We start from the raw sequence: 72089 nt of genomic DNA on the forward strand, positions 1-72089 counted from the left end.
ATCCTGCTGGACGCAGTGGCTCACGCCTATAATCCCAACACTTTGGGAGGCCAAGGTGGGTAGATCACCTGAAGTTAGGCATTAGGGACCAGCCTGGCCAACATTGTGCAACCTCTCTCTAATAAAAATATAAAAACTTGCTGGATGTGGTGGTACACCCTTGCAATCCCAGTTACTTGGGAGGCTGAGGCAGGAGAATCGCTTGAACCTGGGAGGCGGAGGTTGCAGTGAGCTGAGATCTGGCTACTGCACTCCAGCCTAGGAGACAGTGCGAGACTTCATCTCAAGCAGATGAAATGAAACGAAATAAAATAAAATGAAAATTAATTGAAACCAAAGAGGGGGTTGTGGGAACCCCAACTTAAATCTGGTCAGCCAGAAGTTCCAGACGCTTGGACTGGTGATTGGTGGGACTGAGCCCTCAACCTGTGGGATCTGACAAAATCTCCAGGTAGACAATGTCAGAATTGAACTGGAGGACACTCAACTGGTGTCCACTGCAGGATCTATTGTTTACTTGCCAGTGGAGAGAAATCCCCACATATTTTGGGGTCATAGAAGTCTTCTGTGTTTATCGTGTTGATATGAGTAGAGGAGTTTGACTTGAGAGTTTTTTCCAAACAGGATATCATTCCCTTGATCACATTTCATTATACAAGACTGTCTAAGCTCACTAGAGAGATTTTCTTGCTGGCTCTGAAGATAGGAACTGCCATGTTGTAAGAGGGTCATGTGACAAGGAACTGTGGGTGGCTTCCAGGAGCTGACGGCAACCCCAAACAACAGCCAGCAAGCGCGGGGCACAGTAGCTCATGCCTATAAGCCCAGCACTTTGGGAGGCTGAGGCGGGAGGATCACTCAAGACCAGGAGCCAGCCTGGGCAACATAGTGAGACCTGTCTCTACAAAAAGTACAAAAATTAGCAGGATGCAGTAGCCTGTGGGTGTGGTCCAAGCTACCTAGGAGGCTGAGGCAGAAGGAACTCTTGAGCCCAGGAGGTTGAGGCTGCAGTGAGCCAAGGTCACACCAATGTACTCCAGCTTGGGCAATAGAGTGAGATTTTGTCTCTCAAAAAAACAAAACAACAAAACAAGCAGCGAGAAAATGGAGACCTTTGTTTTATGATGCAAGAAATCCATGCCTGGACTCCTGACCCACTATGAGAAAGTGTGAGATAATAGATGTGTGTATATTTTAAGCTGCTAAGTTTGAAGTAAAACGTTGCACAGCAATAGACAACAATAAAGGCAGGCAGAACAGATGCACTTGTGAGAGGCTTAGCAATGCAAAGAAATCCAGAAAAGAGTAGGATTTTTCAAAGATCTTTTAAGATAGGACTTTATAGACTGTCCCAGCCCATGTTACCATATGTATATAATCTTCCTATATAAATATCATGATTATGTTTCAGAGAAGATATTTGTGTCAGGCTCCCACCAAGAACGCAGAAACCATAATGATTACTAGAAATAGGAAATAGGAGGATGTAATATACATAACCATTATATAGGTGACAGAAACAGATGAAAAGCCAAACAGAGGACAGTGAGGCAAACCAGAGATTAGCAGCAACAGGAAGCCACTTTTACTCAATTCTAGCGTGCTAGAGGGAAGAGACAGTGTTAGCAAAACTCAGAGGCAAGTTTTGCCCAGCAGAAGCTGGTAATGGTGGGCTCAATGTCCAGGGAAGACTGGACAATGAAGAGACGCTGCTGCTAGAGTCTGAATGGGGTGGGGAGATACTCTCACTTTTCCCTTCCTCCCAGTCTACAATGTCCCTGCAGAACTTACCAGTGGCCAAGCCCAACTGAACATTAGCTGGCAGAGGAGCCTGGGAAATACAGCCAACAGGGGTCAGGCCCTGCATGAGCTGAGTTTTGTCCCCAAAAATTCACATGTTGAAGCTCTAATCTCCAGTAGCTCAGAATGTGACTGTACTTGGAGATACGGTTCCAGGGTCTGAATGTTGGTGTCCCCCTCCTAGAATTCATATATTGAACCTAACCCCCGTAGGATGGCATTGGGAGGTGGAGTGGAGCCTTTAGGGGGTGATTAGATTGCAAAGGCGCCATACTTGAACGGGATTAGTGCCTTTATGAAAGGAGCCCCAGAAAGCTGCCTTGTCCCTTCCACCATGTGAGGACACAGCAAGAGGGCACCATCTATGAACCAGGAATTGGGCTCTCACTAGACCAAATCTGCCAGTGACTTGATCATGGACTTCTCAGCCTCCAGAACTGTGAGAAATAAATTTCTATTGCTGATGGTTAACCAGTCTATGGTATATTTTTATAGCAGTGTGAACAGACTAAGAAATTTGGCCTTTAAAGAGGTGATTAAGTTAAATTGAGGCTGTTAGGATGGGTCTTAATTTGATATAACTGGTGTCCTTATCAGAAGAAGAAATCTGGGCTGGACTTGGTGGCTGATGCCTGTAATCCCAGCACTTTGGGAGGCTGAGGTGGGTGGATTACCTGAGGTTAGGAGTTCGAGACCAGCCTGTGCAGCATGGTGAAACCCCGTCTCTACTAAAAATACAAAAATTAGGTGGGCGTGGTGGTGCATGCATCAGTCCCACCTACCTGGGAGACTGAGACAGGAGAATTGCTTGAACCCAGGAGGTGGAGGTTGCAAACCAAGATCGTCCCATTGTACTCTAGCCTGGGTGACAGAGCAAGACTCTATCTTTCTAAAAAAAAAGAAAGAAAGAAAGAAATCTGACATAGACAACAGGGACACACATGCACAGAGGAAAGATCAAATGAGGACACAGTGAAAAGGCAGCCATCTGCAAGCTAAGGAGAGAGGCCTCAGGAAATCAGCCCTGCCAACATCTTGACATGGGATTTCTAGCCTCCAGAATTGTAAGAAGATAGATTTCTGTTGTTAGCCACCCAGTCTATGGTATTTTGTTATGGCAGCCCAGGCAGACTCCCATAGGCTCCATGATACAGAGGAGAGCAGGGGACTGGCCAGGGGACACCCGAGGGCAAAGGTGTCCTGGATCTGAACAGTGCTGTAATAACATTTGACTTATTTGTTGGAGGTGATCTCTTCCTGACACAGAGGAGCAAAGACTCACCTAAAGGGTGGGATTATTCCTCTGGACAGTCACCACAGTCCTGTTAACTGATTTTTCCTACTGGAAACCAATTAGATTAATTGGAATGACTCCTGAAGAATCAAAGTGTCTAATGGTAGCTCTCAGGTAGTATGCCATCTAGTATCTTGTACATGGAAGGGCGGACAACTGAGAGTTAGAGGTGAAGAGGCAAGGAGAGGAGCCCATGTGTCCCAGCTCCAGCCTTTGGAAACTGTGAGAGAGGTTCTTTGTACTGAGACAGGGAGCAGAATGGGACACAGACTGTGAGAGTGGGAGGCTAAGACTGGGTGTGGTGACTCACACCTGTAATCCCAGCACTTTGGGAGGCTGAGGCAGGAGGATTACTTGGGTTTAGGAGTTTAAGAACAGCCTGGGCAACATGGTAAAACCATGTCTCCAGCAAAAATGCAAAAAATTAACTGGGCATGGTTGTGCACACCTGTGATCCCAGCTACTTGGGAGGCTGAGGTGGGAGGATCTCTTGAGCCTGAGAGGCAGAGGTTGCAGTGAGCCTAGATTGCACCACTGCACTCCAACCTGGGTGACAGAGTGAGACCTCATTTCAAAAAATTAAAATTAAAATTAAAAAAGAATGGGAGGCTAAGGAGTTGTAGTAGGAATAGAGACCTGTGCCTCGTGAGCCAGTGGGTTTATGTTTTATATGCTATGGTTTGGATATGTCCCCCTGAAATTTATATGTCAAAAATTTAATCCCTATGCTCACTTAAATGGAATCATAGATTACTGAGGGTTCTGCTCTCATGATTGGCCATGCTCTTGGACTTTGCAGCCTCCAGAACCATGAGCTAAATAAACTTCTATTCTCTAGAAATTTTCCAATCTGTGGCATTTAGTTATAGCAACAGAAAATGGAGTAAGACAGCATACTTTCTCTCTTATTTTTTCTCAGTATTTTTGTAAATTTAAAAACATTTTTGAAAAGCCCTACATATTGCTCTGGTGTTAAGAAGATTGGTGAGGTGGGCAGATTTTTGTCCAAGCTCATGCCATAGCCTTAGAGGGTCAATAGATCTCTAGACAAGTGGTAAGGGGAGAGATTGACTTGAAAGAAGCCCAGGAGGAAAATAAAACCCAGAACAGAAGTTCCAGGCAGAGAGATGCAGCTGGTTATGTGCCCTGACTACATAATGTTAACACTAAAGCTTGGTGGTTTGAAGTTTCAATAGCTAACAGTTATTGAGCACTATCGAATGCCAATCACTGTTATAAGCACTTTGCCTATCTTAATTTAACCCTGATAACAACTCTATGAGGAAGGTAGATATTATAGATGTAGAAATTGAGGCTTAAAGGTTAATTTGCCTTGGGTAAATTATGGAGCCCGGATTCAAATCCTGGCAGGCTGTCTCCAGAGTTGATGTGTTTAACCACTATTAGGAAATCTGGGCAACTTGCAAACCAGAAGAGAAAATGTCTGTGGAAAAAGAGAAAAGAATCTTGAAAGTGTAAAATGGGGGAGACCTCAGAAGGTGAGAAAACCAGGAAAGGAGAGGACAAGTGGTTAGTTACGTAAGAGTTTATGCTGTATTCAAGATTACATCAACCAAGCTTAAAAGTTTCTACAGGAGAATAGAGAACACTGTTGCTTTACAGCCTTATCTAACAATTCCAATATGTAGATTCCCTGTGGATCTATTTTTGTTGTCTGTTGTTTCTGTTCTTTTTTTTTTTTTTTTTTGAGACGGAGTCTCGCTCTGTCACCCAGGCTGGAGTGCAGTGGCCGGATCTCAGCTCACTGCAAGCTCCGCCTCCCAGGTTTACGCCATTCTCCTGCCTCCGCCTCCGGAGTAGCTGGGACTACAGGTGCCCGCCACCACGCCTGGCTAGTTTTTTTGTATTTTTTTTTAGTAGAGACGAGGTTTCACCGTGTTAGCCAGGATGGTCTCGATCTCCTGACCTTGTGATCCGCCCATCTTGGCCTCCCAAAGTGCTGGGATTACAGGCTTGAGCCACCGCACCCAGCCGTTGTTTCCGTTCTTATTTGTGGTCTACACTCCTCATATACCTGACCATCACTGAGTGCTGGTGTTGTGTTTGAAAAATTATAGAAATATTTTGAAGCCTAGAATTATATAACCATCCTCTAAATAAGACTTGTTTGATCTAGGCTTGTGCTAGATATCTGGCAACAACTTAATTCAAGTTCCAGGCTTGAGATTTTCAGAACCACCAGATGGTAGTAAGCCAAGCCTTGCATGAGCTGGTTTATTTCAGATTTACCCTTTCTCCTGAGGAAGGACTCTGGGTCTCAGGCCAGAGCAAAATACTATTTACCATGAGGAAAGTGTTATAAAAACAATGAGAAAGCAATGAACAGATTGCTACACATTAAAAAAAAAAGTTGGTTTTGCATTTCCTATCTCAGACCTCTGCTTTCTTTGTCCCTATCAAGTAATGGTGATTTTGGACTATTGATTGCCACAGGTGGCATAGTGAAAGATCAGGGTGGGGAGCACCATCAGTAACCCAGAAGGAGAGAAAGAGGTACAAAAATGGTTGAGTTTAAGTTAGATGCTGAGCTTTTAGGAAAACCCTCAATGACCTGACCTCACTCACTCTGCTTAAGAGAATCGAAATTACTAATGAGACTGCTACAAGCTGCTTGCTGGAGTCATCCTCTCATATCATGAAGACACAATGAGAATGGAGGGAGGAGGCTAAAAGGGGCCTGCTCAAGCACAAAGGGGCCTAAACCAATGGGCTCCTTGACATTGTTATTTTGTCCCTACTTATCTCTTGGCTGCTATGGGGGCTCCAAGGAGCTGCTAAGAGGAAAACTGAACACCGTGACTCACAATTGACAGAGCAGGGAAGGTCATGATCTGGGACTTGATTTTATCATATTTTTAGGCAAATACATCAATCTGTTATTGTTTCATGAGTGTTAGCAGAAGACATCTGACTCATGGATCAGAGAGAAAGGACTTTAATACTTGTGGCACGGAAAGCATGACCACCAGCATGTTTGTGTTGGTTCTTCTTGCCTCCCTCTGCCAAGTCCCATGGGGGTAACAGAGAGTGGCTCAGATGGATGCCTGCACATGCAGTGAGTTGCATTACAGGAAAAGACATTGAACTCGAGGAACCCACTGCTTTATAGCAAGCAATAAACAACTTCCGCTTGTCCCAGAGAAAGATATTGCCTTATTTCTCAAGGGTTCTCTTTGCAAGCATAACCCTGAGAAATAGCCTAGAAAAAGACTGGCCAGGGCTTTGTTTCTCAGTGTTGAGGCTCAGAACACAATACTCCAAAATGTAGCACATTGGCAATTAAAGCTATAGAAGCAACAAGGTGACTCTGACCTCCCACTACCTGCCTGTGTGTGAGTTGGCCATAAAGGAATTCTTTGACTGATCTTGCCTAGAAGTAGGTTACTAGGCCCTCATTCAAGGGGGCCCTGCCCTATATCAGAGGAAAGAAGTGCTATACAGTCCAATGAGAATCTGAACAAACAGGCATTGCTGAGTTCCCTGTAGTTTATTACCATTAGGTCATATGCCTTTTTGTCCAATCACATTTCTACACAACTGTCCCCTCTTCATATAACCTAGGCATAAACATAAAATTTTCCATGGGTCTTTGGGTCTTCATTTCTGAAGTCTCCTGTGCTACATAAAACATAGTTAAATAAATTTGTTATTCTTTTCTCTTGTGAATCTGTCTTTTGTTACAGGGGTGTCAGTCATGATCCTTGCAACAGGTGAGGAAAAGGTGTTACTTTTACTTTCCACATTGGCATACCCAGCTAGAATGTATAGGGCTGTTCAGGGTTCACAGTAGATTGCATTTCTCAACAGACGGAGTAGGGCGTGACTTAAAATGTGCATTATCTTTAAAAATTATAATTTTCCATTTGTATTCTCTAAATTTTGGTTAGCTGGATCCAAGCTCCATGATTCTGCTACATATGGGATCCCGGTCCACCTATCTCTAGCATACTTCCTCCATTATTCTCTCTTGACCCTTGCCACCTCATTTTAGCCAGCTGTGCTTGTTTTCACTTATGTGATTTTATGAGCACTGCTTATTTTGACAGGAGCACACATAGTGGAATGATGGCTGGTTCTGGCATTTAAAAAGTTGGATTCACATTCAAGCTCTACCATTTGCCAAACAAGAAACCAATACTCCCATGAGTCAACTCAAGTAGTAAAGTTGGAATAACATAGTGCCTTTTATTTTTTCCCTTACAGGAGTGTAGTAGTGAAGGGTATGTACCTCAAAATAATCTAGTTGAAAGTCAAGCTTCTCCTCCTTTCCCCAAAACTTGTTCCTCCACCTGAATTCTCTACCTTGTTACAGTCACCATCCATCCATCCCGACCACCTCCTCTTCATACCTTTGCATCAAGGCTTACCAGTTTTACCTTCTCAGCATTGTTCTTCTACCCTTCTCTTGACCTCCTGACTGCCATTGTCTATCTTTATCATGTATCAATTCAGTAGTTCCCTGAGGGAGCTTCTGGCACCAGGCTGGCCACCATTCTATGATGTCTTTCTACTGCCTGAGTTTGTCATTTCTCTCATTGCAAACACCTTTCATCCTCATACAGTCCCGTTTCCTTACACATGTTTTTGCCTTAATTCCTTCTACATCTCACCTGCTGTTGTTTTACACTGTAGTATTAATATATCAATTATTTCTTGTATTTCCTAATATCCACCATGGCGTTTAACATTTTTTGTGTCGTTGATGTTCTTCCTACCTGGAATACCAATCTCGTCTTTGACTAATTCCAAATTCTTTAAAAATTTAGATCAGCATGGGGCGTGGTGGCTCGTGCCTGTGATCCCAGCACTCTGGAATGCTGAGGCAGGAAGATCAACTGGAGACCAGCCTGGCAACATGGCATGACCCCCATCTCTACACACAATTCTTTTTCTTTTCTTTTTTTTTTTTTGAGACAGAGTCTTGCTGTGTTGCCCAGGCTGGAGTGCAGTGGTGAGATCTCAATTTACTGCAACCTCCACCTCCTGGGTTCAAGCGATTCTCCTGCTTCAGCCTCCCAAGTAGCTGATATTACAGGTATGTGTCACCATGCCCAGCTAATTTTTGTATTTTTAGTAGGGATGATGTTTCACCATGTTGACCAGGCTGGTCTCGAACTCCTGACCTCAAGTGATCCACCTGCCTTGGCCTCCCAAAGTGCTGGGATTACAGGCATGAGCCACCATACCCAGCCACAATTTTTTTTTTAATTAGCCAGGCATGGTGGTGCATACCTGTAGTCCAAGCCAGTTGGGCGGCTGAGGTGGGAGTGTGACCAGGATATGTGGAGTCCTCTGTTCTTAGTCTTCTTAGGAGAAGAAATTTGGCCAAGAGACCAATTAGTAAAGTAAGCAAAGACATATTAAGGAAGTAAGAATATGCTCCAAGAGAAGAGTGGGCTGACCCTGCTGGGAGTGATAGTAGCAGTAGTCTATTTAAAGAGATAGTATGCTCTGAAAGACAGGTCAGAGTGGGTTGCTGGAAAGAGAATGAGCCAGCAGCCCCTAGGGTTCTGCGTTGAGATTTTTATTATGTTGGGACTGTTTCTTTAAGTTTCTGCCTGTCTCAAGTCTCCACTTTTATCTTTATCTAGCTTCCCCCTTCTGCATTAAGTCCCTGCTTTTTTCCTGCCTGGTTCCTGCTCTAGGTTTGTGGGATTCTGCTTTACTGGTAGTTAAGGCACATGCAAGGACTGGTGTTGGGTACAATCCTACCTAATGGCAACGTTGCTTATTACCGCCACTCTAGGAAGGTCATATAGCAGTTATATGTGTATGTATTGCCCCTGTGTATCTCTCAGAGTCTTAGAAATTTCCCCTTTGCACCCCCCCCTTTTTTTTTTTTAAGACAGAGTCTTACTCAATTGTCCAGGCTGGAGTGCAGTGGTGTGATCTCGGCTCACTGCAACCTCTGCCCCCAGGCTCAAGCCATTGTCCCACCTCAACCTCCCAAGTAGCTGGGATTACAGACACCCACCACCACACCTAACTAATTTTTGTATTTTTAGTAGAGATGGGGTTTCACCATGTTGGCCAGGCTGGTCTTGAACTCCTGAACTCAGGTGATCCATCCACCTTAGCCTCCCGAAGTTCTGGGATTACAGGCATGAGCCACTGCGCCCAGCCACCCCCTTTGCCCTCTTTCCCTCCTTATCAGCATGTGGCTAGTTCCATTCTGACAGATTAACTGCAGAGTTATTCATCACTGGGCATCTTAAGAGTTGTTCTGAGGTATTTCTTCATACATAGGTATTTTCCCTCCTTTCTGGTCATATCTAGCGTGCATATTTCCAGTGGTCTCTGAGGTGTGAGATTTTCCAGGCTCCCTTTCTCCAGGCTCCCCCTCCTGCTCATGTCTAGGTATCTGCCTGCTCTAACAGGAGAACTGCTTGGGCCCTGGAGTTTGGGCTGCAGTGAGCCATATTTTGGGGTGAAATTCCCTGTGCTCCCTCAGTATGTCCATATAATTGGATATTATGTTGCTATAAAAAATGAGAACACTCTATTAATGGGGTCCAGGACAAGTCAACCCAAAATACGACTTTAGAAGACCAGAATATGCCAGACCAAAATATGACTCTAACATAAGGATTATTTTCAGCTGTTATTTTGAGAAATTGTAGACACAGGAGAGGCTCTGAAAAGTTATCCTATGTGAGATAAATTTACATCTATCAAAGAAATCTCCATTTGTGAGAGTGTCTCCCTGGCTACACCAGGAAGAGAAGGACACTACATCACCAGACTCTTAATCAGTGGAGAAGGCATTGACTTAAATCTGCATAGCAGAACTTATCTTTGTTTATGGTGCTTTTCCTGGTCATCTTGTCATACTGAAACTACCATTGCAAAATCATAACTGAGATAGTGAAAGAGATCTGACCTAACTAACTCCATCTTGCTTCTAACCTCCAAGCTGTCCTTGTTTATTCCTGGGTGTAGGCCGAACTAACTTTGGGAGGAACTTAGTTTATAGTTTAAAACAAAGACAATAACAGCCCTTTCCCAAAACAGACTCCCTTCTTGACTGGGAACTAGACTGCCTTTGTAGGACTAACAAATTAGCCAAAAGATATGAAATTATGGTTTAGGAGTCATGCAGCTGGAGGCTGCAAGATTCTGATCCTCTTCAAGTTGTTACTGGAGATAACATCAGTATTGTAAGGCCTAAGATCAGTACTTGAGATATTTTGCAGAGCCATATTTTGAGGTATCACTTCTGTAGGGGTGAAAGTGTAACTGCCCAACAAGTTCATTTTGCCCGCTGCCCAGATAGAGTCAATTTATCAAGACAGGGGAATTACAATAGAGAGTTTAATTCATGCAGAGCCAGCTGATACTGGAGTTTTGTTATTCAAATCTGTCTCTGAAAATTCAGAGGCTAGGGTTTTTTAAGGATAATTTGTTGGGTGGGGGCTAGGGAATGGGTGCTGCTGATTGGTTTGGTGAGTGAAATCATAGGGGTTTGGAAAATGTGCCCTGAGTCTGTTTGTGGGTGGAGCCACAGGACAGGTTGGTGGATCTGAACAGTCATCAGAAACACAAAAATCTGAAAATACATCTCAAAAGGCCTGATCAGTCTGATCAGTCATCAGAAATGCAAAAATCTGAAAATACATCTCAAAAGGCCAATCTTCAGCTCAACAATAGTGATGTTCTCTGCAAGAGTAATTGGGGAAGTTGCAACTCTTGCGGCTAGTTTGTTAGTCCTACAAAGGCAGGCTGGTCCCCAGGCAAGAAGGGAGTTTGTTTTTGGAAGAAGCTCCAACTTCTGCCTCCTGGGTTCAAGTGATTCCCCTGCTTCAGCCTCCCGAATAGCTGGAACTACAGGCACGCACCACCATGCCCAGCTAATTTTTGTATTTTTAGTAGAGATGGGTTTTCACCACGTTGGCCAGGCTGGTCTCAAACTCCTGACCTCAGGTGACCCACCTGCCTCAGCCTCCCAAAGTGCTAGGATTACAGGCATGATCCACCGTACCCAGCTGATAAAATTTCTTTAAAAAGATTTCTTTAAAAAGGAAACTGCCCATGTTCACTTAAAATGTTTTATTTCCTGAATTTTAATTAAATTTTTTTAATGTCCCTCATATTCTATATGATGGTACTGAATTTTAATCTTTTTTATTTATTTGATATGAAAACAGCATCTCTGGGGGTGGGAGTGATATCCTGGATAATTGTTCTCTAGGGGTGTGTGTGTGTGTGTGTGTGTGTGTACTTTATTATTATTATTTTTGAGACAGATTCTTGCTCTATTGCCCAGGTGTAATCTTTGCTCACTGTAACTTCTGCCTCCCAGGTTCAAGTGATTCTCCTGCCTCAGCCTACCTAGTAGCTGGGATTATAGGTGCCCGCCACCATACCCAGCTAATTTTTGTGTTTTTTGTAGAGATGGGGTTTCACCATGGTGCCCAGGCTGGTTTCGAACTCCTAACCTCAGGTGATCCACCTGCCTCAGCCTTCCAAAGTGCTGGAATTACAAGCATGAGCCACTGTACCTGGCCTTCTCTAGGTATATTTTCGAGTTGTTTTGGAAAATTGTGACAATGATGCCTAGTGCATATGTAGATCTTTATGTGAAATTTGTTGACATCAGTGCTATCTATGCCATTGAAAGGTCATCTGATCTATTTCTCCACTGCTCCTCTAATTTTTATAAAAATATTCTCTTAGTTTGGCTAATTTACATATAATGAGATGGGGAAAATGTTCAAGCACAAGGAACCCATCTTTTCCTGTTATGAAAAGGAACATTTGAATTCATGTTAGAGAGCAGAGATTTTCTCTAAAGGAGGGGTTTGTCCAAAGCTGCTCTGGGGAAAATCTATCTAAGTGTTTGCCACACTTATGGCCTGAACTCCTGAAATATATTTTGAAACATCCAAGAGAGGCAGGGCACGGTGGCTCACTCCTATAATCGCAGCACTTTGGGAGGCTGAGGTGGGCAGGTCACTTTAGGTTTGGAGCTCAAGACCAGCCTGGCCAACATGGTGAAACCTCATCTCTACTAAAAATACAAAAATTAGCTGGGCATGGTGGCATGTACCTGTAGTCCCAGCTGCTTGGGAGGCTGAGGCATGAGAATTGTTCGAACCCAGGAGGCAGAGGTTGCAGTAAGCTGAGATGGCACCAGTGCACTCCAACTTGGGTGACAGAGTGAGACTCTGTCTCAATAATAAAGAAAAGGTAATCTCCAAGAGAGTTATAGTGCATGCTACACAGCATCGCCTCCCAGATATCAGGTATTTTTTTTCTACAATCATGATTAAGACAGGTAAGAAATAACTTGGTCTTTCAAAAACAGCCGTGGCATGCTGGAGGCCAGGAGGGCAAATCTTCCCATTAGATACTTGTTGGCTGGTGCACATAATGTTTTTAAAATTACTACTTTTTAATATGCAAATCAGAATTTCTGGCTTCTTAGGAAAAGCAAGCTATATGACAACACAAGGTCCATATTCCTGCATAAAACCATAGGGGTAGGGGTTCAGTCCAAGTGTCCCCTTTAGATGGGCAAGTGCTCCTCAGTTCACCAAAGGCCTGCACCTCCCTACCACTCCCTACTCCTCCACCAGGCCCACATGTTAGTTACCTGCCAATGAAAAGAGTCGAATTCTGTAACACATTTGAAGAGATTTATTTTGTGCCAAATATGAGTGACCATGGCCCATGATACAGCCCTCAGGAGGGCCTGAAAACATGTGTCCAAAGTGGTTGGGGTGCAACTTGGTTTTGTACATTTTAGAGAGGCATGAGACATCAATCACACACATTTAAGAAATACAATGGTTTGTTCCAGAAAGGCGGGACAACTCAAAGCCGAGGCTTTCAGGCTATAGGTGAATTTAAACATTTTCTGATTGACGATTGAGTTTGTCTAAAGACCTGGGATTGATAGAAAGGGAATGTTCAGGTTAAGATAAAGACTGTGGAGACCAAAGTTCTTTTGAAATCTTATAGCGGCTGCCCTAAGAGATGACAGATAACAAATGTTTCCTATTCAGATCTTAGTCTCTTCAGGATTGGGAGGGTCTGGAGTGAAAAAGATCTAGCTATGTTAAGAGATTTTTTACAGATTCAAAGTTTCCCCCACAAAGAACAACTTTGCAGGACCATTTCAAAATATGGCAAAGAAATATGTTTTGGGGTAAAATATTTTGATTTTCTTCCTTGTCTCACAAAATGTTATGATGCCAGAGTCTGTTTGAAAAGTATGTCATGATATATAGAGTTAAATAAAACCCATCTGATGAGAATTTATGATTTGTAGGGCATGATTTCCCAGACCCCTTAGGTAAGAATTTGGGCAAGATAAAAAATCAGAGTTTGGTCCTTATATCCAATGAGGACATTTGAATTAATGGCTTCTGTTTGCTTTGTTTTGTTTTGTTTTGAGTCAGGGTATTGCTCTGCTGTCCAGGAAAGTGCAGTGGCAAAAACATGGCTCACTGCAGCCTTGACCTCCCAGGTGTATCTGGGGTTACAGGTGTGCGCCACCACACTTGGCTAATTTTTGTATTTTTAGTGGAGACGGGGTTTCACTGTGTTGGCCAGGCTGGTCTTGAACTCCTGACCTCAAGTGATCTGCACCTCAGCCTCCCAAAGTGCTGGGATTACAGGCATGAGCCACTGTGTCTGGCCTGGATTCCTTTTATTTTTTTTTTGAGACGGAGTCTTGCTCTGTCTCCCAGGCTGGAGTGCAGTGGCGCAATCTCGACTCACTGCAAGCTCCGCCTCCTGGGTTCACGTCATTCTCCTGCCTCAGCCTCCCGAGTATCTTGGACTACAGGAGACCGCCGCCATGCCCGGCTAATTTTTGTATTTTTAGTATAGACGGGGTTTCACCGTGTTGGCCAGGATGGTCTCAATCTCCTGACCTCGTGATCCGCCTGCATCAGCCTCCCAAAGTACTGTTTTACAGGCATAAGCCACGGCACCCGGTCCTGGCCTGGATTCTTTTTTGATGGTTTTTAAAAAAATTTTTGATCATTATTTTAATCAGTTAATTGTAATTTTTCCTGCAAAGATGTCAGAATCAATATTTTAGAATGAGAAATCTCCTACATTTTAAATATTAGTCACATTAAACATTAGGCTAGATTCTGGTCTTGGTTTGACAATTTGTGGTTTCTGGTACAAAACGTAGAGGAATGTTGATTTGTAAACTATAAAAATGTTAGCCAGATGCAGTGGCTCATGCCTGTAATCCTAACACTTTGGGAGGCCAAGGCAGGTGGATTGCTTGACACCAGGAGTTAGAGACCAGCCTGGGCAACAGGTTGAAACCCTGTCTCTACAAAAAATACAAAAATTAGCTGGGCATGGTGGCGTGTGCCTATAGTCCCAGCTACTGGGGAGGCTGAGGTGGGAGGACTGCTTAAGCCTGGGAGGTAGAGGCTGCAGTGAGCCGTGTTCATGCCACTGCACTGTAGCTCCCGGCTTGGGCTACAAAGTGAGACCCTGTCTCAAAAAAAGAAAACAAAACAAAATGGGACAGTTACAGAGCAAATGGGGAAACATATCTACAAGAACACACTCATCAATCAAAAGCTGAGTTAATTTAGTGAAATACACATGGGAGAAAAGAGGAAAATTTAGTAAGGGAAGTGTCAGGTAATAAATATTGAATCAGGTCCTTGATTTGATTTTCAAGCAGAAATGAGCTATGTATGAAGGAGGTCCAGTAATTATAAACAATGGAAGATTTCTTCAATAGAGGTGAATAATTTTCTAGGTACTTGTACATTCTCAGCTGTAAATACCAGTGTAGAAGCAGCTAACATCATAAAATCCAAATATGAAAATTTATCCATGCTAAGTATTCACTGCAAGAATTAATTGCGTAAGTTGGGAATCTGATTTTAATAACTGGACTATATATATATATATATATTTTTTTTTTTTTTTGAGACGGAGTCTCGCTCTGTCACCCAGGCTGGAGTGCAGTGGCCGGATCTCAGCTCACTGCAAGCTCCCCCTCCCGGGTTTACGCCATTCTCCTGCCTCAGCCTCCCGAGTAGCTGGGACTACAGGCGCCCGCCACCTCGCCCGGCTAGTTTTTTGTATTTTTTAGTAGAGACGGGGTTTCACCATGTTAGCCAGAATGGTCTCGATCTCCTGACCTCGTGATCCGCCCGTCTCGGCCTCCCAAAGTGCTGGGATTACAGGCTTGAGCCACCGCGCCCGGCCTGGACTATATTTTTAATTATATTAAAATTACTTTTCTTCTTGAGCACTGTAAAATACCATACAAACTTATTACTTCATTAAGTCCTGATATGACCCAATGAAGTAGATTATTTGTATTCCCACATTTGCTAAGAAATTAAGGTTTGGAAATGTTTCCTTCATTCATTTGACAATCATTTAATTTAGTATGCAGTAGTGAACAAAGCAAACCAAACCTCTTGCCTTCATGGAGTTTAAACACCAGATGAAACCAAGTAAACAGATACAGTAAATAGCCTTCCTTTCAGACACAGCACTGTTTTTTAATTCAGGCTTTCTTTCTTCCTTTTTTGTTTTTTGAGGCTGGAGTGCAGTAGCATGATCTCAGCTCACTGCAACCTCTGACTCCCGGGTTCAAGCAGTCCTCATGCCTCAACCTCACGAGTAGCTGGGATTACAGGTGTTGACCCCTATGCCTTGCTACTTTTTTTATTTTTAATTTTTTAATTTTTAATTTTTTAAAATTTATTTATTTGTTTATTTTTTGAGACAGAGTCTTGTTCTGTTGCCCAGGCTGGAATGCGTTGGCATGATCTTGGCTCACTGTAACCTCCACCTCCTGGGTTCAAGCAATCGTCATGCCTTGGGACTACAGGTGTGCACCACCATGCATGGCTAATATTTTTGTATTTTTAGTGGAGGTAGGATTTTGCCATGTTGGCCAGGCTGTTCTTGAACTTGTGACCTCAAGTGATTCACCCGCCTTGGCCTCCCAAAGTGCTGGGATTGCAGGCGTGAGCCAGGCTTTCTATTAAACTGCAGCTACAAACCTTCTAGTAAGTGGCTGATGCTCTTCATTTTATTTTATTTATAATGTATAAAATATATAACTGTACAAAACAATATTACATATATATGTGTGTATATATACATATATACACATGTATAAAATGTATACATAATTTTATTTATATATAAATTTATATATAAATTTTTCTGTATAATATATAAACTTATATAATATAAATTTATATTACATATAATTATATAATATAATATATTTTATATATTATATATATTTTTATATATTATATATGAATATGTATATATGTTTATATAATATATAAATTTAGATGTTATATGTAAAACATATATAGGTAAGCCAAAACTGTGCTGGGCCTGGATGCTGTTTAATAATAGTAGTAGTTTTGAGGCGCCAGCAGAGTGCAGACCTGTGACCCAGTGAACAGAAGTTCTCAGGACAGCTGAGTAGCTGCTGGTTCCCTCCCCAGCCACCTGACCTCAGCAGACGACCCTCTCTGCAGTTGGCTGTCCTGATCTGTGATAGTGGGGATGGTAATATCTGCTCCATGCATGGATGAGTTGGTGTGAAAATACAGCAGGAAATAACACAGGAAAGGTGTACATGCATCTAAAATCATGTGTACATACTTGTGTAATGCTTGATGCATTACAAGAGTGTTTTCAAGTAAAATATACATCTAGTGTTAATAATCATGACCCACTCTGCAATGGTGAAATTTCCAGCAATCTGAAAATTTGTAGTGGTGTTCTGGGTGGTTGCGTTACCTTTAACGTTGTTGATTTAAAGAGAAGTGTTATGTAGCTGCCTTAGAAACATTTAATTACAGCTGGGTGGCAGAGGGGACCAGGCAAGCTGACTCAGACACAGTAAGAGCTACTGGAGAGAGCTGACTTCATCTAAGGAGGACGTAAGTGGACATTCTGTCATTCATGTAACAAATATTAACTGGTTGCCTACCACGTCTGTTTTGTTCATTGCTATATCCTCAGTGCTCCGAAAAACTCATTGCCCTGAAAAGGTTTGCATTGTAATAGGGGAGGCAGTTAATGTATTGCCGTGTTTATCTTAGGTCATAGGTACTACAAAGAACAGTGAGACTGTGGGATGGACAGGGTATGGGAGGGAGGAAGGGAGATTAGGATAATTAATACCAGCTGCCTCAGCAAACCCTGCAATTTCAGTGGCTTAGTCGGATAAAGGATTTTTCTCTCACAAAGTGTGATTGGGGTCGGTGACTCAGGGACCTAGGCTCCCTCTGTCTTCCGGGATCTCCAAGGCAGGAGAAGAAAGGAGGGATGGAAAGCCCCATGGTTCTGACCAAGTGAAGCGATGATGTGGTATGGTGGATCTCCCGGGGAAGAGGGCTCCAGGGAGAGAGAACAGCAAAGGCAAAATCTTCAGTGAGAAACGTGCTTGGCTTGTCCCAGAAATAGCAAAGCAACCACTGTGGCTTCTTTCAGTGGAAAAGGCATTGGAAAGATAGCCAAGGGCCAGGCCATCTAAGGCCTCTCAGGCCAAGGGAGGAAGTAAGAAAATGCAATTGTTTGGGGTCATTCAGTGTCCCCTAAAAACTTTACAGAAGCATTATGGGGGGTTATAATGATTTTGGAAACTAAACTGTGAATAACATGCTCCATTTTCTAGAGAAATCTTTACAAAATATGTTACTGTATCTATTTCCCTGAGTGAACGGTTATAGGTTGTTCATACTTCAGCACAATTTTCTACATATCTAAGACCCTCTAGAGGTAGGGATTTTCCTGCCACTAGTGGCCATAGGCCCAAACATCATGACAGCCTGTCCTCATCCTTCTGGAAGCCCAATGCGTGGCAAGCACAGAGGCCTCCCACTGGACTCCTACAAACTAAGCACCTGCAGATGCCCATGCCTCAGTGCTACAAATAACCTCGGACACCCAATAATTCCTCAACCACTGTTTCTACAGAGTAGCTCAACCAGTCTGTAAAAAACCATCACCTTAAACTCCTGGAATTTTCACACCTGAAATAAGCCCAAAGTTACTGTACTTTAATCTAAAAAGTAACTACTAAACCAATAGAAGGGGTGAAACTATCTTACATATTCTAGCTTTTCAGAAGTAAAATGAGTTGTATTCTAGAGGTTTAGTTAATGTGGACTTCATGTTTCTGACCACATGAAATGTTGGCATTGAAATTCAATGACCCCTGTTGCTTACTGTGAGAACAGTCAAAACCCAGAATTTTCAGCTAAAAATGTAATTTAGAATATGCTTACTGAATTGAATTAAGGTTTTGCATTAGGATAAACACTGTGGGAGTGATTCTGGTATAGTGAGTTGGTGGTTTTGTGCAAGATGCTTACAATACCACAGCCCTTAGAATAATTGTACACTCTTCTGGCCCGTTTCCCAGATTTCCTTGAAAAGGGTCAGAGGACAGGCTGAAATTAATGACACATGAATGCGGAACCCCAATTAGAAGTGTCTTCAAAGGAATAATTAGCCTAGACTTAATAAGAGGGGATTATGAGAAGAAAAAGCTTTGGGCAAATTATACACCGAAGGAAAAGAAGATAGGAAACAAGGCAACGATAGATTGGAACTGATTATTTCAGGAAGTCATTTTTGTTCTATTTATCTTAAAAATAATATAAATACAGTGAGACATGGAGACAACAGATGGATGGATGGTCACTGACCTCATACTAGGAGTGGCAATGTGAGCATTGGGACGCTTCCTCGTGCATGTACCCTGCAATTGTGAGTTTAGTATCCCTATTCCCTTTGTGAAAGAGGCCAGGGATTTTGCTTCCCCAAATAACAATAACAGCAGCAAAAGCAGCAGCAAACCCTTCAAATCTGCTTACCCTGCCAGATATTGTTTCACTTTCCTCATCTGTAAAACAGGGATTACTTTATGATGGAATCCCCACAACAACCCCTGACGGTAGGAACCATATAAGTGACTTGCTCCAGGTCATACAGCTAGTTAGTGTCAGAACACAGATTGAAATTCAGAAGCCTGGCTCCGAAGTTTGAGCTCTTATTCACTGCACTACATATATCTTTGGGAGGAGAGGCGACACATGCATGTAATAACTGTGTGCGCATTTATTGTACTGGAAACTCTCTTTGCTTCTAATTTTGTCAACCACAGCACCTTCCCTGGCCCTTACTTTGTTCTTGTCAATCTCCTCTCCTTGAGCAGAAGGGAAGGGAGCCTGGTCCATAGGCGAACAGCCCCTCCGCAGAGGCATCCTGTTTTCTTAGTGTAATCACTTATTCGCATTGCAAAATATTACATGCGTGGGTTAAGCCATTCTAGGAGCATTCACTGAGCGCTCAGAGTGGGAACGTTTATCATGCATGCAAATACTAACTTACTTTCTAGAGAATGTTTAACTTAAAAGCCTAAAAAAATCTCAGATAATTCACTCGGAATAGAAACCTCCTTCAGCCGCGCTCACTACGGCGCCCGGCTTCGCAGCGCCAGCCACGAGGGGGCAGTGGCCGCCGCAAAGCCGAGGCGGGCGGTGGGCTCGGCGGCTCGGCCATCGCTTGCTCTCGCCTGGCAATGGGCTCTCGGCCGTGGATTAGCGCAGCTGGAGACGTGGGAGGCCGCGGGCCCCGCCCCCGACCGGTGGCGGCTGCGGCGGCGCAGCGAGGCAGTCGGCACTGCGAAGTGGAGGCGCCGCGAGCGGAGGGCGCGACCGGCGGGTCCGGGCAGCGTGGGTTCGCCGCTTTGGGGGCTCCAGTCCGCGCGCCAGGGTCGAGCTGCACCGCGGGCTCCTTAGGTGGGCCTCGGCTTGGGACGCCGGGAGTCGGGACCGCTAGTCGGGGCGCCGGGACCATGGCGTTGCGCGCCCGGGCGCTGTACGACTTCAGGTCGGAGAACCCGGGCGAGATCTCGCTGCGGGAGCACGAGGTGCTGAGCCTGTGCAGCGAGCAGGACATCGAGGGCTGGCTCGAGGGGGTCAACAGCCGCGGCGACCGCGGCCTCTTCCCAGCTTCCTACGTGCAGGTGATCCGCGCCCCCGAGCCCAGCCTGGCGGGAGACGGCGGCCCGAGTGCCCCGGCACGCTACGCCAATGTGCCCCCCGGGGGCTTCGAGCCCCTGCCCGCCGCGCCGCCCGCCTCCTTCAAGCCGCCGCCCGACGGCTTCCAGCCGCTGCTGCAGCCACAGCAGGCGCCGCCTCCGAGCACCTTCCAGCCGCCCGGCGCGGGCTTCCCGTACGGTGGGGGCGCCCTGCAGCCGTCGCCTCAGCAGCTCTACGGCGGCTACCAGGCCAGCCAGGGCAGCGATGATGACTGGGACGACGAGTGGGACGACAGCTCCACGGTGGCTGACGAGCCGGGCGCTCTGGGCAGCGGAGCATACCCAGACCTCGACGGCTCGTCCTCGGCGGGTGTGGGCGCAGCCGGCCGCTACCGCCTGTCCACGCGTTCCGACCTGTCCCTGGGCTCCCGCAGCGGCTCGGCGCCTCCGCAGCACCACCCGTCGGGGGCTAAGAGCTCGGCCACAGTGAGCCGCAACCTCAACCGCTTCTCCACCTTCGTCAAGTCCGGCGGGGAGGCCTTCGTGCTGGGGGAGGCGTCAGGCTTCGTGAAGGACGGGGACAAGCTGTGCGTGGTGCTGGGGCCCTATGGCCCCGAGTGGCAGGAGAACCCCTACCCGTTCCAGTGCACCATCGACGACCCCACCAAACAGACCAAGTTCAAGGGCATGAAGAGCTACATCTCCTACAAGCTGGTGCCCACGCACACGCAGGTGCCGGTGCATCGGCGCTACAAGCACTTCGACTGGCTCTACGCTCGCCTGGCGGAGAAGTTCCCGGTCATCTCCGTGCCCCACCTGCCCGAGAAGCAGGCCACCGGCCGCTTCGAGGAGGACTTCATCTCTAAGCGAAGGAAGGGCCTGATCTGGTGGATGAACCACATGGCCAGCCACCCGGTGCTGGCGCAGTGCGACGTCTTCCAGCACTTCCTGACGTGCCCCAGCAGCACTGACGAGAAAGCCTGGAAGCAGGGCAAGAGGAAGGCCGAGAAGGACGAGATGGTGGGTGCCAACTTCTTCCTGACCCTCAGCACACCCCCTGCCGCTGCCCTTGACCTGCAGGAGGTGGAGAGCAAGATCGACGGCTTCAAGTGCTTCACCAAGAAGATGGACGACAGCGCGCTGCAGCTCAACCACACAGCCAATGAGTTCGCGCGCAAGCAGGTGACAGGCTTCAAAAAGGAGTATCAGAAAGTGGGCCAGTCCTTCCGCGGCCTCAGCCAGGCCTTTGAGCTGGACCAGCAGGCCTTCTCGGTGGGCCTGAACCAGGCCATCGCCTTCACCGGAGATGCCTATGACGCCATTGGCGAGCTCTTTGCGGAGCAGCCCAGGCAGGACCTGGATCCCGTCATGGACCTATTAGCGCTGTATCAGGGGCATCTGGCCAACTTCCCGGACATCATCCACGTTCAGAAAGGTAAAGCCTGGCCCTTAGATCAGGTGATATGGAGTGTATTGTGCAGGCTGAAAGGGGTGACTTCGACAGCAGTACTACTGTGGGTTTCAGACTCATATTCTACCGGTGGGGAAGCAAGCAGAGACGTGGACGCCTGGCTCTTTTCCCGAGTGTAAGGTGGATTGCTCGACAGGCAGCTTCCTCCTCGAGTATCTCCCGGTAGGGAGTGAGTACTCTTTCTCGAAGGTTCAAAGAGTACCTTTGATAAGAGTGCTATCATTTTAGAGTTTGAATAGTTGAGTAATGAGCTGCTCAGATCTGTAATCTTCAGACGAGGGTAGAATTAGAAGGGAACCCAAACCATGTTAGGCATCTGTTTGAACACTGCACTGTCACTTAGTGGTCGGTTTCAAAAAGGGAGGAAATAATGGAGAAGAACGGATGTCTGTAAATAAAGAGAAATCTGCTTTCACCCTTCCACACCTCTCAATCTCTGCTTTGGTAGAGGAATTAAGATCAATTCTCTGAGCTTAAGAACTTCCTGCAAAGAATTCTTGCCTGCAACCTTCGCGAAGTGAAGTAAAAACCCTAATTTACTTTGTGAAGTGAAGTAAAAACCTTAATTTCAGGAAAAGCGTACTCATTTTGAGTTTGGAATCTATTAATGTACTGGAATTGAGAACGTTGCTTAGGAAAATTGTATAGGGAAACGACGTAGAGTGAATATAATCTGAGGATTGGATCTGAGAGTGGTGTTACTGGTATCCCTGTGAGTTAGCTGTCCAACTGTCAGAGTTCATGAGTTATTAATAGTTGTTAGTGTCTCTGACCTTTGCTAAAGCACCGGAATTTGCAAATTAAAAAAAATATATATATATAGCAGTAGTCTTTGTCTTAACATTTCTCACTAATGTGCATTCTGATATAATGCCTTGATTGAGAGAATGGGGAGGTGTGGGAGTTAGTGAGGCAGTCTTGCCTGTGAAAGTCCAGTGTAAGGGCGGCTAGGCAACAGGGAAACTTACTGTCCCTGTTTCCTGAGCAGGTCTGGCCTTTACTGATGAAGTGCTCACTGCCTTTCTTGTGCGCCAGTCCATTTATGAGCAACCCTAATCTCTGGCATGTCTTTTCTTGCATTGAACTGAAGTTTGCCTCCCTTGATTGTCTTTCTGTTCCCTGGGACCGCCTTCAGACATTTGGAGACAGCAGTCTCGCTTCCTTCCTCTCTGCTTCTCTCCTTCCCCTTCCAAATGTGTGACTGGTCTTGACTCTTATGGGGGAAAGGGGCTTGCTGGGAGAATGATCAAACGCTTTCAGTCTTGTTGCTGCTGCTGAAAGGTAGTACCCTGGACATCAGTACTAATTTTAGTAGAGAGCAGTAACTTTCTTGGCAATTTGCAATTTGTAAATGCAGTCTAATATTGAATTTGCTTTTTGTGCAATCACATTGCTGTTGACCTATATTAAACCTGTATTTACATTCCCTATGCCTTTTTTTAAAAATATAAATTGTTATGAATCTTTGACTTTTTTGACTGGTGTTGGTGGAACTTCCTTTGTGAACCTTAATAGAGGGACTTAGCATTTAAATTCCATTGTGTTACATCATTCTGGACCTATGCTGGCTGCCCTTTTACACATTTCTGTGAGTTTGTGCAAATTACTGGTAAATAGTTGAAAGGATGGAACCAAGTACAGACACTTGGACATATGTGCTGGGCCGCTGGTGTGTGTCTACTTTAGGTTGGCATCAGTTCATTCACTGTCAATCACACCATGCACTCAGCCTTTGTCAAGTGGCCTGCTTTTGAAATTGTGTATTAGAAAAGGTATGGTGTGTGTTCTAATATCTATTTTGAGTTTATAGCAATGGTCTACTTAGTCTATTAAACCATCTGGTTATGGCCAGGGTCACGCCTGTAATCCCAGCATTTTGGGAGGTCGAGGCAGGAGGATTGCTTTAAGGCCAGGAGTTTGAGACCAGCCTGGGCAACACAGGGAGACTCCCATGTCTACAAAAAATAAGGAAGTTAGCGTGGCATGGTGGCTCATATCTATAGTCCTAGCTACTAGGGAGGCTGATACTGGAGGATTGCTTGAGGATAGGAGTTTATTTGAGGTTGCAGTGAGCCATAATTGAACCATTGTCCTCCGGCTTGGGTGACAGAGCAAGACCCTGTGTCCAAAACAAAAAAACAAAAAATATGTAGTTTATTTACTTATTTATTTATTTTGTAGAGACGGCTTGTCTCTAACTCTTGGGCTCAAGCAATCCTCCCAGCTCAGCCTCCCAAAGTGCTGGGATTACAAACATGAACCACCATGCCCAGCCTAGTTTATCTTTTTTTAATTATAGAACTGGATTTGTCTCCTGTCACTTGGGATTTGAAAAACTTCCTTCATTAAAACCAGTATCATTTTATGTGGCTTAAACAGATCCAAGAACACTAAACATAATCTTTAGGAACTTTGGAAAGAACAGCAGTTGATATTCAGTATAGTTTGTTTCTGCTGTAATCTTGGTGTGTAATGTACAGTGAGCCTGTGTCCCTAGATTACACATCTTTAGAAAGTACTACCATTTAAAGTGACAGTGTACAGTACATAAGGCTTAAAGCATTTGCTTATAGCCAGTGTTTATCAAGGATGCTAGTGTAGGCCATTTTTAGGAGTATAGATGAGACAAATATCATAAGCCAGGATAAAAGCTTTTTGAGCGTATTCAGGACTTGTGATTGTAAAGAGCACCTCAATTCCATCACCTCTCCCACTCCAACTGTTACACACTTGAAATATGGCTAATGTGACTAAGGAACTCAATATCGATCAACAGAGATGATAGAACTTTTCCATCAGTGCTGAAAGTTCTATCGGGCAGTGCTGTGTTAAACTGCTGGCTGCAGTTTAACTATCAACCCCATCGTAAGCTTCTCCGGCAAATTATCTTTGAATGTACTTTCCTGATAGCTTTATTTTTGCCTGGTCATCTCATGGCACCTCTTCCTTCCCATATAGGCTTAATTAATAAAAACTGGGAAGGGGAAGCAAGTCTTGCTAGACTCTTCTTTGCTGAACTTCCCAGGCACTCAGCCTGAGTGACATTTCAGTAGTGTGAGCATCTCTTGCAGTGTGTCCCATTCAGAAAACACACTGGTTTCGGGACGGATGTCTGAGGCCATCCTGGTGAGAACCCAGCTACAAAATGAGGGTGGAAAACTCAAATGCTCTTAAATGTAGTGGGCTGACATTTTCCTGACTGTACTAAATACTGAACCCATTCTTTAGTAATGGTTTTAATGTACACACTTTCTGCAAAAGTGAAGAAAGCGATACAGTTCCTTCAGCCAAAAGAGAATTCTGGAATTTTGATTTTTTTTCATCAATGAATGGAGTCTTAGATAAACAGAACTATTTAGGTTAATGGAGTTGAGCAAAGAAAGATGGTAGTTTGCTGTAGTCTGTGGTACATTAGATGGGAATTCAGAATCTACTGAAATTTTATTTGTGTTTTGCTTCGACCTAACGGGAGTCCTTTAAGTTCTTTGTTCATAGGCAGCTCATCGATCCCCAACTAGGCACTGTGCACATGTTTGTTACCGAAATGTAACCCCTGTGGTCTTGATTTTTTTTTCTTAAGTGATAGCATGTTATGTTCTCCCTCTTTATCATGCCTGTCTGCAGTATACCTTTATGGTGTTGATGTTGGTGAGTTTGGGGTAGTACTGAGGAATATATTTTATTATTACTTTCTTGGCATATTCAGTTTTGTGTCCGAAGATGTAATTGATCTCTAATATTTAATAAAGCTAAATCTAGGGGCAGCAAGTTGAGGTTTAAAAGCTTTAGGTTTACCTCTTGGGGTTATTGCAAAAAGAAAAGACTGTAAAAGATGATGAGAAATACTGGTTTCATCCTTGTTTAGGAATTTGGACTAAATAAAGATGGCTAAAGGAAGTTCTTTTAAGTGAAATGTCTTTATTCTAGAGAAAAGATGTATAATAGTGTTAAATTGATTTGTCAGTTTGGGCTGTGTGAAGCAGGGAGGCAGGACTAGATAAGTAAATAGGAAGTCCTGTTTTCTGTACTCTTAAATATATAGAATCTACTTCATTGCTCTCTTAAGTGTCCCAGATGGAGCCTTTTTTCAATAAAAAATAGCCCCAGGACTTCAGGAATGGTATACCAGTAGTGGGCCTATCAGTCTTGCTGGGTAGAATTTCACTATTGTGCTTCCTTTTACCACTAGTAGAGTTGGCCTCATGTCCTTCAGACATTAATTAAAGATAGCTGGAGTCCCAGCAGGGCACACAAGGTAAGGCTGGGCCACACTGAGACCTTCCCTGTCTGCTCCCCATTCTCCTGTAGCTAAAAATAGCCCTGAAAGGGTGGTGCCAGGAATACAGAAAAAAGCTCTAAGAAGTCAGGGCTGTTTGCAAATTCATCCTTATTTTTGAAACCTCTGGACTAGAAATTGAGACTGTTCATTCTTTTTGTTTTCCACTCCATCTTTTTTTTTTTTTTTTTTTTTTTTTTTTTTTTTTTGAGACGAAGTCTTGCTCTGTCGCCCGGGCTGGAGTGCAGTGGCTGGATCTCAGCTCACTGCAAGCTCCGCCTCCGGGTTTACGCCATTCTCCTGCCTCAGCCTCCCGAGTAGCTGGACTACAGGCGCCAGCCACCTCGCCCGGCTAGCTTTTTGTATTTTTTTAGTAGAGACGGGGTTTCACCGTGTTAGCCAGGGTGGTCTCAAACTCCTGACCTCGTGATCCGCCCGTCTCGGCCTCCCAAAGTGCTGGGATTCCACTCCATCTTTAGTTGAACCCATTTCTCCTCTCTGCTGCATTTACCCCCAGACGTTCTCTAAGAAGACTTCATATCTCTAAAAAGAGAACAGGTCTGGGGCTTATCCTTTGCCCCAGTTTGTTTTCTTAGGGAAAATAAGATAACCTTTGGTGCTTTTGAAATACATGACTCAGTTCCTTGGTTAAAATATAAATGTGACTGCCCAAGGACAGTCTTGGGCATGAAACTGGGCATGAGCAAGGACAGTCTTGGGTATGGGCACTGCTCATACCACCCTGTCAGGGGTTTCTCAGACTTCTTTTTTGAGCCACATAGACTTCAGAGTCACACCGATTGCAGTGGGACTGAAGGGAGGCAGAGGACCTGCACTCCCACCCTCCTCCCAGCAACTCAGGGAGCCTATGGGGTTTCCTTGTTCAGAAATGTTGTCCTGTCTGGCCATCTTAGGACTTCCAAGCGTGTTGCCAGAACCCAAACAAGTGAGAAGTTCTGTGATTCACTTACAAACCCTTCCCTTAAACTGTTTAACATGTTCCTTCTCTTCGGGCTGAATAAAAAACTATTATTGTATTGCCTCATGTATTTTTAAATCAAAGTTTAAATATCAAGTTAGATTTAATTTGCCATATAATTTTGAAGCTCCATATCATTAACTAAAGGATTATAAAGTGGCAGAGTAATGCTGAGCTCTGTTTGACGAGATTATATCTGGGAGGCAGACGTGTATCATATCCCACATTTATACAACACCAACTAGAATCTGGCCGCTCTGCCGGTGTCTGCAGGAGGGTTGGGTAGGCCTCTGGTCTTTAGTGAGTTCTTTGACTAGCTATAAAGACAGCCTCGGCAGTTCCTTGTGCCAGATTTCTGAGAGCCTGGTGGATGGGCCAGTCTGCCCCAGAAGTTGCACCAAGGGGATGGCACTAGGCTGGGTCTGCTGAGAGAGCTGTGCCAGTGAAGGGCACAGCCAAGCCAAAAAGCCGTGGGTGCGGAGCCTCATCGCCGTGGGAGCTGGCCTGTCGGGACCAGCATGGGCTCTGGAGAGTCAGTATGTGAGCATGGAGGAGTTTTGAACAAGTTATTTTAACCTGTGTAATGCTCAGTTATCTTTGGCCAAGTGGGGGAACTTCCTCACAAGGTCAGCATAATAATTAAATGTTATGGTTCTTAGTAGCTAGTCACTAAATGTTTATTTTTGAAAAATAGGTGAATTTAAAGGCAATGGCAGCCAGGCATGGTGGCACATGCGTGTAATCCCAGCTACATGAGAGGCTGAGGAAGGAGGGTCACTTGAGCCCAGGAGTTCAAATCCAGCTAGAGCAACACAGTGAGACCTTGTATCTTAAAAAGGAAAAAAAAAAAAAAAATTAAGAGCACTCTCCTTTGAAGGACAATTTCAGTAATCTTATCATCCTTCCTGGCAAACTATTGCCACACGAATTGCAGGCAAAAGTACAAAAGCTCAAGGAGTCTTCAGTCTAGCAATTAAATATCTACTTTAATCAGTTTGCCCTGTATTGCACACCCGAAGTAATGGTAACTGGGATAAATGTCGATGTTATTTGGAGTAACTGGTTTGTTGTTGTTCACATTGAAGAGTGTATGTTAACTGTCTCCTGCTGGCTCCCTCCAACCCAAATCACTTGTGTTCTGGTGCAAATCACTTAACTTTCTGAGCTTCAGTTTCCTCATCTGTAAAAGTGAGGTTCATCATTTCCTAGGTACCATTTTGTTAGTTGACTTTTTAAAAAAATAAGATTAGTCTTACGTATCCAGGAAACTTTTAGACATTGTTTCAGGCTGGTTTTAATAGTGTTCTGTCTGCTTATGTGACTGTTATCTGGGAGCATGAAAAGCCCTTACCAATTGGTATGAAAGAACATTTATGTACGTTTAATTCAGATCAGCAAACATGCATTGCAGGCTTACCTCACTAGGAACTTTGAATGTAAATGTGATTAATACCTGGCCTGCTGCCGCCTGGTGAGGGTTCCCAGGTATTCTGAAGCTGCATTGTGGTAGACAGCTGGAGCGACTTCTCTCTGACCCAAATTAATAGGACCACCAAAGAGATAAATTATGACAGTTTTTTTAAGATGGAGTCTTGCTCTGTTGCCCAGGCTGGAGTGCAGTGATGCAATCTCGGCTCACTCCAACCTCCGCCTCCCGAGTTCAAAAGATTCTCCTGCCTCAGCCTCCTGAGTAGCTGGGATTACAGGCATGTGCCACCATGCTTGGCTAACTTTTATATTTTTTTAGTAGAGATGGGATTTCACCGTGTTGGCCAGGCTGGTCTTGAACTCCTGCCTCAAGCAATCTACCCACCCACCTTGGCCTTCCAAAGTGCTGGGATTACAGGCATGAGCCACTGTGCCCAGCCTCTGATATTGATCTTATAGCTTGATTAAACTTTAATTTGAGCGAGTTTTAGTTCATGTGTCATTTCTGTACCTTTTCTTATGACTTATCGCTCACTGTAATTTGACTTTCCTCTTCTGCTAAATAAATTGTTATTTAGCAGGTAAGGGGACAATGAAGGAAGGGGAGCTAAAATCATTAGATTTATTCATAGAGCGCTCTAAAAGATAAACTAGATTTTATTCAACAAATAGGTACGTACCCTTCATTGTCTAGGCACGATTCAAGATGCCAGTGTTGCATCAGTGGCCAAAACAAAGATCCCCACCCTTGTGGAGCTTGCAGTCTAGCAGGGTGGAGACACTCAATGAAAAACAAACACAGGAAGTAAGTTTTAATGTATGTTGGAGTTTGGTATGTGCTAGGAGAAAAAAGTAGAGCAGGGAAAAGAGGGCATGGGAGGGAGGATGAAGTACTAGAAAGAGTGCTCAAAGTAGGTCTCATTGAGAAAGTGAGATTTAAGCAGAGACCTGAATCACTCTGGAGTCAGGGGAGTCATCCAAGCAGGTATCTCAGGGGAGAGCTTGTCAGGCAGAGGGTTTAGCTAAAGTAAGGCCCTGGAGTGGGCATGTGCCAAGCAGATTGAGGAACAGCAAGGCCAGGTGGTTGGAGTTAAGAGGATCCTAGGAGATGAGGTCATGGAAAGTGAGATTTGCAAGGCTTTGCAGGTCACTGTTAGGACTTGGGATGAAAGCCCAAGTCAGATGGAAGCAATTAGAGGGTTTTGAGCCAAGGTATGACATCCAGCTGGACATATCAACAGACTTAGTCCAGAGCAGTGAGAATAGAATGGCGTGGGGCAGTCAAAGGTGGATGGAAGCAGGGAGCTAGTAGGAAATTCTCAAGTAATCCGGGTGAGAGATGCTGGTGGCCTGAACCAAAGTAGAGACAACAGAGGTGGTAGGGGAGGGGATCCCCCTCCGGATATATTTTGGAGGTAGAATCAACAGGTTTTCCTGAGGGATGGGATTGTGAAGGATGTGACATGCGAGAGAAAGAGGAGTCATCAATGGTGACTCCGCAATTTTGGCCTGGCCTACAATAAGAATTGTCAGAACAGCAGTGGGGAGCAGCAATCAGGACCTGAGTTTTCTCCTTTTAGGTAGATCAGGCTCATGCATTCTGTTCCACGTCTCCCCACCCCAACACAAGCACTTTCAAGCTTCAGGTCTAGTCTGCTTCCTTGGAGTATCCCCCTTGGATTGTAGTCCTTTTGTGAATAATTGTCTTATGCGATGCTCAGTTATTAGTGTGTGGGTTTTTTATGTTCCTGTGTTGTGTAGCTGTTAAATACTGTTTTATACATGCATAGCAAGTACTTAATGAATGCTTGTTGAATTAATGAAGTAAGCACTCAGTAGCTACTTGGTTGATCTTGAAATAGATTTATAAGATGTTTTTGTTTTTCTATTTATATGATGATGGATAACAGTCTAAAAGTGTATAGGAAATAAAGATAGAATCTGGATGTATTTTATGGATGAAGTCATTAACAATGTGAGTGATTTAAAAGTCTTAAAGAGTTATGTGTTTATGAAATGACTTTCCGTAATTCATTGGGGAGGGGAGAGGAAGTTTGAAAATGCTTAAAGTGCCAGAGAATTAATATTGTATACCTCATGATTTCACTTTATATTGATTCTTGGTGTTTAAACTTACGCATGCACACACACACACATATACACCCACACATTTTCCTCATTAGTAAGTTTTAGTTATGATATTTTTACTGGGGTCTCATTTGCTTAATTCAGAGCACAAGATCCAGAGAATACATTCACCTTGTTGCTTGACTTGGATGCACATGGAGCACTGAGCTCATGTGTGGAGCAGTAGGTACTTGCCCTCATGGAAGGCTCTCTCATTCCATGAGGGAAGTAGAATGTGTGCATAGAGGACTGAGATAGAAGGTAGATTTAACTTAGTGCTGCGAATAAGACGGTGCATGGGAGTCCAGGGGATAGAGAGGAATTGTCAGTTTATGTTAGAGGCTTGAGTGGGCAGCATTTGGATTCTCCCTTTGAAATATGGTCACAGTGTGACTTTTGGAGGAGCATAGGGGGAAAGCGCACTCCTGATCTTAAAATGCTTTAGCATAGATTTGATAAGCATACAGTAATTGATAAGCAAGGTACCCAGTGCTCAGGTCAGTGAAGGGAACTGAAGTGAGGAGCTGTCACTGTACTGTGCGAGACACAGTCGTGGACATGCACCATGATGTGAAATAGGACAGAAGGAGGAGTAATTATGGGGAGTGGATGGGAAGGTTCAGGGGTGGCTTCTGCCAGTCTTAGTCTAAGAAGAGTCTTGAAAACAAGTGGAAGTTTGCCCAGCCGGCAGAGTGGGGGAAGGGCATTGTGGGCCGAACCGTATGGGATCAGTCCTGACTGCCTCTCAGAACCAGCTGCTGAGGGGAGACAGCAGAATATGGGGCCCCACCCTGGATCTGAATCAGAATGTCTGTGCTGCCTAGACATTGGTGTTCTTTGAAAAGCTCCTCACTTGCTTTTGATGTACTGCTGGGTTTACAGCTGCTGTTGGAGGTTATAGAGGAAACATGGAAGATCATATGGGGTGCTGACATGGTCAGGCCTTCACTTAAGATGGACAGGTCCTGGGGGCAGGTGTAGAACGTGGTTGGGGGTTAAGTGAAATGGAGAGCTCTCACAGGAATTCAGACCAGATGTGATAACATCCTAACGGGGGGGGGGAGTGTCCATGGGAGTGGGAGCAGAACACAGAAGGGGCTGCTTGCCTGCAGAGTAGGGTAAGGGACAGGGAGAAGTACAAAATGACCTGCAGATTAGAGGCTCTGGGTCACCAGTAGAGATGCCTGGAGATGGCCTGGAGCGGGGTCTGCAGACTACAGCCCACGGGCCAGATTCACCCAGGCACCTGTTTGTTACAGTGCTTGGGCTAAGAATGGTTTTTGTATTTTTAAATGATTCTGTGTTTAATGGTTCTATAAGTCCCTACATAATAACCTCAATTTTCCCTCTGGACCTGCAAAACCTAAAATGCTTACTGTCTGGCCCTTAAAGAAAATGTTTGCTGACCCTTGACTTGGAGGACAAGCAGGTTAGGGGAGTGAGAGTGGCTACTCTTTTTTTTTTTTTTGAGACGGAGTCTCGCTCTATTGCCCGGGCTGGAGTGCAGTGGCTGGATCTCAGCTCACTACAAGCTCCGCCTCCCGGGTTTACGCCATTCTCCTGCCTGAGCCTCCCGAGTAGCTGGGACTACAGGCGCCCGCCACCTCGCCCGGCTAGTTTTTTGTATTTTTTTAGTAGAGACGGGGTTTCACTGTGTTAGCCAGGATGGTCTCGATCTCCTGACCTCGTGATCCGCCCGTCTCGGCCTCCCAAAGTGCTGGGATTACAGGCTTGAGCCACCGCGCCCGGCCGAGAGTGGCTACTCTTTATTGAGCACTTACTATGTGATAAGCAGTATTCCAAACATTTTATATATGTCCTTTTTTTTTTTTTTTTTCCACTAGAAAATTCAGAAGCGATACCTTGTCTTAATTCCATGCAGGAATGGGTATGACAGCAGTGTGGTTGTTAGCAGGGAATAAAACCAGATGGGTTTGAATTCCTGCCAGCTTCACTGTGTAACCTTGGGCCACACACTTCTTAACCTCTGTTTCCTTGTGTGTAACATGGAGTAACTATGTTATTAATACAATAGTTGATATTGTATTAATAGCTGATTAATTATCAGCTATTGCATTAGTTTCCTGTGGCTGCTGTAACAAATTCCTACAAACTAGGTGATTTACAACAACAGAAATGGATTCTCTTAGAGTTCTAGAGAGGAGAAGTCTGGAAGGACAGTGTGGCAGTGCCATGCTCCCTTTAGAGGCTCTAGGGGAGACCCCTCCCTTGCCTCTCCAGCTTCTGGTGGTTGCCAGCAGCCCTTGGTTTTCCTTGCTCTGCAGCTGTATCACCTCAGTATGCCTCCATCCTCACGTGGCATTCTCCCTGTGTCTCTGTCTCTGTCTTCTCTTAAGGACACCCGTTGTCCTAGATTTAGGGCCCACCCTAATTTACCAGAATGACCTTACCTTAACTAATTACATATTCAGAGACCCTGCTTCCAAAAAAGGTCACAGTCAAAGGTTCCATGTAGATTTTAGGGGTACACTATTTAACTCAGCACAGTTTTTAACTCCCCCAAAGTTGTGTCATCTCATTTGGTGGCTGTGAAAACTGAGGCTCAGGGAAGTTAAGTGATTTTCCAGGCTCAAGGAGCTAATGAGGAGAGCTAGGATTCGAGCGCGTTATTTGCCTTAAGTTGAGACTGATACTTCTTATGCTACAATACGTAACATGCTTGTTAGAAAATTGACTTATTCTACAGGCAGTCAGCAGCCATAAAGGTTTCAAACTGAAGAGTGACATTTAATCATAATCAAAATAGCTATCATGTTTTGAAGACTTCCTGTGTGCCAAGCATGGTGCTTTGTGTTTTATATTTTTTATATCTATTTAAGCTTCATAGGAGCTTTTGAGATAAATGCTCTTCTTATACCCATTTTGCAGACAGGAGCTGAACCACAGAATTTTTTTTTTTTTTTTTTTTTTTTGAGACAGACTTTTGCTCGTTACCCAGGCTGGAGTGCAGTGGCGCGATCTCGGCTCATCGTAACCTCCACCTCCTGGGTTCAAGTGATTCACCTGCCTCAGCCTCCTGAGTAGCTGGGATTATAGGTGCCTGCCACCACTCCCGGCTAATTTTTTGTATTTTTAGTAGAGACGAGGTTTCACCATGTTGTCCATGCTGGTCTCGAACTCCTGACCTCAGGTGATCTACCTGCCTCGGCCTCCCAAAGTGCTGGAATTACAGGTGTGAGTCACCGCGCCCAGCCAAACCACAGAAATTTAAACTGCAAGTTCCCAGAGGCATCCTTCGCTGGTGCACCCTGGCTCCCTGAGGCAGGGCTTTTGGCAGTTACTCCTGTTGGTCGGGCAGAGATGAGAAGGCTTTTAGAGTACTCCAGGGGAAGAGTTGGTTTTGGAAAGAAACAGGTGAATCGAGACACCTGCTAGGTATCATGGCAGGACCTGGTGAGGCGCTGGCTGTCCTGAGGAATCTAGTGTTACCTTAGAGGTTTTAAGTTTGGGTGGTAGAAAGTAGTGAAGCCAGTGATAGAAGAGGTAGGCAGACTGAGAAGAGGAGCAGGACTAAAAGGAAAGACCAGGAATGGGGCTGAAGGGAGTCTTAGAAAATCCTGTTTTCCAGGCCTTTTATTGTGTTTAGTTATGTTGACATTTGTGATTTTCACCAGAACCACCTATTGTCTGCAGCAAGACATTTTTAACTAAATACTAATAGATGTTAGTGTGGATAATCTGTAAATTTTCACGTTTTATGATTTGTATTTCATGTATATTTTAAAACTTGATACATTTTTAGATGCTTTGTTTTGTGTTTAGTTGGTTATTTATGATTTCATGCAAGGATGTCCAGATGTGGTCAGAGTAAAGACTCACAGCCACCGGACACCTGGGCCCTGCCAGTGCAAGGCAGCAGGAAAACCACAGGAGTGAGGAGTGTCCTTACGTTTAAAACAGCTGAGTTAGGAATTATCTCCACAGCTTCGTGATCATGAAGGGATGTGAAGTGGTACTCAGGGTAACGAAGAGTGCTTGTGCTGTTCACCAGGCACTACCACCATGGCATACGTGGCAATTGGGACAATGGCGTTTACAGTTTCAGATAAAAACTGGAAAATTACCTGAAAACGAGAAATGCATTCTTTGCAAATATTCTGCTAACTCCAGCATGAACCACAGTGCTCTCAGATAGGGTCCCATAAGTGCCCTGGCACCGCGCGTGTGGCTCGCCTTGCCTTGGCTTCTCTTCTAAAGAGCAGGGCCACTTTACTCTCTTCCTGGCCCCATCTAGTGGGACTTCCGTTTAGATTTATTTTAGCAGCTTCTATTTAGATTTATTTTGGCTTGGGTCTCCCTTTATCTTTCTAGAAAAAAAGAGAATAAGGTTTTACCTTTCATTAAAGGTACTTTCCCGAGTTCACTCTTTTCTTTGGTACAGATATGCTTGTTGTCATGTGTCAAAAGTGTTGGCAGCTGGCAAACATATTATTGTTGCTTTTTTTTTTGGTAGAGACTAGTACCAGTATCTGTGCACATACCTCAGGTAATTAACTGGGCACTGCAGACTTCAGGCCCCAATTTGTGTCCTCTGAATTTGAACCATTATATAAGTTTTACTTTACAAAATCAGTTTTTTAAAAGTTTCATTGTATGGTCAGCATTATCAAGGATAGTATGTCTACCTTATTTTATTAAGAGTCTATGGGTATCAGATCTTTAAGAAAAGAAACAACATGGTTTTCTTTCTCATTCTCAGATTTTAAAGTCTTCATCTATATTTGCTTGGCTATAGGCAACATTTTAGACATCATACCCAAAAACACTTCTCAAATAAAGACACTGTGTTTTCAGAATTCTCCTGAAACTATCACCCTAGTAATTTTATCACATATTTAATATTCATTATAGACTGGAACACAAGAACCTTTATATATATAAAATTACCAGCAAGAAACAGTTTTGCCAGATAAACCACAAGAGGTACAATCATGTGATTTCTCTCTTCATTTTTGGAATGAGGTGAACTGTATGAATACATATGCATAGTAAGTAAAAGTAATCATGTTTTAAGGTATTTATACTCAAGTGAATATTTGTATTCAAACTGAATATCATTCTGCATTTAGACATTAGGTAATTGCTGAATGAAACTATAAGAACTACTTAATTAGAGTATAGCAACACTTTTACCTGAAACAGACTGATGATATCTTCAGGATGAAATCAAGCTTAGAGGTCTGAATTCTTTAAGTGATTTTTTTTTTCCGTCAAGCAACCAGGTTTTTTTCTTTTTGCAATTGAATATGCTTGTCTTTATCCTCTTCCCTACTTTTCAAAATGGTTCAAAAGTTCTTTGTCATTTATTATATTTATGAATTTAAAAGTGCATTTTAAATTATCTTTGAATTTTGATAGTTATTAGCTTTAGGGACCTTTATTAGTCCATTCAGAAAATTGCTTTCCCTGACTTGAGTTCAGTATATTAATTTTGTACCCTCCAGGGTTTATTAATGTGGTCCAAATCCTGGAGCCCACTTAGTATGAATCCATGCAGGAATAGTATTTAGGGTCTGGAGGTGGTTTGTGGGTTGCTCATCCCTATGTTGGTGGCATAGGCTCCTAGGAGGCGTGGGGTACTGGTGTAGTGTGCTGTGTTTGAGGCCGGTCTATGGGGCTTTGCGATTGCCATGGGTAGGGCAGTCGGCCACGTACAAGGGAATTAATTACCTGAGTTGGGCAGACCCAGGTTGACATGCAGCTGGACACTGAGTAAAATTATTTAGTTTCCCGGAGTTTCACTTTCTGCCTCTGAAAATGGTGGCAATGATTACTTTTATTTCAGGGTTAAAGAGAAGAAAATGAGACATGCAAAGTGCAGAGCACAGGTGTGCACAGCGCAGGCACTCCTCTGTGATGGTCGAGTGGCTGGATGGCCGTCCTGCTTCTCTATTTTAAGTGGATGCTGGCCTTTGCTTTTTGAGACGTTTTGCTCAAAACAATATGAAAAAGTAAAAATAAATATTAGAGCAGAGAGGGGGAAGGGTAATCAACAAGTAGGTGGAGACCAACAGGGAGGAAGGAAAGGGGAGGGGAAGAAGTTAATGGGGAGTTAGCAGGGAAGGCCAGGGTGTGGATCCCAGCAATGAGAGGATAAGAACCCAATAGGCCATGTTGACCAAATTAGCATTTTCTTTCAGCATGTTACATGTGCCAGGGAATGAAGAAAAACAGGCCGAGTCCAGTCTTGAGCGACTTCTAAGCAGCTGTCCCTGTTGCCCTTCAGCCTGTCTCCTGTTCTTTCCCGTACACCATGGCTTCTGTTTTCTGGGGAAGGGCCCCTGGAAGACAGAAATCGAGTTAATGTTTTTGGCACATTCATGATTTCAAAATTAAATAAGGTGCTTTCTTTTTTCTTTTTTTTTTTTAAGGGAGAAAATGTAGCTTTGGATTCCTGTTGCTTAGTGACTGGGCCTTTTGTATAATTAGTCTTAGAAGAGACAAAACATACTGAGAATAAGAGATTGGATTGAGGAAAAGAAGGCAAAGTTCAGGTACAAGAACTGGATGGGGTTGGGCGGAGACCTCTTGGAGCCATGGCAAGTCCTGTGGGGGCCTGAGTTTGGGGGCAGGCAGAAAGAGGGAAAACAGTAAGGAGGCCAGACAGCTTCTTTAAAGGGAGGGCAGGGCCTTGCCTGGTTAAAATGCCTGAGGCAGTACAGTGTATGAGGGCTTTTTTCTTTTCTTTTTTTTTCTCCCCCTGTCTCACTTTGATGGGTCAGAAGTTTCTAGGAAAATTCTGATTAAAATGCCTGCGGCAGTACAGTGTATGAGGTTTGCTTTTTTTTTTTCTTTTTTTCCCCGTCTCACTTTGATGGGTCAGAAATTTCCAGGCAAGTTGTTTCTCCCTGCGAATGAGAAGCAGAGGAACATGAAACAAAAGTTTAGTGCAGTGCAAGTGCATCTACTAGTGTGCTCGTTGAGTTTCAGCTTGCAGTGCGTTCGTAATATGTGCGCATGGGCTATATGGCTCAAGAGATTCACTACTCTCGTACTGTCATTCTAGAAAAAAATTGGCATTGAAATCTTAAGTGTTTTTACTGATGGAAACAGTTTAATGATATGCTTTGTAAATAGTGTAATGCTTTTGAAAATGGTGCTGATTTCTAATTCATAATTTTTAAATGATTTTTAAAAATTTGAGCCTTTTAAGGTAATATTAATGAACCTTGTCACATGATTAAAAATTCTTTTGTTTTCATTGTTTTATATTCATTGCAAACATGAGTAATATAATTCCTCTGAAATTGAGAACATATGTATTATAAATAAAAACATAGTTATTTCTTGCTTTCCTCTTTTCAGCCTGAGCATCCTTTAGAGCTGCAAGATGGCTTACATTGGTTAGATACAAAGAAAAAAGGTAGGAGGGGGGATGGAAGTGAATTTAGGACATTTGCTTTCTCTGGAGCTAGGACTGGTGATGGAGAAGTGGGGCAAAGTACCTTTCTCTGAGCTTTGGCAATTGCACTGATATGAAAATGAGCACTGTTGGGAATTTTACAGGTACAGAATCAGCTTGGGAGTCGAGGAGATTTTGTTAATAACAAATCCTAAACCAAAGTAAAAATATTGGTTTAATTTTCCTTTTAATTCTCAAAATGTAGAAAGGAAAGGATCCTTTTCAACAATGTAGCAGGTTCAAGTCTCCATCTCAGGCCTTAATCCATTCAATCTATGCCCACAAAAAGGGTAGTAGGTCTCCTGAATGAGGATGCCCTGCTTGGAATGGAGAATGGGACGTGCCAGGGCTGTCAGGCAGGTAGAGGTGGGGTCTTTGCCATGAATTAGCTGTGGGACTTTGAACAAGTGGCTCACCCTCTTCTTTGTAGAATGGAGAGAATTGTATAAAAACTCTTCTAAGACCTTTTTTTTTTTTTTTTTTTTTGAGACGGAGTCTCACTCTGCCGCCCAGGCTGGAGTGCTGTGGCCGGATCTCAGCTCACTGCAAGCTCCGCCTCCTGGGTTTAAGCCATTCTCCTGCCTCAGCCTCCCGAGTTGCTGGGACTACAGGCGCCCGTCACTGCGCCCGGCTTGTTTTTTGTATTTTTTAGTAGAGACGGGGTTTCACCGTGTTAGCCAGGATGGTCTCGATCTCCTGACCTCGTGATCCGCCCGTCTCGGCCTCCCAAAGTGCTGGGATTACAGGCTTGAGCCACCGTGCCCGGCCGACCTTTTTAGCATTTAAAAAAAAAAAAAAACATCTGAGAGCCAGCTCTGCCTTTCTCACCTGGGAAGCAGCTCTGCCTAGCCTTCCCCAGAGGGCGTCTCCAGGACTGGAGTGTGAGAAGGTGCTTTCCGGCTCCTTCCTCTCCTTTAGGAATTAGAACTTTAGTTCCTGAGTGCACTTTCTATCCTGTGGAAGAATTCGAGCAATCCACCAAACTAATGCAATAATTAAGTTGAACTCTCTACCAAAATTTGACTCTCAACAGGTAAACCTTCTTAGGAGGAGCTTACTCTAGGATCCTTCCTGCCTCCTTCACAGAGATACCCTGAGGAAGAAACAGCTGCAGTGTGTTGGAGGCTCAGCCTGGGGGGCACTCTGGGCTCCTTTTGCCTATTCAGGATCACTATCTTGGGATGTAGTTGAAATCTGTTGCCTCACTTTAAATAATTATTTTTCCTGTACTTCAGGTTCATTTTAAGAATGTATTTTTCAGGCTGGGCGCAGCAGCTTATGCTTTTAATCCCAGCAGTTTGGGAGGCTGAGGCGGGTGGATCGCTTGAGCTCAGGTGTTGGAGACCGACCGGCCTGGGCAACACGGTGAAACCTTGTCTCTACAATTTAAATTAAATAGAGAAGAAAATTTCTTTTCGGTTTTGTAACTTGGGGAGGCTGCACTACTTCATGTGTAAATAGTGTTTTCTTCTGAACTGGAAAAGTTACTACTTCATTGGTAGGTTTTTTAAAGAGTATATTCACACTGGTCTGTATTGTCAGCCTCTTATTTAATCTCTAATGTGCACCTGCACTTTATTTTCATACTAAAATCGTAATATGTTCATGCTATTTCAGATGCAGCTAATGTCTGTTACTTTAGCCCAAGAAGCAGTTTCAGTTTACAGTGACATTGTCGTTGGAAAATGTTCTTCCCTCTGATTACACCTGTTTTATTATTTTCTTTCATCTTAAAGCTGTTCCCCTAACTATGAGTACTGTGGGACCTTTCGTTTGTTCTAACAGTGATGCTTTTGACCTTAGACTTCATTGTATAATTGCTCCCCCATTCTTTCGTTTCCCTCTTCTGTTTTGAAAGCAGCGTGGTGGCAATATGATGTTTATGAGGGGAGGGGGCTGGCAAGGGGCCATGTTCCTCCTAAATTAGCCTCTTAAAAAGCAGAGCTTTTGATGCTATTGCCTGTTTTCATGTTGGTTCTGTGATAAAAATGTGTAGCCCTTGTGTTATTTAGATTCTGGGCAACATTTTTAGTTTTCATTTACACTCCTCCGGTTTGGTTAAAAAACAATGCAGAATAGCCCTGAGAATGCTTTAAAAATGCTCTCCTCCTTTGTTACAGCTCTGCGGAGAATGCTTAAAAAACGCTGTCATACTTTGTTACAGCTCTGCAGCTGGTTGTATTGTACCTCTGCAGTTGTTTCTTAGGCAGCTACAAATTACTTAATTTCTAAAGCTATCCTAGAAGTCGCAAGTCTATGATGATCTAACTCTGCTCCAATAGTTTCTGCCTCCAACGTGCTAGAACTGAAAATTTTGCTCTCTGCCTTTCTTGTGATATTTACAATTTTGAATATGAAGATAATTGTGAAACCTAAAAATATGTACACATAATTCCCAGTTTGAGCAGTTAGATCAACTGTAAGAACCCAACCATTTGTAACAAAACCAAATTCTACTTCTAATAATAATACTATTTCACTCACATCTAACCAACGCTTGTAATACTGTTTCTATTGGAAAAATATGTTTCCACTTTCTTTTTGACTGAACTCAAGAGTTAGGAGCTAGGCAGAGTTAGGCAGAGGTGGGTAGAGGGAAGCTTCCTGGGAACCCCAGAAAGTGGTTCTGTGTGTTAGTCCCCAAGTGTTAAACACTCATGCTGTCTGTCTGTGGATCACTTGAGCTGTTTAAAAGGTGTCATTTTTTTTTTTTCTGTTTACTTCTAGTCAGAACTAGTCAATTGACTTCCATAATTAGCTTACCGTTTTCATAGGGAGGAGAGCACTGATACCTTTACTGTTTGTTAAAAGGTGTACAGAAAAAAACTAATTGGAAAGTTGTGAGATTAGTTTTTAAAAAAAGAAATTATTTTCTTGGGAAAAGATGTATATATTGTAAAACTTTGCAAAGTATTTTATAAGAGTTAACTTCTTTCATTTGGCTTCAGATGTTGGAAGGTCCTTGGCGTTGTCATTCTGAACATTAACAGCTCTTATCTTCAATTCAGGATATATTCAGAAACTCTCGACTTTTAATTTGTTCCAAGTATATTACTCTCAACTTGTTTTATTGCTAATCATCTTTTAACTTTCTTTTGAAGGTGTATCTGGGAGAAAATCAATTTAGTTACATCTCAGTTAAAGGAAGTTATTTTTGTTTTTAAAAACTTGTTCTACATTTGTGGCTACTATTTTATGGAGACATAATCTTCCTTGATTACACGTAGCTCTCCTTATTCTACAAATTTGTACTTTTAAAGTATGCTATTTAATACCTTAATTTACCATTTTATGTAGTTTTTATTTTTTAATTTTTTAGACAGGGTCTTGCTTTATTACTCAGGCTGGAGTACAGTGACATGATCACAGGTCACTGCAGCCTGGAATTCCTGGACTCTCCTGCCTCAACCTCCTGAGTAGCTGGGAGTACAGGTGTGCGTCACCACACCTGGCTAGCACTTTCTCTTCTAAATAGTTGTAGTGCTTGCTTTGAAGTCAGTTATGCAGTCAGATCCCATCTCAGCCTCCTGCTGGGTTATATGGATGACGGTCAGGCTCAAAGACGTTGCATAACTTCCTCAATTTCCTTGTAGTAAAACTAGGAGTAATGTCTGTTGTAAAGTTGTAGTGAAAGTTAGAATGTAGTGAAAGTTAGATGGAAAATGTCTAGCATATGTTGTTACTATTTCTAGCAGCTACCATTTACTGTTCAGATATTCTATTCTCTACCCTCCACCCTGCCACCATCCATAGCGCAGTGCGCATGTAGCAGGCCCTCTGAGCGTTTTCTGTTGTCACATTGGTCACATGTTATCTTGGAGAAAGCCGTATTCAACTCCCATGCAGAATTGTGTGCTTCGTGGACCTGTCTCACTTTGCGTCAGGGTAGTTTGTCTGCCCTGACGGTGCTTTGCGGTGTGGCTCCTGTTTGAATCTCCCTGTTCTATCAGTGTGCTCTATACATGCCAGGCTTTCCATAAATGTTCACATTAAAATTATCACCCCGGAGCCCAACCTTTTGGGGACTTTTAAAAACAGCAACATTTTGAGTTATTCACTTAATAAATTCATACTTGGGAAAAAAATGAGTCTTTGTTTTTTTTTGTTTTGTTTTGTTGTTTTCTTGGTTTTTTTTAAAGATGGAGTTTCACACTCGTTGCCCAGCCTGGAGTGCAATGGTGCGATCTTGGCTCACTGCAACCTCCACCTCCAGGGTTCAAGCGATTCTCCTGCCTCAGCTTCCTGGGTACCTGGGATTACAGGCGCCTGCCACCATGCCTGACTAAAAATGAGTCCCAAATTCTTCTTGGCTTCTCTAGTATGTATGCTTAGGAAGCTTGAAGGTATTACATGCTGGCAAGATCCTGGGGCCTCAAAGAGATGTTAATACTCATTGCTGTATGCGAGACTTTGGAAAATGTATGCTGATATAAGTTGTAAAAACTTTAGACTTGTTTTTTTTTTTTTTTTTTTTTTTTTTGAGATAGAGTTTTACTCTGTCACCCAGCAGGCTGGAGGTACAGTACTGTGATCACAGCTCATTGCAGCCTCAACCTCCCGGAATCAGATGATCCTCCCACCTCAGCCTCTGGAGTAGCTGAGATTATAGACGTGCACTGCCAGGACTGGCTACATTTTTGTATTTTTCATAGGAATGGGGTTTCACCATGTTGCCCAGGCTGGTCTCAAACTCCTGGCTTCGCCCATCCCCCTGTCTCAGCCTCCCAAATTGCCGGGATTTTAGGCACGAGCCACCATGGCAAGCCCTAGACTTGTTGATTTTTAAATTGGTTGTTACGGATGCACGTCTGTAATTCTATATAACGCAATGCAGTTTCTCAAAATATGGTGAACTAATTTGGAGTCTGACAAGCTGCAACTTAGTTGACATTCACCCAATTCAAGGCCAGGTTCAGAGCTTCTCTATACTAGACTCTATTCTCTATGGTGAAAAGCCAGGCTCTAGTAGTTAGAGCAAGTAATACTTGCAGAATATTACCAGTACAGGCAATAGCTGTTACGTAGGTCAAGCTCTGAGCAGGGCAGGATCCTGCATTCTGGTCCTTAGCATTTGAACATAGGACTGTGGCTTCCTCGGGTACCTTGGATTGAAATCAGATGGAAATATAGTCAAATCATTTGAGATTTTTCTCTTTTAATTTCCTATTCCCTTTATCATTATAAAACATGTATTTTTTCACTACACATTCTCAGTCTTTTTGAATTTTTTTTTCCTTTAGTTTTACCTGTTATACTTTCCTTTTCTTTTCTTTTTTTTCTCTTTTTTTGAGACAGAGTTTCACTCTTGTTGCCCAGGGTGAAGTGCAGTGTTGTGATCTCAGCTCACTGCACCCTCTGCCTTCCGGCTTCAAGCGATTTTCCTGCCTCAGCCTCCCGAGTAGCTGGGATTACAGGTGCCTGCCACCATGCCCAGCTAATTTTTGTATTTTCAGTAGAGATGGAGTTTCACCATGTTGGCCAGGCTGGTCTCGATTTCCTGACCTCAGGTGATCCACCCACCTCAGCCTCCCAAAGTGTTAGGATTGCAGGCATGAGCCACTGCGCCCGGCCCCTCCTGTCTTTTCAACTTCAATTTCTGTATATGAAATGTGAAACCTGTACAAATATAACAAAGATAAATGTTTTATAATAAATTATTACTAATTTTTTATGTTGGGGAGATGTCTTTCTCTTCAAGCAGGCAAATTTTAGTGCTTTGCTGATACTGTCAGCCATAGTAGAAATGTTTAAAAGGCCTTACTTTCAGAGTGATGGCTTCTTAGTAGAACTGGGGTGGGATCTTCCTCTGTCTAGCAGAGCGTGCTTCTCTGCCATGGCTTAGGTGGAAGTGATGTGGGCATGTGTGCTCCTTGCAGCTGCAGTACCCATGTGTTCTTGTTTCAGGGCTTTGCTGCTTTTCACTTAAAGAGCTCATTTAGAATAAATCAATGAAAATAAATGTGTACATATGTGCACACCTGCACATACATTTATATGGATGAAATTTGCTGTTGGTGCTTTTTCATTTCTCAGGTCTTTGAACTATGCCAAAAAAGCATACTGCTTTACCTTTAAGGGTTTTGTTTAATATTATATTTTATATTATTCTGTAGGAGATTTGAAGAAATCTAGAAATAGGGCATCTTTCCTCGTATATTTCACCATTGGGTAAAACAACATTTCCGAAACAAAGTCTCTCAGTTTCTGTACCTCCTTCTACTCAAGGTTCCTGGTTCCCTCCTCAGTAGTGCTGTGTTCTCAGACTGCCAAGCCAGGCACTCTAGCTGCTTCTCTCTGTGTTCTCTCTTGTCTTTCAGTATGGTTTGGTGGAATGAGTGCTAGGCACAGCAGGGAAATCTGAATTCTTAAGCTGGCTTTGTTCAAGTGATTTGAGCTTTATCATTACTCATTCCCAAGAACTCAGGAATAGCCTATTTCCTACCCCTAAACATTCTCAATCTTTTGGGTCTTTGTATGACTGTGCCTTCATATGGCACCTGCTGGAGTGGCCAGTCCTTCACCCCCACCCCTGCAACACCCTCTGTTGATACTTCTAGGCATGAGATTATGGAACCGCTGGCATCATTCCTAAGTCATCATCAGGGCAGAGTTAACACTCAACAATCCTTATAGTCCCAAAAAAGGGGCAAATTCTTATTAAAGCCCTTGTACTCCAGGTGTGGGTCTCCCGATGCAACGTGAAGTCAAAATCAGACATGTGTTCGCAATTCACCCCTTTACCAGGCACTTTCTGTGTGTTGAGCACTTCAGCTAGGTGTTTACTCTGGATGACAAGATACGGGCTTGGCCAACCCTGATGAGGGTGACCTCCAATTGTGGACTGGCAGCATCGCCAAGCACCCCCCACCACTGTGACATGATTCCAAAACACAACGTGTGTTGGTACTAACTTGTTTCAGAGACTGGTTCTAAAGTCTTAATAGTGAGACTTTCTGAGGAAGTGGGTTTGGATCCTTTATGGGATGTTTTTATAAACAGTGTAATTCTTTTAATATATGTGGAAATAATGATGTCACACCTTTTAAGCGTGTGAAAACTGCATTTTCTTGTTGTGTCTTTAAAAGGACATTTCCTTTCAGTTTATTATCAATTATGTATAGCATCTCTACCTGGAGGAGATGAGATACTACAGATTGTTGGTCAGAATGGCAAACAATAGTTTTTGAAGAGAAATTTTAACAAAGGGAGTGTTTTCAGAAACTTTACTGGATTCCTTCTTTTTTTAAAATGAGTAATTATGGTCCTTACTTTAAATTTCAAAGGTATTGAAAGTAGTTTGGGCAACTATTTATAATGCCCAAGATTCTGTTTAATATGTAGTTATGTCATTGGGATTTGTGGATATATAGGATTTTAATTAATTGTTATTTTTAACTACAGGAGCTCTTACCAAAGTCAAGGAGAGTAGGCGACACGTGGAGGAAGGGAAGATGGAGGTGCAGAAGGCCGACGGCATTCAGGATCGCTGTAACACTATTTCTTTTGCCACTTTGGCTGAAATTCACCACTTCCATCAGATTCGAGTAAGAGACTTTAAATCACAGATGCAGCATTTCTTACAACAACAAATAATATTTTTCCAAAAAGTTACCCAGAAGTTGGAAGAAGCTCTTCACAAATATGATAGTGTTTAATGACTGGACATTGGATTGTGGACTTTTTCAGTTCAAGGATAATTTCTACAGCAGAATAAAAACTGCTGTCAAAGAGCTATTGCCAACTATCAGTGGTGGTACAAGGACGGTTTTGTGTTCAACTGAAACCCAGCTGAATTTATAATTATGTAGGAAATAAACAGTTAATATGGTTATATAATAGAAACAGTACCACACATTGTAACTAAATTATACTATGTATGCCTACACTACCATTGTAACTTTTGGAATAATGATTATACTATTTGCCTTATTGCTTTTTGAAGTATGGGTATTTTAGTGCATACTTTGTAGACCTCAAAACCCATGAATGGTCTCAAAGAAGCTGGCTGGATAAAAGCCTGCTGTGGATGCCTTTTTACTCTCATAGATTGGGATTACCTAAATTCAACCTATTCTCTGTTTACAAACTCCAACTAGAGCAGCTATGCGACCTTGTGCCTTTAGACTCTTGGTTTTTCATTTCTCCCCGTCCCTTCCCCACCTTTTTAAAGTAAGCCACAGCTTTTCTGATTGAAAGAGTGAAAGGCCAGTGCATATAATGACAAACTGATGATAACCTCATATTGGCAATAGGGGATGGGGGTGGGGTCGGAGGATCAGCTGTCATCAATTTGCACAGCAAGTATTATCTCCTGATAAGATGCTGGTGAATGCAGGGGAGTGAGATTTATTGCTCATCTTTGGATATGAAGTCTATTAGGGAAGAAATGGTGCCACTATTCCCTTAGATGCAACAGTAGCATAGCTTCTTCACCCAGGTGTCCCAAAAGCTTGGCGTGAAGATTTCAGCAAATATGTCTTACAACATGAGGAGGAGGAGTCTAAATCAGTCAGGGGATAAAAGTATCGAATCATTGACAACACACACTTGGCTTTAGTTCTTAGGAGGGTTTTGTTTTTGTTTTTAGCTTGAAGATTTCTTTTAATATTCAGTTTTTTAAAAAACAATGGATCTACACTGTTAACTGATTGAGACTCCACTGTGATTCACTCGTTTACTTAAAAACTTTTCAGGGATGTCTGTAAATTTCAGTGTTATATGTTATGAAAAGTGGTGTTGATTGATCTAAGGAGGGACCAGAAATAATTTTTGCTATTCCAAATACTGAAGGAAAAAGATAATTGATTTATACTATGCTTAAAAAAAAAAAAAAAAAAAAAAAAAAAAGGTCTTGATGAGCCCCCCCCAGGACATTTACCCTTAAAATTTATTTTAAATATATTCTTTTATTATTATAAGGGAAATACAGATGGCTGATAAATACCAAAAAGATTCAAAAGCAGCTTAATTTAAAAAGCACAAAGAGATTCTGGCTTACAATGCCCCAATCTCAATGTTTTTATAGTTGCTGAGCTAACTAATGTGATTACTGAGTTTACAGATTTAAAAACTGTCACTGTTACAGTATCTACTGTTTTTATGAAGTCAAACTTATGCTGCCTCAGAAATCCCTGGGTACTGAAATGGTAACACAGAAGTGAAGAGGTCACTTTGAAATATTGGTGAGTCACAAAGATTAAAGAAAAAGATCAGTTTGCAGATACTCAGAAAAGGTTATTGAAATAATTACTGAACAGCACATTTACTCTCTAAAAAGTAGTTTCATATGGGTTGAATTTTTAAGATCAGATTATCATTTTGATATTTGGTCAAAATGTTGTACCTTAGGTTACTTAGAGCCAGATTTAACATCAGGAACATTATGTGGCTTTGTCTTTACTACAGATACGTGGAACTGTAACCAAATAATATTGTTCTCTAAAACTTGTTGATTGCAAAATACAGTTCTATAAACAAAACCCATATGTATATATAAATGTTAATTTTGCAGAAGTCTGGAAATTACAACTATAGCATTTAAGTTTGAGTCTGTATTGGACAAATAAGCACCATGCTTTTCAAATGATTTAAAAATTACTTTTATTTGCCTCTTTATTTTGATGGTGGTTTGATTTTTTTTTTTTTTAATAGTAAAATCACTAAACTTGTGCAATGGTAGCATGGAAATTATCTGAGGTATATTGTATGATTGTACTTTAGCCAGGGTGGACATAGCTTAAATTATAAAAACTAAAGATGAAAGTACAAGGAAGTATAAGTATAAGTTATACTTATATAAGTATAAATTCATGCTGCCTACTTCTAAGAGAACTTTCATTCTTCATAACCACATAACATTATAATGCCACTGATTCATAAGGGGTTTACATTAATTCTATGGGGGAGGACACTAGAATTATTAGTGTTCATTTTCATCTAAGATTTTTATTCTCTAACGTTCTTGGTCCTATTGAAACATTGCAGTACGCAAAACTACTGCAATGTTAAACCCAAGAGAAAAGCCATTATCATGTGTATGCTGGTCATCATGATCAGTGTGGTACAATTTTTTAAAATAAACTATCATGCCCTTCATGCCATTATTTGTCTTTATTTCTATGATTTGTAATCCTGATATGTGATGTGTTTGTAACACAGGGTGTGCACTTGAGCCTGGTTTTGCTGTTTTAATTAGGCAGAGTTGTTGATGTGCTGTAACTGTAATGCAGCGAGACTGGTTCTACAGCCATGCGGTGTGACCTCGTTCCCCATCCAAGCTGTTGTATATGAAGGTACCTACCCAGTTTGCGCCCAGAATGAGGGAACGCATTTGAAAGCGAAACGTAAAGCCAGTGCATGAATATTATAGTGATTGAGATTTTCCCAGGCTTCACTGATAGAGTTGTTTTGCATTTATTCACAATAATACAGCAGATTCTTACATGGCGATATTTAATTGTCTTCAATTTTGCTGCTGTTCTCATAACTAAGGACTTGAAAAATATTTGAGTCTATCAAGTATGTAAAGTTTGTGTAGAAACTTATAAATGTCATTCTTAAGTTCATTGCCATAGCCGTTTTCCATTTATGTCTTCATTTTCTAAAAATCAAATGCCATGTCTGGTACCTTTAAATCCATAAGCATTCAGTTTTCTCATTTCCAACTTCATCTTTGGTTAACAGAATAAGTAAAACAGGGTTTTATTTATTTGTAGTCTAGAAATGTTGAATATTGTTTTATTTCCTTCAAAATGTTATGATTAGTGCAGATCAGCCATGTTTATCTTTTTAAAAAATAAACAGGTTGCTTTATTTCTGAGCTTCAATGGAATATTATAATTATTTTTTCTCCACTTGTCAAGGAGGCATTTATTTAATGTGAAGAATTACACAAAAAATAGAAGAGCATGTTCTCTGTCTCCAGCTTCATCTGTAGTTACCATAGAAATTATTCATCAAACACTGTAGCTAATTTGATTAATTTAAAACCGTAGTTATTCAGATAGTGCCGTGGAGTATCTGCTTATATTAGTGACGTCAGGAATTAAGCACATAGCAGTAAGTTGTGAGTGAGAGGTTTTGAAATAGTAGCTCCCATGAGTCCAACACCTGAGACAGAAGCAGGTGCTTGAGTACTTCACATACTGTCTGTTGGTTGCCATAAATAGGCAAACTCCAACACACATAAGCCAAAATATAATGGCTACGGAACCTGGCAAGTCTTGCAAGGGGCCAAAGTCCCATTTGACAAAGCTTGCCCTCTTTGTGGGGCTTTGTAGTCTTATATCTGCTTATCTTTACAGATTTGTTTTACATATATATATTTTTTTCTCCTGGCCTGCCTTTCAAAGCATCTTGTAATGTCTAAAATGGCCTAGCCATCTTTTAGTTCACAGATGTACTTGGACCAGTGATGGACATCTGGACAAATCACTTGTGGTTTGGGGAGGCTGTGAGAAGGAGAGGTACACTTAAAAGTATGCAAGAGAAGAAAGGACATGGCTGACACCTCTTAAGATGACCTTTGTCTGGTCATCCTCACAATGAACCTATGAGGAAGATAATATCTCTAGTTTATAGATGAGTTAAAGAGATCAGTGAGGTCTAGTTTCTTTTGACCAAGATCACACAAACTAAATGACGGAGCTGAGATTCAAATTGGGATGTGGCTGAAGCCTATTGTTTTTAAACTAGATTACACTGAATGCAATTTCTCTGCTTTTCAGAAATCCCTAATATCTTCCCAAGTCTCCACTGCTGGAATGATAGGGATTCCATCATTCTTTGGGCACTGGGCACAAAAGTACAAAGGGAACTTCCCAGAATCTGCTGTTTGCACCCATTTCTGCTGGAAAAGGTGAGAGTCTGTGCTGCTCTGCCTCGTCTGTCAACAGAAGGGCTGATTGCAGTCTTACATAGACTGGGAAGCGTGCCAGATGTTACCTTCCAGTATTGTTACGAAGAGTGAGAGAAAGGGTCCAAAACTGACTGTTTCCCCTTCTCTCCAGCTTCCACCTCCATGCAGTGACAATAGAAGCACATTCCAGTTGCCGTAAGAATGGCCTTGGCAGAACCACAGGTCAAAAGTTTAACTCCAGTTGGTCAGAGTCAGGGTTACTCATGAGTACCACTTGGTCACAGGTGGGACTCAGGTGACAGCAACAGAGAATTTGCTGAGAAATAAGCTCTGGAGGGTTTGAAGAGTGGCGGGATAGACTTCTAGGCAGTGTATAGAGGGATGCTGCTGTGTTAGGGCTCCATGGGCAGGAAACCAGATAAACCCAGCAGTGGAAGCCAGGCCTCTGAGGTGGGGGAAGTTAATCTGGGATTGGCTCATGGCTATAGCCTTTCCAGGGATCACAAGTCCTCCCTACTTGGCCCTGATCCCAGGATGTCTCAATCCTATCATCCCTGTGTCAGAGCTTCTCAAACTGCCTGCCTGTCTTAAAGGCCATTTCAGCTTCATTGGGTGACTTGTACCAGAAGCATGCCAAAGGCAAGACCAGTTGTCCATTTGAAGCCACCTTCAAGGGAGCTTAAAAACAAGGTGTGTGGTATTTTGTTGCTGTGTGTCCCATCAGCCTACCCTGGAATTGATCTGTAAGTTTGAAGTGGCCAGATGCATTAGACCTTATTTTTGCAGTGGTTTAAATTTGCTGTCACTCCAGGAAATGGCTCTCAGGATGGAATTGCTGAGTTGTTGAGCTTCTCTGCAAGCTGACCCAGCGTTATCAGTGAGAAAGGCAGCAATTTGGAGCCAGAGACCTGGGTCAGATCCTAGTTGCTCCGCTCTCTGACCTCAGGCAACTCACTAACCCAGCTCTGACCTTCAGTTTCCTCAATTGTGTGACTGACTGACTTAGATTGTATTGAATTCTTGAGGGTATTAGATTAACCACCATGTGAAGCCTTAACCATTTTGCAATACTCCCTCTGTGACAAACATGGGAGATGATAACAATTTTAGAAGTAGGTACTTAGTAAAAGTTCTATTCCTGAACATCATGGGACCATGTGCTAGTGACTTAACCTGAGTCAGTTTTCTTATCTATAATGGGGTATACAGTCATCCCTCCGTATCTGCAGGGCATTGATTCCAGGAACCCCAATCCCACCCCACTCCCTGCAGATACCAAAATCTGTAGATGTTCAGGTCATAGAATGGCATAATATTTGCGTATAACCTATGCACATTCTCCTGTATACTTCAAATCATCTCTTTATTCCTTGTCATACCTAATACAGTGTCAAGGCTGTGTCAGTAGTTGTTACACCGTTGTATTTTTATTGTATTTTTTTTGTATTGTTACTCTTTATTGTTTGAGGGATTTTTTTGGAATATTGTCAATGGTCCATTGGTTGGATCCACAGATGTGGAACCCACAGATACTGAGAGCCAACTATACAATCCCCTTTATGGACATATTATGAGAAATGAATGGCAGGTGGAAAGCCCTGAGCCCAAGGCATTGACAGTAGGGAGAAAGTAAAGACCTTCTGTGGTTATGTGAGAAAGGAAGAGCTGCAGGATTTAAATAATAAGAACACTGTGTCAGCTGTGCTATGGAAAATTAAGGAGTTCACCCTTGGGTCCCAGGTAGGCAGAGGTTCCTGCATTAGCCCTAGAAACTTCACCTTCTGCCCTCTTTGCCCACCTGGGCAAACCCATTTCAGCTTCCTGTCTTGCAGAGCCCTGGCACAGCATCCTTCTTACTCTGCCTGGAAACCTACTTCTCCACTGCGTCTCAGACCCACCAGCACCTCCTGTTAGGGTGGGGAGGGGCTCAGCTCTCCAGAGATAGCCCTTTGTAGCAAGGCTCCCCCTTGGTCTCCAAAAGCTAAGTGCTAGTATGTTTAAGAATTTATCCTGTAGCTCTAACTAGGAATATCTGAAAAAGACAGTTCAGAATTTGTCTTTATTCACCAAATTAATAGTGATTTTATTGAATTCTTTTTACATCCTAAAAATATGTACTTGAGACCTAGGACAGAGAGAGGCAGCCTACTCTATGTTCACTGTCCCAGCCCTGGCCTCGTGTTAGATACAGATGTTGTAAGATGATGGTCAATGTGTCTGGGAAGTTGAATTTAGTGCCTATGAGTGGCTTTTGCGGCAGCCATGCCTTGAATCAAAATATTAGCGTAGACCAAGTTTGATTAGGCAACTTGTTTGTTCCACTTTTGTTCAACCCAGCAGTTTTAAAAGAATGCAGAGTCTTAGTTCAAAATGATTCCCTTTGCATGAAAAATCTTTAAAAAATTGGAGTGCAGTTTAGGATTTACCAAATTAAGGTTCAGCTTAAAGCTGATGGTGCTTCTGTTGGTGTTTGTTCAGAATCTGTATTTTTAGTCACTTTTTAAAAAATTACTTGGCTGCTGTTTGTGAACTCTTGTAAGCCAACTGAGTTACCTAGATGCTAACTACATATTCACATGTGGCTGTAACCTCCTGAGAGTGTCAAGTCCGTAAGTCTGTGTTTCCTGCATGAAACAAAGGACTTACGGGGAAAGTGAAACCTGTAATTCCAGAGAAAAGGAGCTTTCTTCACAAATGTTGCTTTTTTAGTGGCTCCTATCCCAGAATCAATGGAAAGAAAATTGGATATTTTAGGTACTTCTGCTGACAGGTCATCTCATAACAAAGTTCTTAGCTATCTGAAGGATTAAAAACTAGGTATCTATCATTAAAAACAAACAAACAAAAAAAAATGAGGAAGCTCTTCATATACCAATATAGAATTTTCCTAAGAAAAATTAAACAAAAAAAAAGAGACAGAGAAATATTTATATGCTACCCTTTGAGTAAAACAAAGTGAATGTGTTTTCTTATATATGCGGTAGGTTATTATTATTATTATTATTATTTTGAGATGGAGTCTTGCTCTGTCGCCCAGGCTGGAGTGCAGTGGCAGGATCTCAGCTCACTGCAACCTCCGCCTCCCGGATTCAAGTGATTCTCATGCCCTCAGCCTCCCAAGTACCTGGGATTACAGATGTCTGCCACCACGCCTGGCTAATTTTTGTATTTTTAGTAGAGACAGTGTTTCACCATGTTGGCCAGGCTGGTCTCGAACTCCTGACTTCAGGTGATCCACCTGCCTCGGCCTCCCAAAGTGCTGGGATTACAGGCATGAGTCACTGCACCTGGCCTATGTGTAGATTATTTATGAAAGTAAATGCAGAAAATTAGTAGCAAGGCAACATTGTTTGCTTTCAGGAATGGGAATGGGGGGCAGGAGGGAAACTTACTGTATTCCCTATTATCTCTTTTGAATTTGAACGATTGACTGTATTTCCTATTTTAAAAATAACGAAATAAATGTTAAATTTGACAAGGGGACTAGAAAAAAAAAAATGTCAAAAGGTGGGTGGAGCTGCAGCTCTGTGCCAACCCCCTCGAGACCCAGAAGTGAATTGTACAAGACACAGGAAGAACTGTCTTGTTTGGACAGTGGACTCTGATCAAGTCAATCTTCATTGTGTTACTTTGCAAAAATTCAACAGCATTAGGAAATGGACTGTTAAGAGAATGTGTAATGTAGGCAGTAAAGACAGATGTCACTGGACCATAGTCTGTTGTTTTATATGGTACCAGGTATTCTTTTGTCTTCTGAACCAAAAATCCTTCTCCTCCCTTCCCTGTGAAGCCTTCCACGATACTCTCTAATCCCAGTGTCTTGTCTCTTCTCTGCCCTCCGATCACTTTTGTGATGGCATTTTGCAACTAATTACGTAACATCCTGGGCTAGTATCAGTTTCTTTTTCTTACCACATCGAGTGTTTATTTTGCTCTAGGAATGATACTGCCATTACATTCATTCTTGGATCTATAGAACTCTCCTACAAAACCATTCTACAAAGAGGAAACAGGCTTACAGATACTCCGTAATGGTCATGTAAAGCGGCAGAGCTGGGATTTTAATGCAGTCACCTGACTCCACAGCTTGTGATCTTAATTCTTTTCCAATTTACTTGAGACTACCAGGCAAACATACAAGCCCTGATTAAGTGGCGATGTGGTGGTCTCCTGGAAGACAAGGCCTATCCCATCTTACACTTTCTCTGGGGTCCCTGGAGCACACTGGGCCCAGAGCAGTAAGTACAGCAGAACTGTGGTTTTAGGGACAGAGACCTTTGTGATCCTCTATGTGTGCACAATCCTAAATTGCTCTTTATGAAAGAAAGAAAATAGTGATATGCTAGCCCTCAGTGTTGGCATCACCAGCACCAGCAGTCAGCCTTCTTAGGAAGGGCAGCTTTTCACAAAGACAGACCTCTGTGCTCGTTTCAGGAGAATGGAGGACTTGGCTCCAGGAGGAGAGAGCAGCCACAGTGCCGGCTTTGTTCCGCTGTGGGTGCCGTGTCTGTCCACCAGCCTGTGGAATTCAAATCTGTGCCTCGGCGACGTGACCCATTACCACGCATCACACCCTTCTGAGACATTCATGAGCGGCTGGCATTTTGACTGTCAAATCTGCGTCTGCCAAGTTGCTGCCGTTTGTTCTCCCTAAACACATCTAGCAGTTTTAAGAGAGAGGCTCAGGCAGACTCCTCATGAGGAAATCTGGCCTCCGAGGGGGTGGTCCAAGGGGTCTAAAAAGGCTAAGACCAAGGAATTCACCAACATCAGAGCTTTTGGATTCTGAAGCCCTAGCCCACTGCTGTTCCCAGGTATAGTAGACTGAGGTCAGAGACAGAAAACTGCCTTCGCCGGGCGCGGTGGCTCAAGCCTGTAATCCCAGCACTTTGGGAGGCCGAGACGGGCGGATCACGAGGTCAGGAGATCGAGACCATCCTGGCTAATACGGTGAAACCCCGTCTCTACTAAAAAATACAAAAAACTAGCTGGGCGAGGTGGCAGCGCCTGTAGTCCCAGCTACTCGGGAGGCTGAGGCAGGAGAATGGCATAAACCCGGGGGGCGGAGCTTGCAGTGAGCTGAGATCCGGCCACTGCACTCCAGCCTGGGTGACAGAGCGAGACTCCGTCTCAAAAAAAAATAAATAAATAAAATAAAACTGCCTTCTAAGTTTCTGGGTGCACACATCTGTGTGTCAGCAGTAGGTTATCAGCCATCCTGGTTATGGCCTGAGAACCTTGTCTCTCTTGGTGCAATTACATCTACCTGGTTCCCATAGGGCCTGCCTCTGATTAGCTCTAGCATCTCCAACGTGGGGGTTGAGGCCCAGTGGTTGCCTCTCCATGCACTCTGGGGACCTTATAACTGCCCAGTCAGGGTGCTGCCACATGACATTTGCAAACTGAATCAGCAAACTTTAGCACGCTGTTCACAATTCTTTTGGATTCCTTCCCATGCCCTAATGTGCAAACACTGGATTCGCTGTTCTGCATGGCTGGGCCTCCGTGGAGCTTCCATGCTCTGCCTGCTCACCAGGGCTCTGCTGCTCTTTTACCACCAGATTGCCCTTGGCGAGGCTTGTATGGAACCTTTCTTCTGCTTCCATTTGTTCATCTATTGTTACCATTGTTTGTCTTCTAAACAAATATCTGCAAATGAGCTGATAAAACTTTAAAGAATTCTTTCCTCCATCTCTCCTACTTTTGGTAGTGGTATTTTTGGACCCTGGCTTTACCTTAGCATCAACTGGGGAGCTTTTAAAAATATTCTCATGCCTGGACCCCACTTTAGACCCGTTGAATCAGAATGCGAAGGGGGGCTTGGGCTTCAGTATGTTTTAAAAGCTCCCCAGATGATTCTCATGTACAATTTTGCTTTCTTGCTGCAAGTAGACATAAACAGGGCCTAGCTCTACAGGCTGTTCAGGCTTCTCATTCACCAAGGCACTCAAAGGTTCATCTCTAAATGAGGCCTTGGAGAGTCACAGGGAGTCAGTGAAGGGGCTGAAACATGAAAACGTTCATTATATGAATTAAATTCTCTGTTCCATTACCAGAACACATGGCCTGTAATGAACTATGAATTAATACAGTTTTAGTCCATAATCCATTTTGAATAGCACAATATTTCATTGTATTTTGTGTGTATGTATTAAAAGCAATGATGTGTTAATTTTAAGTGATTAAAATATAACACAACATGTTTTCCATTCTTTAATGCATCATGGCTTTAAAGAAAACAGAAGTTGTCCCAGCCTGCATGGGAAGGGCAAGGAGACTTTCTGAGGAGCAGCTGTGGCCTGGGGAAAATGATAGAGAGCAGGGATTTCCAGATTATATCGGGGTCTTCCTTTGTCTAGTCCTGAGACTCTGGGCAGATTCCTTAAGCCCTCCTCCAAAAGGAAGATTTTATGATTCGTTTATTGCCAAGGTAGGAAAACTGAGGTTCAGAGAACTTCAGAAAGATAATTGTGTAAAAGTCCTTTGTGCAGAGTTTGCTGGCTTTCTCATGCCACCCCAGCCATACAGCCACACACCCACACTGGACATCATGCCAGCCAGCCCTTTGTAAACTGTCTCCTCTGCTGGTTCAGCCTTCCAAGTCTTTGGCTGAATCCCAGTCTTCCTTTGGGATGGGGTTCAGGCATTACCTGCTACTGCCAGCTGTCCCTGTCTTCCCACCCTGTCTTGGTTAGGTGTCCTCTGTTGTACTCGGGGTACCCGATGCTTTCCTCTACCTTGACATTTGTTGCACTTGGTATAATTCTCCTGCCTTCCTAATTCCTCCTTCACTAGTCAGTTGGCTTCTTTTCTCTCCATTTTCCAGTGTTCAGCATAGTACCTGGCATATCTTTTTATTTATTTATTTATTTATTTTTGAGATGGGGATCTCATTATGTTGCCCAGGCTGGTCTCAAACTCCTGTCCTCAGGTGATCCTCAAGCCTCAGCCTCCCAAATCACTGGGATTATAGATGCATATCATGGCACCTGGCTAATGCCTGGCATATCTAACGATTTACTGTAAGAATGAAATTGAGGTCAAGTGTGGTGGTTCATGCCTGTAATCCCAGCACTTTGGGAAGCCAAGGTGGGCATATCACTTGAGGCCAGGAGTTCAAGACCAGCTTGGTCAACATAGTGAAACTGCATTTCTACCAAACAATACAAAAATTAGCCGGACATTGTGGTGTGGCACATACCCGTAGTCCTAGCTACTCAGGAGACTGAGGCAGGAGAATCACTTGAACCCAGAAGGCGGAGGTTGCAGCAAGCCAAGAGTGTACCACTGCACTCCAACCTGAGCGACAGAGTGAGACCTTGTCTCAAAATTAAGATTGGGTAAAAGTATTAAAAAGTATTTTAAAAGTATTAAAAAGTATTAAAGCCTCAGTGTTGTGTTACATTTGCTACACATTTATAAGCAGGACGATTTATTAACTGGGGTTTCCTTGCTATAGTCTCCCTCCTTTCTAGTCTAAACTGCTTGGTCAGCCCTCACCAAAAGCAGAAAGAGAGGGTACCACCATCAGCTATTTCTTTGGTGAAAGCCTAAAATCTTCAACATCCACAGTACTCACACAATATCTTATCAGCCTCTTATTAGTGGCTGTTTAGGTTGCTTCTAATTTTTTATTATGGACGATGCTGCAATGAACATCCTTAGTCATTATGTTAGTTCCCTATTGTTTCTATAACAAATCGCCACAAACTCAGTGGCTTAAAACAACACAGATTTATTACCTTGCAGTTCTGGAGGTCAGAAATTCACAAGAGACTTTTGAGCTAAAAATCAAGGCATTGGCTGGGCTGCATTCCTCTCTGGAGACTCTAGGGGAGAATCTATTTCCCTGCCTTTTCTAGTCGCCTTCATTCCTTGGCTTATGGCTCCCCTCCATCTTTAAAGTCAGCAAAGTCTCATGGAATCTTTCCCACATTGAATCACTCTGACACAAAACATTCTTGTCCACATTTAAAGCACTCTTGGGATTACATTGGGTCCACCTGGTATAATCTAGGAGACTCTTATATTAAGGTCAGCTGATTAGCAACCTTAATTCCATGTGGCAACCTTCATTTTCTCCTGCCATGAACGTAGCCTATTCACATATTCTTAGGTTCTGGGCATTAGAATGTGGACATCTTTGGGTGGGGCTGGGGAGGGTGGGGGCATATTATCCAGCTTACTGCAGTCCTGTCTTTGAACACTTGCACAATTATCTTTGTAGGATAACTAGAAATGAACTTGCAGGATTGGGGGGTATGCGCAAAAAACTTCAGCTGCCCTCGTAAAGTCTAGATTTCCACAAGCACAGTGTGGCAGGCCTTATTTTCCTCACTGTGACCTGTCTTGAATATTTTAATGTTTTAAATCTGGCATGTCCATTTACATTAAGAAGCTGATAGGACACTGAATCGTCCATGATCCAAAAGCTTGGACATGTTTGCCTTTCAAAGGACACAAGCAGCATTTTTTATCTGCTTTATCTTTCAAACCGTGTTTTGCTTAGGTTAATATTTAAATAATTTGGTGTTTCTTTGAGGACCATCAGTTGATCAGCAAAGATATAGCACAGAATCAATGGCAAGGGAAATGCCTTATGATGAACATTTTATTGCCAGCAATTCATAAAATAGTATTCTAATATACTGATGTATTAACCTAATAATCAGTTCATTAGTATTTATCATACACCCAATGCATGTCAGGCACCACCTGACCTCCGGGAATTTACAAAGCAGGCGAATAAGACACAAGTGCAGAACGCATGACAGGGAATTGGAGAATTGACTGGATTTGCATAAAATCCATCCATTGCAACTTATGTGGTCTAACTTGTTACAATGGGTCACTTTTATTTTGGAGAACTTCACGTTTTTAGCGAAATAGTTGGATAATCATACAATATGGCAACATAGCATGCAGTTGCCAAAACTTTTGTTTGAATGCAACAATTTCTCAAGCCTGAAAGAGGAATCTAAAAAATCGATGATCTGAAATAAGCCAACCACAAAAAGACAAATGTTGTTTGATTCCACTTATATGAGGTGCCTACAGTAGTCAAATTCATAGAGACAGAAAATATAATGGTGGGTGCCCCAGGCTGGAGGGAAGGGAGAATGGGAGTTGTTAAAATGGTGTGAATTTTCAGAGTTTCGGTTTTGCAAGATGACAAAAATTCAATTGTACAACATGAATGTACTTAATATTGCTGACTTGTGCACTTAAAAATGGTTGAGATGATAAATTTTATGTTGTATATCATTTATAAAAAGTTTGAAAAAATAGTTATCTTCTAAGCAGTCATGGGAGAAAGTTACTGCAAACATTTATTGAGTGCCAACAGTGTTGGACACTCCCATGTATTGTCTTTTTTAAAAATTTATTTTTATTTGTTTTTTAAAATAGAGACAGAACCTCACCATGTTGCCTGGGCTGGTCTTGAACTCCCTGGGCTCAGGCAATCCTCCTGCCTCGGCCTCCCAAAGTGCTGGGATTACAGGTGTGAACCACAGTGCTGTGCCCCGGGTATTGTTTAGTCCTCCCAGCAACTCTATGAGGTAGGTATAATTGACGTATTTTGCAGGTAAAAAAGACTCTGTAACTTGCCCAGAGTCACACGAACTGGGATTTGAGCCCAATTTATCTTTTTTCTGTGTTCCGGTACATAAGTAAGATCCATGGGATTTTCACTGTAAACATCACCCTAAATATTTTCTAAAGTAGAAATACCCATATTAGAAATGACGCAAGGGCACAATTACTTAGCTAGAACATAAAATTCCTGGAAACATTTACTGGCTTCTCCAGATAAAGTTTATCTTACTAAATAATTAGGACTTTTATTTTTTCCTCCTTCCCTCCCTCTCTCCATTCCATCATTCTTTTCTCATTCTTTCTTTCAAGATTAGAGTAATATCTAAATCACAATCATGCAGTTAGCAGTACAACCCATGTTGAGGTAACTTACTAAATTAGCCCCCGACTGTACATTACTATTCAGAGGGCTGGGAAGGATCTGTAAGGGATCGGACAAAGGAAATGCTCCACCTGTTCCTCCTCTGACATGGACCCTTGATGATATCATATAAAAAGTCATTTCCTGCTTGGTCCTTATCTCTAATGCTGACTAAATTAATAGTCTTACTTCCTTTACTTGTGTGTATGGAATTTGGGAATAAAAGTAAAATCACTTCCTATTTGGTTTTATACTTAGGCTCCTTAAAGTTCATGTACTTGGGTGATTTCTCCTTCTTTGGGGACTACAGGTTGTTTGATGTGAAAAAGGAACAAATTATAACGTATGCCATGCCGAAATTCAGTGAGAGTCGTGGTTTATCTGATACCCATGTCCTGATGAATGTATTTCCAACTCATAAACTTGCTGAAGATTTGAAATAAGTAAAACCAAAATCATACTATTATGGAGGTTTTAAAACCTAACTTAAAAGAGTGACTGTATATTCATAATTGCTACAAAAAAAAAAAAAATACCTAGGAATACAGCTAACCGGGGAGGTGAAAGATCTCTACAAGGAGAACTATAAAACACCATGAAAAGAAATCAGAGATGACACAAACAAATGGAAAAACATTCCATGCTCATGGATAGGGGGAATCAACATCATTAAAATAGCCATAGTGCCCAAAGCAATTTGTAGATTCAATGCTATTCCTATTAAACTATCAAAGACATTCTTCACAGAACTAGATAAAACTATTTTAAAATTCATATGGAACCAAAAACAAGCCCAAAGAGCCAAGGCAATTCTAACCAAAAAGAACAAAGCTGGAGGCATCATGCTACCCAACTTCAAATTACACTACAGGGCTACAGTAAGCAAAACAGCATAGTACTGCTACAAAAACAAATATGTAGACCGATGGAATAGAATAGAGAACCCAGACGTAAGGCTGTACACCTACAGCCATCTGATTATCAACAAAGCTGACAAAAACAAGCAATGGGGAAAAGACTCCCTATTCAATAAATGGTGCTGGGATAACTGGCTAGCCATATGCAGAAGATTGAAATCGGACCCTTACCTTACACTATATAATCAACTCAAGATGGACTAAAGACTTAAATGTAAAACTCAAAACTCTAAAAACCCTGGAAGACAATCTAGGCAATACCATTCTGGACATTGGAATGAGGAAAGATTTCATGACCGACACCAAATGCAAGAAAAGCAAAAATTGACAAATGGGATCTAATTAAGCTAAAGAGCTTCTATACAGCAAAAGAAACAATCAACAGAGTGAACAGTCTACAGAAAGGGAGAAAATGTTTGCAAACTATATATCTGACAAAGGTCTTATATCCAGCATCTATAAGGAACTTAAACACATTTACAAGAAAAAAAATAACCCCATGAAAAAATAGGCAAAGGACATGAACAGACACTTTTCCAAAGAAGGCATACGTGCAGCCAACAAGCATATGAAAAAAAGCTCATTATCACTGATCACTAGAGAAATGCAAATCAAAACCACAATGAAAACTAATTTACACTGTCAGTGGGAATGTAAATTAGTTCAGCCATTGTGAAAGTGTGGTAATTCCTCAAAGACCTAAAAACAGAAATACCACTTAACCCAGCAATCCCATTATGGGGTACATACCCAAAGGAATATAAATCATTCTATCATAAAGACACCTGCATGCATATGCTCACTGCAGCACTATTCACAATAGCAAAGACATGGAATCAACTTCAATGCCCATCAATGGTGGACTGGATAAAGAAAATGTTGTACATACACACCATGGAATACTATGCAGCCATAAAAAATGACATCATGTCCTTTACAGGAACATGGTTGGAGCTGGAGGCCATTATCCTTAGCAAATTAATGTAGGAACAGAAAACCAAAGACCACATGTTCTCACTTACAAGTGGTAGCTAAATGGTGAGAACATACAGACAACACAGAGGGGAACAACACACACTGGAGCCTATTGAAGGTTGGAGGGTGGGAGGAGGGAGAGGATCAGGGAAAATAACTAATGGGTACTAGGCTTAATACCTGAGTGATGAAACAGTCTGTATAACAAACCCCCATGACACAAGTTTACCTGTGTAACAAACCTGCACGTGTATCCCTGAACTTAAAATGAAAGCTAAATTAAAGTTAAAAATAAAATAAAATAATGGCTATCATTATGAACTAAATCACTTTGTGTGGCACTTTGAAAGATGTCCCATGCAATGTGGGACCCTGAAAAGAGCACTGGACTTATATTCCTATTTTGGCAACAGAATCCAGCACGGCCAAGGGGAGGCCATGGCACCGAGTGACAATCATGTCTGCGAAAGTGCTTGGAACCATCAAGCAGATCCTTCAGGCTTCCAGCCCCACAAGGAGAGAGAGTGGCACCCAAATCCATGTTCCTCTTGAGGGAACCAGGCTGGAAATTGAGTAGCCACCACCAAAGGGGTGACATCTAGGATGTTACATTTGATCAGTTATAAATGTCTGTATTTACATAGCTCTACGGTCAAATCATAGTCAAATGTCTATTCTGTGTCCATTTGTTTATTTATTTATTTGTTTGTTTGAGATGGAGTTTTGCTCTGATTGCCCAGGCTGGAGGGCAATGGTGTGATCTCAGCTCACCGCCACCTCTGCCTCTTGGGTTTAAGCGATTCTCCTGCCTCAGTCTCCCAAGTAGCTGGGATTACAGGCATGCGCCACCACGCCCAGCTAATTTTGTATTTTTAGTAGAGACGGGGTTTCTCCGTGTTGGTCAGGCTAGTCTCAAACTCCCAATCTCAGGTGATCCACCCACCTCGGCCTCCCAAAGTGCTGGGATTACAGGCGTGAGGCACTGTGCCTGGCCTCCTTTTATTTTTTTACGTTTTTATTTCAACAAGGTCTCACTCTGTAACCTAGTCTAGGGTGCAATGGTACAATCATGGCTTACTGCAGCCTCAACCTCCCGAGTTCAAGAGGTCCTTTCACCTCAACCTCCCAAGTAGCTGGGATTAGAGGCACACACCGGCACGCCCAGCTAATTTTGTTTTGTTTTGTTTTGTTTTTGTAGAGACAGGGTTTCTCCATGTTAGTCAGGCTGGTCTAAAACTCCTGGCCTCAAGTGATCCTCTCTCCTTGGCCTCCCAAAGTGCTAGGATTGCAGGCATGAACCACCACGCCTGGCCTGCCCCCTTTTATTATCATAAATGCTCCTCTTCATCTCCCAAAACATTTGGGGTGCCATTTTGTTCATTCATTGATAGATGCTGAAATATACATTATGTATGCAACAGACTGAGGGTGATGTTTGTTGTGTAGAAATAATGGCCTTGAGAATGAACATACGCAGGGCCTTTTGACTCTCTACTTTTAAATAGAGCTTGTATGTCTTTATTATTCCTCTTATCAACAGGAAGCAGACATACAATGGGCAGAACCTGATGCAAGGCAACAGGTATTAAAAGTTTGATATTTTTTCATCAGACTATGATTATTTTACTTTCTGAGGAAGATTAACATCCAGCTTGGATTTTTCTATAATGAGGTTTTTTTCTGATGATAAAATTAATATATGATAAGTAATACTTGATATGTATAGTAAAGTATTCTAAGAACACTCACTACCACTTATTGAGTCATTTTACTTAATGGGATTCCCTGCTAAGTGCATGGCCTCCATTAGTTCTTTCAATCCTCAGACAGCTCTTTGGGGGCGGGCACAAAATCACCCCGTGTTACTGATGAAGGTTTTTGGACACCAAGAGGGAGGTGACTTGCCAGAGGGCTAAGGTAGGGGACGGTTGTGCTGGATTTAAGTCTTCAGAACCTTTTCTTAATGATGATGGATTCTGGGTTTCTTCTAAAAATATTAAAAATATGAAGGCAGAAAAATGTGGTGCTTAGATTTAAATATTCCTTATATTTAAATATAAGAGAAAAGGACCATCTCACCTCCATCACCTTTTTAATGCACAGTTATGCACCAAATAACAATGTTTTGGCCAACGACAGACCCCATGTAGGTTTGTGGTCCATAAGACTGTAACGGAGCCCCCAAATTTTCTTTTTTTTTTTTTTTTTTGAGACGGAGTTTCGCTCTGTCGCCCAGGCTGGAGTGCAGTGGCCGGATCTCAGCTCACTGCAAGCTCCACCTCCCGGGTTTATGCCATTCTCCTGCCTCAGCCTCCCGAGTAGCTGGGACTACAGGCGCCTGCCACCTCGCCCGGCTAGTTTTTTGTATTTTTTTAGTAGAGACGGGGTTTCACCGTATTAGCCAGGATGGTCTCGATCTCCTGACCTCGTGATCCGCCCGTCTCGGCCAAATTTCTATAGCTTAGTGACATCATAGCCATGGTAATGTAACATAATGCATTTCTACTGTGTTTATGGTGATACTGGTGTAAACAAACCTACTGCACTGCCTGTCATATGAAAGCATAACACAACTATGTACAGTACCTAGTACTTTATCATCTTAATAAATGACTATGTTTACAGGTTTATGTATTTACTGTACTATACTTTTTATGGTTATTTTAGAGTATACTCCTACTTATGAAAAGAAAAGTTAACTGTAAAACAGCTTCATGCAGGTCCTTCAGGAGGTATCCAGAAGAAGGCATTGTTATCACAGGAGATGACAGCTCCATGCATGTCATTGTCCCTGAGAACCTTCCAGTAGGGCAAGATGTGGAGGTGAAAGACAGGGATATTGATGATCCTGAACCTGTGTAGGCCTAGGCTAATGTGTGTTTGTGTCTTAGTTTTTAATAAAACAATTTAAAAAGTAAATACATAAAAAATTTAACTATTCACAGTAGCAAAGACTTGGAATCAACCCAAATGTCCATCTGTGACAGACTGGATTAAGAAAATGTGGCACATATACATCATGGAATATTATGCAGCCATAAAAAAGGATGAGTTTGCGTCCTTTGTAAGGACATGGATGCAGCTGGAAACCATCATTCTTAGCAAACTATCACAAGAACAGAAAACCAAACACCGCATGTTCTCACTCATAGGTGGGAACTGAACAATGACATCACTTGGACTCGGGAAGGGGAACATCACACATCGGGGCCTATCATGGGGAGGGGGGAGGGGGGAGGGATTGCATTGGGAGTTATACCTGATATAAATGAGGTATTGATGGGTGCTGACGAGTTGATGGGTGCAGCACACCAACATGGCACAAGTATACATATGTAACAAACCTGCACATTATGCACATGTACCCTAGAACTTAAAGTATAATAATAATAAAAAAAAAAAGAAAATGTGGCACATATACACCATGGAATACTATGCAGCCATAAAAAAGGATGAGTTTGTGTCCTTTGTAGGGACATGGATGCAGCTGGAAACCATCATTCTCAGCAAACTATCGCAAGAACAGAAAACCAAATACCGCGTGTTCTCACTCATAGGTGGGAATTGAACAATGAGATCACTTGGACACAGGAAGGGGAGCATCACACACCGGGTCCTATTGTGTGACCCGGGAGGTGTGGAGGGATAAGTGGGGAGGGATAACATTAGGAGATATACCTAATGTAAATGACGAGTTAATGGGTGCAGCACACCAACATGGCACATGTATATATATGTAACAAACCTGCACATTGTGCACACGTACCCTAGAACTTTAAGTATAATAAAAAAATAAAATAAAATAAAAATTTAAACACAGAAAAAAGCATATAGAATAAGAATATTAAAAAGGAAAATATTTTTGGACAGTTATACAATCTGTGTTTTAAGCTTAGTGTTATTACAAGATTCAAAAAGTTAAAAAGTTTAAATAAAATAAAAACGTTACAGTAAACTAAGTTTAGTTTATTACTGAGGAAAAAAAAAAGTTTTTAAATAAGTTTAGTGTAGCCTAAGCGTCCAGTGTTTATAAAGTCTACCATGGTGTATAGTAATGTTCTAGGTCTTTATATTCACTTACCATTCACTCACTGACTCATCCAGACCAGCCTGCAGTCCTGCAAGCTCTGTTCATGGTAAGTGCCCTACACAGGTGTGCCATTTTTTATCTTTTATACTATCTTTTTACACTACCTTTTCTATGTTCATATATACAAATACCATTGTGTTACAGTTGCCTGCAGTATTCAGTACAGTGACATGCTGCACAGGTTTGTAGCCTAGCAGCACTAGGCTGCACCATATAGCCGAGGTGTGCAGTAGACTATACTGTTGTAGTTTGTGTAAGTGCGTGCTGCGATGGTCACACAATGATGAAACTGACTAATGAGGCATTTCTCAGAACGTGTTTCTGTTGTGAAATGACACATGACTGTATGTTTTCAGTCTAGTGGCCCCACCTGATGCTTCACCTTTCTGATCCAGGTACAGGTAGTTGTGACCCTGGCAGTCTGATTTGACCTCTAAAGAGGCCCCTGGAGAATCCACTCCTACAGTTTTCTCCATGATTTTGTATGGATCTGATTCTTTATATTTCTTCTTCTATTGGAAATAGCTTGAAGGGAGCTCTTTTCTATAGCTGAACCATAACTAATATAACATATACATTACTCATATATAATATGTTGTGTATAATTATATATGTATATAATTTTTATAGTTGGAGTCAGATAAAGGTTTATACATTTCTTTTTCAACTTAACATTTCCTTGTAAACATTTTGCAAATTTTAAAATCAAGGCTGAGCACAGTGACCCATGCCTGTAATCCCAGCACTTTAAGAGGCTGAGGCAGGAGGATCACTTGAGGTCAGGAGTTGAAGACCAGCCTGGCCAACATGGTGAAACCCCATCTCTACTAAAAATTCAAAAAAATTAGCCAGGTGTGATGGTGGGCGTCTGTAATCCCAGCTACTTGGGAGACTGAGGCAGGAGAATAGCTTGAACCTGGGAGGCGGAGGTTGCAGTGAGCTGAGACTGCACCGTAGCACTCCAGCCTGGGCAAAACAAAATGAAACTCCATCTCAAAATAAATAAATAAATAAATAACAAAATAAAATAATAAAATAAAGTGTTTATTGATTCCATAATATTTCTCCAAATAAATACAGCCTCATTTATTTTCTATTTCCTTATAATTGAACACTTAGATTCTTTGCATATTTTTACTTGCATAAATGAGTACTTCTTTGACTAAGTTTATCAGTTTTCAATTACTGCTGTAACAGATTAGTACAGACTTGGTGGCTTAAAACAGCATAAATGTATTATTTTGTAGTTTTGGAGTCCAGAAGTCCAAAATAGGTGTCACTGGGCTAACAATCAAGATGTTGTCAGGCTGGGCGCAGTGGCTCACACCTGTAATCCCAGCACTTTGGGAGGCCAAGGTGGGTGGATCACCTGAGGTCAGGAGTTCAAGACCACCCTGGCCAACGTGGTGAAACCCCATCTCTACTAAAAATACAAAAAGTTAGCCGGGTGTGGTGGTATGCTCCTGTAGTCCCAGCTATTCGGGAGGCTGAGGCAGAATTGCTTGAACCTGGGAGGCAGAGGTTGCAGTGAGCCGAGATTGTGCCACTGCACTCCAGCCTAGGCAACAGAGACTCCTTCTCAAAAAAATAAAAAGGTGGTGTTGGTCCGAATTCATGCGGGAGGGTCGTCTAGGGTAAAATTTGTTTTCTTCCCTTTTGCATCTTCTTGAGGCTGCTCATGTACCTTAGCCCATGGCTGTCTTCCATTTTCACAGCCAGCGATGGCTGAGTCCTTCTCACACAGCATTACTTGGACACTGATTCCTGTGCCATTTTTTTTCACCTTTAAGGACAGGTGGGTCTACCTGGATAATCCAGGATAATCTCATTTCAAAGGCACCACATGAGCAACTTCTATTTCATGCAATATAACTTCCCCTTGCCATATAACATAAAATGTTCACAGGTTCCTGGGATTAGGACATGGGAGCCCATTTGGGGAACCATTATTCTGCCTCCCACTCACGGTAATTCTGCTTCTAGGAGTCCATCCTGCAGAAAGAATCACGTCTGTAATCCCAGCACTTTGGGAGGCTGAGACAGGAGAATTGCTTAAAGCCAGGAGTTTGAGATCAGCGTGGTCAACATAGTGAGATCCTGTCTCTACAAAAGAAAAAAAAAAACTACTGGGTACAGTGGCATGCACCTATAGTCCCAGTTACTGGGGAGGACCACTTAAGCCCAGGTCATTGAGGCTGCCATGAGCCATGATTGTACCACTGCACTCCAGCCTGGGTGAAAGAGTGAGACCCTGTCTCAAAAAAAAGTACAGTAAATATTTTCATGTTTATAAATATATGTATTCATGATATTGTTCTGCAACCTTCTTTTAAAAAGTGTATCATTTTGTGTAAATAAAACTTTATATACCTATTTAAAAGGGGCCTAGAAGGTCATATTTCAAACTATTATCAGTAGGGACTTGAATTTGTCAGCAGTGGAATGAGAAGGTTGAAAAGCTGGGGATGGATGGGGTGAGGGGGTAAATTTGTACTTTCAACCTTATACAATTCAAGTCTGTTTGAGATTTTGCTCATCAAATGAGCTGCACGTTTGTTACAAAAATTAACCAATGAACATGTTCCCATTTAGGGAAAAGAACCCACTGCATTTCTCTGGGCCATACCTGGAGATGCACAAGGGTGCCTGTTGCCTGAGAAAAGCCTGGCAGACTGTCTTTTGAGGGTGCTCACCAGAGTCCTTCCCCACCCGAGTCAGTCAACTGTGTCCATGTCCTGACCTTCAGCCTAGTGAGTCAGAAACTTGGATGCGGTCTTATTAACCAAACTCAGGTGGTCCAATGGCTACAATCAGAACAAATAAATAATAGCCACATAGACTGAAATGGTTTGCTCTGCCCTCGAATTCTCTTTCACCAGGCTAATTTTCAGAAAGATGAGGTTAAGAGCACAGACTTTGGTATCCAATATGAATAGCCTGAGTTCAAATACTGACTGTCAGTTACTATGGTATAGAATGGACAAGTTGTTGAACCTCTCTGAATCTCAGTTTTCTCAACAAGAAAGGTAGGATATTATCTCCTAAGATGTTGTGTGGAGTAAATGAGATGACGAACTTAAAGCATTTAATGATTAAATGCCAGCCAGTACAGGGCATCTCTCCACTGCTTCTGCTTCAGCTGGTGTGGACAAAATATATACAGCTGGCTGGATGCAATAGACATTAGAGCCCTTGTCACAGAAGCTTAGATTTTTCCCCTAACAAAGAGATCTCATGATATAGTGACTTATGGAAGTTTAATTATTCTTCACGTAGCTTCAGGGACTCCTGTGCTCCACACAGTCACTTGGGAATCCAAGGTTCCTTCCACCTGTCCCAGGTTCATGTATATGTGCATTGTTTTAAGGGTGAGGCCAAAAGTGGGAAATTGCCTCTCACCTTCCATTGGGAACCTAGGCATATGGCCACACCTAACTGTAGGGATGGCATCACCCCAGGTCCCCCAGCTAGGGACTCATTACTGTGAAGGAAGGAAAGAACTCATTACTATGAAGGAAGGAAAGAAATTACTGTGAAGGAATTGGTGGAAAGCTGTGCTTCTCCAGCACAACTGGACTTGCCAACAGAACTGGAAATAGTCTAAGTTCATTATGACTCCCCATCCCGACTTCAGAGAAAGTCTCACCATTGGGCCTCATGGCCAGAAATCACTGAAGTTCATTGGCTGGGTCTCGCCTTCCCTGTCAGCACTTAAGTGGATTTGGCCAAATTTTGCTTCTCTTAGTACTCTTCTTTTCTAGGATTTGAGAATGTACCCTTCCCCACCCCCACTCTCCTTGGCTTATCAAATTTGTGTTATTACAATCAAATTTTGCTAGCTTGGGAGCAAAGATAACTTTGTCATTAAGGTTAAATATAGCCATTTGGAGCAGAGGCATAGATGTGTCTGTGTGTGTGTGTGTGTGTGTGTGTGTGTGTGTGCGCGTGCGCGTGTGTGGAGATGGGAGGATGAAGTCCCCAGTATGTCATGGTCCTCAGGAATTGTGTGTGTGGACAAAGGCAAATGAGTGACAGTGGGCTTTTTCTGGCCCAGGAAAGGTTGGTGAGGGGTGGAGCATGAAGGATCCTATGCAAGCTGTATCCACAGGAAAGGCCAATCAGAAGGGGGGACCTGCTGCACCCAAGGTGGGGATTGTGGGGAACAAAAGGAAGAAGGAAACCTGAAATAACCCATGGGTATTGTAGAAATTCTAAAGTGGGAAGGTTTGGGGCCTGGCAATCCAAGATGTTTCATTTTGTCCTTACAAAAACATCAGGGTGATGCAGCAGGAAGAACAAGAGGAGGGAGCTGGAAGGAAATGCATGATTTTCACTGCACACCTTACTCCTCCTGTACAATCCAGAACCACCTAAGTCGTTAACTTGAAGCACTCAAGTGTCTGCTGATGAGCAGGTTGGTTATAAGACAAGATGACAAGTTTAGCAGAAGTGGCCATGGGATGTAAGTACAGTGATGGCACCCTGGAGGATACTCGGAAGGCACCTTACCTCGGCCCAGTGTTGCCCAGAGCGTCCTGGCACGTGCTGCTTGCTTGGTCTCTGGGGACTCCCTCCACCTCCAGAGTCCACTGGTGCTGATTGTGCCTGGGCCTCCTGATTTGGAATGTTCTGCAGGAGTGAGAAACTGCTGCTGGACGGGAAAGCGTTGATTTCTGGGTTTGGGAACTTCTATTCAATTTAATGAGTGTCTTCCTCACTGATGCACTATTTGCTTTTAAAGTTTCCTTAGAAACCATGCTTTTCATGCTTAACTCACCCTTGGCTCTATTCAAACACTTTTTTTTGTGTGTGTGCAAGTCACAAGGTCTGTTCTTTTCAGTTGTGGCCTCTTGCTTCTCCCCACTTTCCCTTGGTTTCTAAAGTGTGACCATTCAAGAGGGCAAAGACCTCATTTGTCATGCCAAGATTTGTGTCTGTGCTCTTGGCAGAATGTGTTGCTAACCTTTGAATACTATGTCTCTGAAGGAAAAGGATGTAAGGATGTGCTCTAGTGACACACTTTATGGTAGGAACTTCGCTAGCCGTGGTAGAAACAACATTGGCAGTCCACAGGCCCAAATCTATGGTTCGGATGCGCACTCCTTTGCCAAGCTGTAGGGATGCATAGACGTTCTGATCCCTGCCTGGCAAGGATGCAACAGCACCCTGGTCCCCACATTCCAGGCCCTCAGTGGACACCCCTATTTGACTCGTTGCTCTTTCCACCATCTCCCCTCCCCAGACTGCTGCACAACCACTGTCCTCCCCCACTTTGAGCTCTGGCCTGGCCACCCAAAGACAGTGCCAGAGAAAGTGCCTGAACCTCCTTTTCAGTCACCGCTGCTTCCATGTGACCCAACTCTAAAGATAATAGACTCAGCCCTCTGAGCCCTAGTGGACTTATTTTGCTAAAATGAGCTTTAATTGCAGAATCATTTGTGCCTTGATTATGGTTGCAGGACAGAGAAGACTCAACTACTTTTAGGAGTGCTGTAGTTCTTGCAACTGGAAGCACAACTACTATATTTCAGTGGTCCTTTTTTTTTTTTTTTTTGAAACAGGGTCTTTCTCTGTCTCCTAGGCTGAAGTGTAGTGGCACGATCTCAGCTCACCGCAATGTCTACATTCTGGGTTCAAACCATTCTCCTGCCTCAGCTTCCTGAGTAGCTGGGATTACACGTGCACATCACCACACCCAACTAATTTTTGCATTTTTAGTAGAGAAGGGGTTTCGCCATGTTGGCTGGTCTCGAACTCCTGACCTCAGGTGATCTGCCCACCTTAGCCTCCCAAAGTGCTGGGATTACAGGCGTGAGCCACTGTGCCCAGCCACATATTTTTTCCAAATAAAAATTGCTTTAGTTTTTTCCTGGTTGAGAAGTTCGACAGGGCACAGTGGCTTTCCTGTGATGTCATCTGGGAAAACTCAAATGGTCAGGGTTGACTGGAGCATCTAGGATCTGGAAACTTCTGAGGACTTATTTATTCACTTTCATGGCTGGCACCTGGGTTGAGTACATTGGAATTCTGAGCTCATTGGAATTGTTGACTAGTGTGCCTGCATGTAATATCTCCACGTGGCTTGGACTTAGAACGTGGTGGCCTCAGGACAGTTGGACTTCTTATATGGTGGCTCAAGGCTCTAAGAGTGAGTGTTCTACCTAGTGAATAAGGTAGAAGTTGGGTAGCCCTAGGCTTGGAAGATATATAATGTCACTTCGCTCATACTACATTGGTCCAAGTGGTAGCAAGCCCACCCAGATTCGTGGGGAGGGGGCAAGACCCCACTCTCTAAGAGAGGAGTGCCAAAGAACTTTCAGCTGTGTTTTAAAACTCTGACTCTCTCTCTATATATATGATAGTATATATATATATATATATGATAGTATATATATAGATATATATATGATAGTGTATATATATATATATATATATATATATGATAGTATATTGGGTTGAGTT

The 72089-nt window shown here is 42.7% G+C and overlaps 1 protein-coding gene across 1 annotated transcript; it reads left to right on the forward strand.

The window, feature by feature from the left end:
* Positions 1-19683: 19683 nt before the first annotated feature.
* SNX18 (sorting nexin 18) lies at positions 19684-47925 on the forward strand. The gene is made up of 2 exons (XM_033179560.1): positions 19684-21561; positions 45232-47925. The coding sequence occupies exons 1-2, from the start codon at positions 19941-19943 to the stop codon at positions 45483-45485; spliced, it is 1875 nt and encodes a 624-aa protein (XP_033035451.1). The 5' UTR covers positions 19684-19940; the 3' UTR covers positions 45486-47925.
* The last annotated feature ends 24164 nt before the right edge of the window (positions 47926-72089 follow it).

This window comes from Trachypithecus francoisi, unplaced genomic scaffold (assembly GCF_009764315.1).
Source record: "Trachypithecus francoisi isolate TF-2019V2 unplaced genomic scaffold, Tfra_2.0 Lachesis_group2, whole genome shotgun sequence".
In the NCBI taxonomy this organism is placed as follows: domain Eukaryota; kingdom Metazoa; phylum Chordata; class Mammalia; order Primates; family Cercopithecidae; genus Trachypithecus; species Trachypithecus francoisi.

What these genes read in the sequence shown, in the direction of transcription:
- SNX18 (XM_033179560.1), top strand. Translation starts at nt 19,941, where the DNA reads ATGGCGTTGCGCGCCCGGGCGCTGTACGACTTCAGGTCGGAGAACCCG. An exon ending in CATCATCCACGTTCAGAAAG is followed by an intron (nt 21,562 to 45,231) that starts GTAAAGCCTGGC and finishes TTTTAACTACAG; the next exon opens with GAGCTCTTACCAAAGTCAAG.